At 29.1% G+C, this 72089-nt stretch overlaps 4 protein-coding genes and 1 pseudogene across 20 annotated transcripts in view; all 5 read right to left on the bottom strand.

The window, feature by feature from the left end:
• Nucleotides 1-2896: 2896 nt before the first annotated feature.
• On the bottom strand, nt 2897-48815 carry LOC145194051 (uncharacterized). Of its 5 annotated transcripts, XM_090068824.1 has the most exons (38): nt 48563-48815; nt 42557-42622; nt 31587-32204; nt 31348-31488; nt 27058-27195; nt 26681-26818; nt 26305-26442; nt 25928-26065; nt 25550-25687; nt 25173-25310; nt 24796-24933; nt 24418-24555; nt 24041-24178; nt 23663-23800; nt 23286-23423; nt 22909-23046; nt 22532-22669; nt 22155-22292; nt 20774-21385; nt 20508-20648; nt 18769-18906; nt 16577-16714; nt 15797-15934; nt 15360-15497; nt 15068-15235; nt 14286-14468; nt 13289-13891; nt 12750-12929; nt 8380-8544; nt 7844-8017; nt 7491-7667; nt 6958-7134; nt 6690-6875; nt 6253-6423; nt 4670-4837; nt 3481-3569; nt 3211-3388; nt 2897-3114 (listed from the first exon to the last, which is right to left on the bottom strand). In XM_090068824.1, exons 2-38 carry the CDS (start codon nt 42609-42611, stop codon nt 3068-3070), a joined length of 6717 nt encoding a protein of 2238 aa, XP_089924950.1. In that variant the 5' UTR covers nt 42612-42622; nt 48563-48815; the 3' UTR covers nt 2897-3067. The 5 variants fall into 5 exon arrangements, with proteins under 5 accessions (XP_089924950.1, XP_089924952.1, XP_089924953.1 ...); XM_090068826.1 differs by lacking the exon at nt 25928-26065 and having other exon boundaries at nt 48563-48714; XM_090068827.1 differs by lacking the exon at nt 24041-24178 and having other exon boundaries at nt 48563-48714.
• On the bottom strand, nt 38452-41038 carry LOC145191614 (uncharacterized). Its single transcript, XM_090068834.1, has 2 exons — nt 40296-41038; nt 38452-40182 (listed from the first exon to the last, which is right to left on the bottom strand). The coding sequence occupies exons 1-2, from the start codon at nt 40888-40890 to the stop codon at nt 39752-39754; spliced, it is 1026 nt and encodes a 341-aa protein (XP_089924960.1). The 5' UTR covers nt 40891-41038; the 3' UTR covers nt 38452-39751.
• LOC145196482 (uncharacterized) lies at nt 45603-47395 on the bottom strand (annotated as a pseudogene). The gene is made up of 3 exons (XR_016445648.1): nt 47262-47395; nt 46492-47045; nt 45603-46105 (listed from the first exon to the last, which is right to left on the bottom strand). The product of XR_016445648.1 is annotated as an uncharacterized LOC145196482 (transcript).
• Nucleotides 48816-52408: 3593 nt separating the features above from the next.
• LOC149881284 (uncharacterized) lies at nt 52409-54897 on the bottom strand. Its single transcript, XM_090069031.1, has one exon. The coding sequence runs from the start codon at nt 54015-54017 to the stop codon at nt 53691-53693; it is 327 nt and encodes a 108-aa protein (XP_089925157.1). The 5' UTR covers nt 54018-54897; the 3' UTR covers nt 52409-53690.
• A 1098-nt stretch (nt 54898-55995) lies between these two features.
• LOC145193881 (uncharacterized) overlaps nt 55996-72089 on the bottom strand; it is a 21069-nt gene continuing 4975 nt past the window's right edge. For 3 of the 12 annotated variants that reach the window (XM_090068687.1, XM_090068688.1, XM_090068689.1), the window contains exons 2-15: nt 64613-64669; nt 64384-64411; nt 62968-63022; nt 62277-62428; nt 61924-62046; nt 61794-61841; nt 61588-61693; nt 61290-61505; nt 59320-59426; nt 58040-58131; nt 57879-57905; nt 57507-57580; nt 56619-56777; nt 55996-56482 (exon numbers count right to left, since the gene is read on the bottom strand). In XM_090068687.1, the coding sequence (XP_089924813.1) occupies nt 56308-56482; nt 56619-56777; nt 57507-57580; nt 57879-57905; nt 58040-58131; nt 59320-59426; nt 61290-61505; nt 61588-61693; nt 61794-61841; nt 61924-62046; nt 62277-62428; nt 62968-63022; nt 64384-64411; nt 64613-64669 (1419 nt within the window). In that variant the 3' untranslated portion in view covers nt 55996-56307. Of the gene's footprint in view, nt 56483-56618; nt 56778-57506; nt 57581-57680; nt 57906-58039; nt 58308-58397; nt 58644-59319; nt 59427-61289; nt 61506-61587; nt 61694-61793; nt 61842-61923; nt 62047-62276; nt 62429-62967; nt 63342-64383; nt 64412-64612; nt 64670-72089 lie in introns of those variants that run through there. The other 9 variants (XR_016445610.1, XR_016445612.1, XR_016445614.1 and 6 more) reach the window with 9 other exon arrangements.

Here is a 72089-nt window from a genome sequence, read left to right on the forward strand (position 1 = left end):
CTTTTTACATGCAACCAACAAGGAAAGAAGAAACCATGCATAATAAATCATACGACTTCCTAAACCAAAATCAATGCTTATAAAAATACCAGTTTGGTTTTCGCAAAAAACGTTGTACAGCTCATACTCTTATTGAAATTATAGAAAGTATAAGAGTTCTCTTGATTATGAAAACTTTGCTTGTGGGGTTTTCATTGGTTTAAAAAAAGCCTTTGACACCGTAGACCATGACATTCTCCTATCAAAGCCCAACTATTATGCTGTACGGGGGATACCCTTGCAGTGGTTTAAATCACATCTTTTCAATCGTCAACAGTTTGTTACAATAAGTGACACCTCAGACATTAAAAACATTTGCAGAGGTATCCTCAACAATCCATATTCTGTCCTCTTTTCTTTATTATCTATATAAATGATCTTAGTCTTTCTATCAAACATTCAAATCGGTATTATTTTGTTGATGATATTATTCTTCAATTAAAAGCAAAATCTCTCAAACGACTAAATGAATATTTAATCAGGATATGGCCAGTCTTGTTCAATGGCTTCGTGCAAATAAAATTTCGTTTATTACTGAAAAAAAAGAAATAATTAAATTTATGTTTTTTAGTATTCAATGAGGTTTCAAGAAACTCCCAGAATTTTCAACAAGATTTTTCCAAAATACTTGAAAAAGTCACCAAAACCTGTCGTCGCTAAGTAGTAAAGTGTGTACACGAAATAAATGTGAAAGAATAAGCACGTCATTTTTTTTCAGTGGTTGTATTAAAATTTTTTAAATTGTTTTGTAATTTGTTTACAACGTGTTGTGGTTACAAAAAAATATGTTAGTTTTTGGATTTAACTTGAAATTAGTTTTAAAAATGACAAAAGAAGAAGACGTAAGAGAAAAAGTTATGCACAAATATTTACAAAATCCTAATAGTAGCTACAATTCGATAGCAAAATCGTTGCAAATACATCCATACACCGTTAGTCGTGTTATTCAACGTTTTTCTCAAACAAAATCGATCAAACGCAAATCTGGTGGTGGAAGAAAGGAAGGTTTTAAAGATATAAAACTAGTTAGAAAATTGGTTAACAGTTTTAAGAATAACCCAAGCCTTTCACTCAGGGAACGCGCAAAAATATATGGAGTTTCTCATAGTTTTGCTGCAAAAGTTAGAAACAAACATGGTTTTCATTCTTTCAAAGCACAAAAAGTGCCCAACCGTTCTGAAACCCAACAAAAAAGTGCAAGAACCCGCGGCAGAAAGTTGTATGACAACTTTATTTCTAAAAATTTCTGTTTTATTGAAGATGATGAAACTTATATCAAGTACGATCATCAACAAATTCCTGGTGCTGTTTATTATATTGCCAAATATAGAGGAAAAGCAGATAAGAAATTTAAATACACAAAACAAGAATATTTACAAAAACACCTTTTACCTCTCATTAAATCACACAATAACAGACCTGTGTTCTGGCCTGATTTAGCATCAATTCATTATTGTAGACTAGCTATGGAATGGTATAAAAAGAATAATGTGAAATTTGTGCCTAAAACAGAAAATCCTCAAAACTGCCCAGAATTGAGAGTTATTGAAAAGTACTGGGCAATTATTAAAAGAAAAATGAAAAAAAAACAAAAAAGCTTTGCAGAAACATTAAAGATGTTAAAATATCATTTAAAAAAGCATCAAATAGTTTTGATTCGTATTCTGTGCGCAAGCTTATGGGTACCACTAAAGCAAATGCTCGAAATTTTATTAGATTCCCACAGGAATAATTAATTTTTTTTTTTTAATGTTTGATCTTCTTATATTATTGTATTAAAATTATTACTTGGTTCGAAATAAAAATTGAGGAGTACTTTTTTTTAGTTGTTTTTCTACTTTCACATTTATTTCGTGTACACGCTTTATAACTTTCTTAGTGTTGTGATAGATAAGAAACTTTTATTCAAAAGCACACATAACCTTCCTCTCAAAATAAGCCGTTCCAACAGCATGTCTGCAAAAGTTCGACATCACATTAAAATTGAAACGTTACTATCTATATATTACTCAAATTTTGTTTATCTGAGATCAGCAACACGGTCTCCTTCCTATTACATTTCATAACTATTTTAATACAAGGACAACGTGTGTGCATACCCTAAGATCAGTGACTTATAACAACTTAACTAGCCCACTAAAACAGACAGCTAAACATGGAATTAATTCCATTATATACCAGTGTATCCTATCTGAAATACTCTTCCGAACTTCCCAAAAACAGAGTTTATTCTTAAGTCCAAGAATCTGTTCTTAAAGCCACTCCATCATTTCTACCTAGAAAATTACGCTTAGCTTCATTCCTAAGCTTTTTTCTTTATCCATATACATCTTATAACTTTTTATTTGTGCACATGTCTATATGTGCATGTTTGTGTGAATACATAATATTTGATCAACATTTTTTCTCTTTTAAAAGCCTGTTTTATAGGTGTTACTATACAAATGTTTGTAAAGTTCTACTTTTATTATGTAATTAATTTATTTCTGTTTTCTTTTTGTCTTTTCTCTATTTTCTTTAGGTAATTGCGTGTTATTAGTGAATTACAATTTGCAAAAACCTGTGTTTTTGTAACGTTCTTATAAACACAAAATATATTAATACTGATTGACAATATCACTTGACACATGCCTGCTGCATCTTCGTATAAAATTATTTTTGTAAAGTGTATATATTTAAAAATGAGTGTTTTGATTGGAAAAACTTATGAAAACTCCTAAACTCTGGTGCAACTTAAAACTGTTTTGCAATGTCATTCTACTTTTTGATTTTCCAGCATGCGCACAGAAATGAAATCGAATTTAAAAAATAAAAACAATAAAAAAAAACCCATTTACTTATAAAGAATCAAAAAGTATCAGTGCATTAACGAATAAAAATTTTAACTAAACTCCGATTATACTTGACACGGTAGCTAAAAACGCATGTTTAAAATACATTCTATCAGAAATTTATGCTTTACATTTTCTTAGTAGATCAATAAAAGGCTGATCTTTGTAAAAAATTCTAGATATGGCTACTCGTTTACTCAGTTTGTTTTACGTAAAATGCTGCTGACAACCTGATGAAACCAACCTTAAAAAATATTAAAAATCACTTATATTTTTGTTTTGAAATTTTTGACAGAATCGAAAACGATTTACAAAAAAATTTAACCAGTAAAGGTCTTACCATAAGATTCACACGAAGTCGAAGCAGCCTCAAAGCGTATGTAAATGGCTTGCATTTCGATCAGGATGCCATCTAGCATAACACCACGTTCAAAAATTAAATCGTAGAGCTCCCACAAGCCAGAGTAGTTCTGGAGCATTTGATTGCAATTGATTACGTCACGCAAATTTTCTTTTATCTAAATGAAAGGGGGTTGTTTTTAACTCAATGAAAATCCTAAAATAACAAGCTAAACTGGTGTAATTAAAGAATTAAGCTTTATTGACTTACTGCTTTAAGCTTTACTAAGGTTAAATTAACTTGCATCATATGATTCGTGAGCTGAGATTTCATGGAATCAAGAATCATCTTGTCACAAACTGTTTAGAAAAAAAAAAAAGCAATCAAGCTTTAACTGATAAATGTCATATTTATTTTTTATTTTTCTAGAATTTTTAGTAAAAGGAGAAAAGCAAAAAAATATAGGGGAGAACCTTAATGAATGGGATGATTATTGAATGGGACAAACTCAGATTCTTATACAAGCATCGATGTAAGGATTTTCAAATTCCTGTAACAAAGAGTGATAGAAACAAGAACTCAACTGACCGACTCATCCATCCTAATGCTCTATGACCGCATTGACAATTGATGTTATTGTGTTTTTGAATGTAAAAAGTAACTTTTAAAAATGTTTTTTTTTTCTGATTTTGCAGCAATTTTTGAAGTTATGGAAAATAAAATTCCGTGCTTAAATAGATAGCAGTCTCTAGTACTACAGTGAGTAAAACATTCAAGCTTAATTAATGGTATTTTTGGTGTGACTAATCATTTTTGGATAAAGTGATGCGCATATTGAATGGGACAAAGTACTACCTATTGAATGAATTTAATAAAGTATTATTTACAGCTCAGCAGAGGGATGCTGCAGTCCCTTACTTTTATCCCATGGGTAATGGGTATTATTTACACACTTTTATGCTGCAGTATTTTACTTAAATAAAAATAACTAAATATAATATTCTAAAATGAGAAAGTTCTACTTTAATTGAAATTTATTTAGAGTTAAAATGTTTAAAGTTAAAAATATTTTTTGTGTGGTCTTTATGTATGTATCTATATATTCAACTACATTTACAATTAATAAACTAATTTGAAAAATGATTGAATTAAATACGTTTATATTTAATTCTTTTATGTTTGTCCCATTCAATGAGACATACTTAATGAATGGGACAAATGTCATGCCCCAATAAAACTCTCTTTTTACCAATAGCCAAATGCAAATCCAATTTTTTTGTTTTAATATATCATTGAGCAAGAGTCGGTGGTTATCAAACATATTTAAATATATATATTAAACAATTTTATCTACGTTTAAAAAGCATTTTGCAAAAACTGTCCCATTCATTGAGGTTTTCCCCTAGTTTTTTTAGCAAAAAAAAAAAAAGGAAAAACAGATGTAAGAAAGAAATGCAACCTTCGCATGTCTGGTTGACAGTTTCTTCGTCATAAATCATCAAGTACGACATAACTTCGTTAATTACCTCCAATGTTATGCCCTCATTTTGGAATTGATCGAAAGTAGGGACGTAGTTCCACTGAGCAGCCTGCGAGCAGCTGCATCGTTTGGGAGTCATACAAACTCCTACCGTTTCATTAAAAGTAAAATTAAAAACTACAATTTTAAAACAACAAATTTCTAGAGTTCAATCATGGAAATTCTTTATATCTAAAAAAAATATTTATCTTGTAAAAAATTATATTATTAATATTGTAAAAAATTGCAATATACATTTACATTCAGTGCTCGAAGTGAGACGGTATGCCTTCCTGTCACCTTTTTAAGAAACTGTAAACCATTCCATTACTTTTTTAAGTGCTTAAGTGAAACGGGTGGGATGCCATTTCGACACCTTTTAAAAAAATGCGAACCATCTTATTTACTTTTTTTCATGAAGAAAGTAAAGCGGTTTGCGTTTTTTGTCCTTTTAGATTTTTTTTTTTTGTGCTCTGTATTAGAATTAAGAAATCAGAAGTTCCGTTTCGAAAAAACATTTCAGCCATTCGTACAAAACAAAAGCTTATCTGTAGAAAAACCCAGTAGCCGATGCAAGTATGCTTAAGTTCCCCTGTATCTAAATTTAAGTCGATGCATATAAATTTCATTTTGTCCAATTTTCTGTGTTTTTAGATGTGGGATTTAAGTTCTTGTATAAACTCCTAATTTAAAATTTCGTTTAAATTTTTTTAAAGTAGTATTTTATAAAATACCAATTAAAAAGATAAATGGCCAACGTGCAAAGAAGAGCAAATTAAATAATTAAAGTTGTGAAGCTATTTCAATTTTTTGAACAATGAACCGAATGACAAAACAATTTTTCCAGAATACTGGTCAGAGATGCAGAATATTTTCCAGAATACTGGTCACAGAATTTAAAGATATTTTGAATGGTTGACTATTTCAAAAACTGGTCTAGGTTGTTCTGTTTGCATTTACATAAACTATTTAGGCTCAGGAAAGACTCATTAAACATATGGCAGTGTTAAACAGTATGGGAAAAAAAAGCTTGTGAAATAGTTAAAAAAAGATACTTAAAAAAAAAAATTTCATTTAGATGTTTAGTTAGCAAATGCAGATGAATCAGTATGAAACAATTTACCATATATTTCTGACTGCATAATACATAGCAAAAACAAATCGTCCACTTTCTTATTTGTAAGACCTAATATTATTGCAAGTAGAAAATGGCTTCAACATGGTCCATATTTTACAATCAGATCATTCACATGCAGAAAAAGCCATCAATGTCCACCAATATAAGCAAAATACTTTAAAAGATATTTTAAAAGTCCAAATAAGCTTGAAATTTCAAATGTATGAACAGATGAATTTATACATATATATATATACACACACACAGCATGATGTCCTAGTTCAAATATAAATGAGATGGTTATAAAAAAATATCGAAAATCATCCCAGCATATTTTTTTTCCCACTTCGAGTGCTGGATTGCACCAAATACTGCTTATATTGTAAAAAAAAAATAAAATTTATACGTGGGCAGTCAAAAAGTTTGCATGGTGCTTTTTGAACAATATCACCAACACAGTCATCACCAGCATCTGAAGGCCAAGGAGTAGAACAATTACGAGCCCTTTGAGTTATTCCAGCATCGCATGAAGCACTGCACTCTGACCATGCACCCCAAGTGTTCCAAGTACCTCTGACTAAAGAGAAAAAAATTATTCTGGACAACTTTGTTTCTATTTATAATGTTAAAGTAATAAAAAATTATAAAAATAGATAATATAAATACTACATCGTTGTAAAAAAAGGAAACATATTTGTTATAGCAATAAATATTTAAATAAGATTTAAAAAGTAAACATAAAAGTTGTAAAATTAAAGTTAAATGTTAATAAAATGTATTATGCAACAATGTAATTATCACAAATAAAAACAATAACAACAACAATATAAAGCCAGTTCTTACTAGGACAAATTACACCAGCATTGCACTCTAAAGTTTGCAGCTTGCCTAAACCATCTTCAGATGGACATGTTCCATTAAGTGTGTTATTTACACAAAATCTTTGACGAGAACGAGTTGGAACTACAACAGCATTTGATTGACAACTCTCAGAACATTCTGTAAAAGGTCCCCAGTTGGTCCATGTTCCTTAGGGATAAAATGTAATTATATTGACATTGTAAAACCTTTCCTGCTTATCTGTTCGTATGGCACAAATAATAAGAGTTACCTGGACAACCGACATTTTCATTACATGCTTCATTTGTAACTAAGGGTACACCTCCACAATTTCCATTTAAAGTTGCTGCATCACATAATCTTGTTTTGGTTCTTGTTGGGATTGTTAAAATATCGTTTCTACAGGATGCTGTGCATAAACTCCAACTACTCCATTCTTTTAAAATACCTGAAGTAAGAGAGAATTTAATGTCATTGCTATTGCAATGCTTGAATAAAATTTTTTGTAGGACATTATTTCTTGCAAAGAAATTTTTATAAACATTTTTATCAATAAAATCTTCATAGTAGAAGAGACAATTCAAAAAAAATTCAAAGTAAATAAACATTACTATAATTTTAGTAATATTGCTTTAAATCATTTAAATAAAAGTAAATATATTAGAATGTATCTAATATGTAAGGCTAAAATATTAAATAAGTATGTCAAGTAAAGAAGTAATTAAAAAAATATAAAAAGCTAAATCAACATATGCAATAAATTTTTTTTTAAAACAAATATTTATAGCAGTATAAATTTCTGACCTGGACAAGGAACATCTTTTACACAAACAGTTTCATCAACTAGTCTTTCCCCACTACAGTTGGCAAAAAAAGATGTATTTTGACATTCCCTAGACCGGTATTGCTTAAGATAGACGTTAACAGCTGGTTGACAAGTAGCTGGGCATGAACTCCATAAAGTCCATTCAGTCAACTGACCTTCAAAGTAATTTTAAATCATACAATGATTGCATATTCCTAGCTTATAAATTATTATACAACTTTATTAAAATAAATTTCAAAACTCTCCTTATGCTCTCCTTATACTATAGAGGATTAAAGTAAATTGATAACCATTATTTACTTTTTAAAGACTATAAATTTAAATATATTACCAGGGCATGGTGTTTCAAAGTTACAAACTTTATTTTCTTCAAGAGGCTGTCCATTACAATTTCCACCCAGTGAGGTGTTTATACATTTTCGCACTCTTTTTGTAGTTGGGGGAATGGAGCCAATTTGACAACTCTGGCTGCAAGCAGAAAAGGCTGACCATTCTGTCAAATCTCCTACAAAAATAAACACATTTAATAGGAGACTAATAGCAAATAATAGAAAACCTATTATTTTTAAACTTGCCAAACCAAAAATATTATGTTTTTTTACATGGATTGTAGAATAGCAGTTAAATAAATGTTAAGCCAAATTGTAAAAACTAAAATATAAACATACTTCTATTTATGCTTACACTTAGTCTGATATTTAACAAATTTAAACATAAAACTAAGATCCTTTTAATTTGATAAAATGCAATTTTATTAAATAATTAGAAAACTTTCCATTATCAAATATTTATGCTAGGTTTTTATTGTGATGACTCTACATCAGCTATATAATTGTATGGATTTTATTCAATTGTATAACAACTCACCTGGACATTGTGTGTTGGTATTACATTCTTGAGTTTCTGAATAAAGTCCAACACAAGAACCAAGTCCTATATCACATTTTCTAGATCGAGATGTGGTTGGTGGGCCACTTTCAGGCCTGCAGCTTGCAGAACAAGAAGCCCAATTAGTCCATTCACTAAATGCTCCTAGAAATTAAAACTCCAATAAAAAAGAATGTTTTTTTTTTTTTAAATATAGCATTTAGTAAAGAAGTTCTTAGAACTACTTAAATGTAGACTAAATATAAAAGTGTAAAGAGCCCTTTATTAGCAATTATGAAAGTGTGGTTTGCTTTATAAAAATGAACATTTGATGAAAATTCAATTTTGCAATATGATCAGAAGAAAATTCTCACAAGAAAATTTAACTACTAAAAGGTTTTCACAAACTAAGATTTTAGCAATTAAACAATTATAAGACAGATGATACTAAATCTGGTGGTCTTAACTAATGTTATTTTTCAACAGACAAAAATTACATCAGCGATGAAAAGTTTCCTTGCCTATAGCTGACAAAAAAGATTAACAAAATGATTAATATTACCTTAATATCAATACCACAATATAACAGTAAATGAAATAACTTTATCAGATAAAAAGCCCAAACAAAAATAAAAGTCCATGTAAATAAATAACATGTGCATTTTTTGATTAACAAATTTTTTTTTTAAGTCTGATTGTTTATAACCACTGAGAAAACTTTTTCAAAAATGAGTTTCAATTTAAATTATACTATTGAAGATGAATTCAACAATTCATCTACTATAGTATAATTTAAATTCAGAAGTCAACAATTCTTCTTAATCAATAGAAAAACTGACATCACTTAAAAGTTTGATGGCTCATTCCAGCCTTACTGCTAACATGGAGATACTTTAAGGGTATGTTCCTTTTGAATCCAATCAACCACCCATTCTATGGGTGGTTGATTGGATAATTTAGTATTCAAATTTATGGATTTCATACCCAGCTACTTGCCAACTAGCTATTAAGGTCTATCTTAAGCAATACCTGCCTAGGGAATTTAAAAAGACATTTTTTTCTTTTTTTTAAACCATTTTAGGTTTAGAGGAAACCACATGGGTTTGTCGTTATAGATCACACGTAAAGTAATGAATGAAAAATATAGATTTGATACCTCTTACTTTCAACAATCTTATTTTGATCCGTAAATGAATCTGCGGTATTACACAGAATTAAAAACTAATTCATATAAATAAATGGAAAGTGTTTAAATGTTGGAAATATTAGAGGAAATAAAATGTAATATGTCAAAGAACCTGATTTAGAAGTAAAGTTTATTAGTAACATTTTGCTTAAGCATTTTATTAAAGCTAATTCTATGTTCTATAGAGTTACAACTACTAGCTGCTTTATCTAGTGAAAGCACATTTTGAAATTCCTATCCACCTTTCTGTTTTAACTTATGTTTAATTCTAAATTTATAATTTATACCCCATTATGTGCAAAGTAGTTTTATATAAATTTGTTTATAGCCATGATCTTCTCTTCATTTATAATTTACACCCCATTATGTGCAAAGTAGTTTTATATAAATTTGTTTATAGCCATGATCTTGTCTTCATTTATAATTTACACCCCATTATGTGCAAAGTAGTTTTATATAAATTTGTTTATAGCCATGATTTTCTCTTCATTTATAATTTACACCCAATTTATCAGCAAGAATTTTAAGAGAGCCGTAATATGGTTCAATTTTTTTTCAGTTAATTTTTTTTCATGCTTCTACAAAAACTAAAATATGCTAACTGCATATTTTAGTTTTTGTAGAAGCATGAAAAAAAAGTAAATGAACCTTTGAACTAAAATATGCTAACTGCATAAAATCATTCAATATGGAAAAGTATTAGAATGATACCAAGCTATCAAAAGAAGTATGGAAAATAGAAATTGCTAACCTTATACCAACACTAGTTGGAAAATCATTTTACTTTATGCTTTGCATTTAAGCTCAAAGTTAAGTAATCAAAATTAAGCAAAGCATAAAGTGAAGCGCTGTCATTAAATATCTGATGAAAGGTTGCACATGTGAAGAATTGTTGATGAGGTGTTTATAGGGATGCTATAGTGGATATTAGTCAGGTAAAAAGTTTTGAGGAGAAATAAAAATTTCAGATAATTAAAGGAGTGGCCATATATATCATTCATCCATTAGCCTATGATCCTGTAAATTGTATGAAGATAAATCAGCTGTAAAGTTATGGGAGTTTAAGCCCATAATTTAGCCTAATTGAAATATATACATATATTATTTTAATTATATATAAATAAATATATGTATGTATATATATATATAAATATATAAATATATATATATATATATGTATATATATGTATATATATGTATATATACATATATATATATATATATATATATATACATATATATATATATATATATATATATATATATATATATATATATATATATATATATATATATATATATGTATATATACATATATATACATATATATACATATATATACATATATATACACACTACCGAGCAAAAGTCTCCGCTCATTTGTAATATTTCAATAAAGTAACAAAAGTTTGCAAGAAAATTGCGTTTATTTTTAATTGTTTATTAAACAATGAATTAGACAGTAAATACAATACATTTTAGGATGATTTTAAATATATAAAATCAAGAAAATGTTAATATACAAAGTTGTAAATGTTAAATTTTATTTTCATCAATATGAGACCCCTTGGAGCGTATAACAGCAGCACATAATCTTGGCATTCGGGCTAATAATTTATTCATGGTTTCCGCTGTTATCTCATTCCAAGCTTTTTGCAAACGTTCCCATAGCATTTGCTGATTAATAAAAGATGTTTCACCTGCTTCTCTGATCTTCCGATCCAGTTCATCCCACAACTTTTCGATGGGTGATAGATCTGGTGATTGAGGAGGCCAAGTCATAATTTTGCAAACTTTTCCCCTTTCTTTTAGTTTCAAGTAATTTTTGCATAATCCAGATGCATGTTTTGGATCGTTGTCCTGCTGCATGATGAATCCTTTCCCAATTATACGAATACCAGATGGAATCGCGTGCTTAACCAAAATATTATGGTACATGTGTTTATCCATGGTAGATGTGATTTTAACTAAATCTCCAGTTAACCCATTGCCAAAACATCCCCAAAGCATAATATTACCACCTCCATGTTTTAAGGTACTTTGTATAAATTGAGGAAGCACTCTTTCATTAGGTAAACGCCTAACATGCACGCGACGTCGGGTACCAAAAAGTTCGAACCTACTCTCGTCTGTCCATAGAACTTTCTTCCAATCTTCTAATCCCCAATTTTTATGCATTTTTGCCCATTCCAATCTTTTCTTCTTATTTACTGCCCTCAACAAAGGTTTACGTGCAGCAATGCGTCCAATTAAGTTGACTGATCTTAGTCTTCTTTTTACAGTATCAGTTGATACTGGCTTTACCCTTGTTTTGTTGAGTTCTGCTGTTAAAATTGTGGCTGGAATTTTTCTATTTCTTATGCTGGACACAACAATAAACGTATCTTCTTGCCGTGATGTAACTCTTGGTCTTCCAGAACGTGATCTGTCACTGTTGGAACCAATATCATGCAATCGTTGTAGAGCATATCTCACACCTGATTCGGATATTTTTAACCTGGAAGCAATTTTTCTATATGAATAACCTTCTTCACGTAAAATACATATTTTGCCACGAAGTTCTTCACAATATTCTTTCTTTACTTTCACCATTTCTCAAATTCTTTATTAAATTCAAGACATTAAATGCGCACACTAATGCCATTTTCAAGTATAAATATAAACATAAGTCTATTAAAAGCAACCAATTAAAATTACTGAAAACATCCTTACCATGCCGGAAAGTATCATGCTACTGTCAAACCTAAGCTTACAAAAAATATTTTGGTTAAAACTTTTGTGCAGTTTTAAATTTAATAAAGAATACTGAAGAACTTTATATGTATTTTACGTGAAAAAGGTTATTCATATAGAAAAATTTCTGCCATGTTTTTAGCAGCAGAACTCAACAAAACAAAGGTAAACAAAATTATTTGAAACAAAAAGAAAAGGAAAAAGTATGCAAAATTATGATTTGGCCTCATCAACTTTTTATATTAACATTTTTTTCTTTTTATATATTTAAAATCATCCTAAAATGTATTGCATTTACTGTTCCTTGCAAATATTACACATGAGCGGAGACTTTTGCATGGTAGTGTATATATATATATATATATATATATATATATATATATATATATATATATATATATATATATATATATATATATATAAGGCTTATAGATATTTTTTAAAAACTTACTGCACTGAGCTGAACAAATCCTCAGTTCATACTTAGCAATATTTCCATCACTGTCACAATCTTCTTGAATGTTAAGAGTAGTTGGGTTTTGACAAAGACGCTCTCTTCTCTGAAACCCAGTTGCACCACAAGTAAATGAGCATGAGCTCCAAGCACCCCACTCTGTCCATAATCCTTTGCCTAAAACAAATATGATCTTTTATGTTACTTAGAGAATTCCGAATATGACAGAAAAACAAAAAGAGGAACCACACACAAAATAAAAGAAAGTAAGCAATTTGCTTAATTTTGTGTGTGATTCCTTATAAAATATTTTAAAAAGTTTTTTTTTTCAAACCTTTATTCATAAAAATCTATAATAAAAACTCTACATCAATATAAAATACATTTGGTGCATTAGTATCAAAGAAAAAATAATCAAAACAAAAACAACAATAAAACTGCAAAAAACAATTTTTAAACAGTTAAACTTTAAACAAAAAGAAGATTTATACGTATATTTTAAAAACAAGAAATTTAAAGTGAGTTAAACCACATACCTTCACATTGAAGTTTTCCAAGTACTAAAGGGTAAAATTCCTCAGCTTTAATAGATGCAAGTTCAGAAAAGTTTTTAGCAAATCTATTGTAATATACATCTGATCCATTAACAACATAATGTGACATTCTGTTTATGTCAGTAGGATTAACATCAGGTCCTATTGCACCTACAAACAACAGAGCTTCACTTTTGACAAGATCCTCAGTTTGCACTCTATATGCATAACTAGGTTCAATATTCTCATAACCATCAGTGAGAAACAAAACAACTGGTGACACATTCAAACGTTGGCAACCCCTGTATGCATCCCTTGCTTTTAAAAGACCATCATTTATAGCTGTTCCACCATTTATTCTAGGCAAAGCTGTCATAAAATTTATAAAATCACTTTTATTAGTTAGAGCACCACAAGGAGAAGACACAACAGCGTAGGATGCAAAGTTTACCACAGCAACTTGGACATTTGGATTTACACCGAGCTCTGAGTTAGCAATAAAACTGGTGGCAAACCCTTTTTCTTGAGACCAGGATAAATCAGTAACACTTGATGAAGAATCCAACACAATTACAAAGGTGATATTTAAATTTGAGCAAGATTTAACTGAATGAAAAAACAACCAAAGTTTAGAAGCAAATAATCAAAAAATTTACCTCCTCCCCCTTCCCCTCCCCCACCCACATACACACACATTCACACTCTGTTCAACAAAAAAAAGTTAACAAATATTTATTGGCAAGTTTAAACCATCAGTAAGAACTCTATTTTATTGTAAATTTTCTTTATGAAATTAGCTGAGTTAATAATTTGAACTCAAGTTTGATACATTATTCTTTCACTCTTACTAAGGTGTTCATCAACTACACTATTTAAATTATAAAATATTTCATTCATTTTAGAATAAATAAGTTTGCAACTCTAAATAAGTGAACAATTTTGACTGTCAAAGAAATCTAAGTTTTAGCTCATAAAGTTATATTAATTTTGCATACATTACCTATTGGGCAAGCAGCAGTGTTGCAAGGTTCATAATTAATCATAAAACTATCGGTGCATTGATACAAAGATGAAGAATTACTCAAACAGTAATCACGAGCTCGAGCTCTCATTGGATTAGCTTGAGATATTCGACATGATGCAGAACAGGGACTCCAAGCTCCCCAATCACCAAGTCTATATTCTAAATATGAAATAAATGTTATGTAATGTATGCAATGTATGCAATGCATGCAATGTATGCAATGTATGTAATGTATGTAATGTATGTAATGTATATAATGTATGTAATGTATGTAATGTATGTAATGTATGTAATGTATGTAATGTATGTAATGTATGTATGTAATGTATGTAATGTATGTAATGTATGTAATTTATGTAATGTATGTAATGTATGTAATGTATGTAATGTATGTAATGTATGTAATGTATGTAATGTATGTAATGTAGTAATGTATGTAATGTATGTAATGTATGTAATGTATGTAATGTATGTAATGTATGTAATGTATGTAATGTATGTAATGTATGTAATGTATGTAATGTAATGTATGTAATGTAATGTAATGTAATGCAATGTAATGTAATGTATGTAATGTAATGTATGTATGTTAATTGTACTGATATTGTTGCAGCTATCCTCAAACAAATATTTATACATTTAAGGTAATTGAGTTACATACCTAAGAATTATTGTTACAATTCTGAATACTGAATCAAATTTTTATTACTCAAAATTAGATCTTGAAAAATTTACATGCTTTTATACATGCATTATACCTGGGCAAGCAAACTCTCTGTTACACGGAGTGGTATTGATAAGTTCAACACCTTGACATAGAGCTGCAGGTGTACAAGTTCGTGACCTTGTTCGGATAGGACTATCTTGGTTGCATGTGGCAGAGCAATCACTGAAAGGACTCCATTGAGTTAGCATTTGTGTTTCAACTGAAAAAAGAACATCAGCCTTTAAATCTACTTACATTCCCCTCATTAAAAATGAATAAGAGCAAATAAAAGTATGTTTCATCCTAAACAAAATTAAACTCAAAAAAAGCAAAAAAGATCATACCAGGAGGACATTGGCCACCAGAGCAATTTTGTGTTTCTGTTATCACAGCATTCAAACAATTTCCTGTACAATTTCTAGTCCTTGTTTTAGTGCATGCTGTTGAGCATTCACTGAATACTGACCACCCACTGTAAATTACTGATAAAAAGACAATTAAAAAATACAGAAATAATATTTTTAATTAAACATTCTATACATTTTAAAATAATAAAAAAATTTTATGCATTAAAAAAAATTTTTAAACTTTTTTTTACTTCAAAGCAACACAGAAAAAAATTTATTCTTTTGTTTCCTTTCAAAAGATATCAAAAAAATCCATTCAAAAGATATCAACAAGGAAAGATAAGTAAATGTATCTGCAAACCAATAAGTAACACACAACAACTTTTATGGAAACTGTTTTCTACCATAAAAAAATCTTAAAAACACAGACTTACCATTAGGGCAAGAACCACCCAAACAAGCCTGTGATTCAGAAGTTACAGAATTTTGACAATTTCCATCACATGATCTAGTCCTAGTTTGTTGACATAATGCTGAACAGGCACCAAATGTTGACCATTCTCCAAAAGACACTGATAGAAAAGCAAAATGCAATTAAGTAAAAAGAAAAAGTAGAAAGTAGAAAGAAAAGAAAAAATAAATTTACAATTTTAAAATAAAATACCTAAGCAAAAAACATCTCAATTTATTATGAATTACAGAAGCTTAAAAAGCAGTTAGAACTTTTTAATCTATGAAATCTAGTGTAAATAAAGTTACCAACATTAATATTATGCAGCAGCTTAAAAGAAAGTGCTCCATAAGGATTTCTCTTTTTTTATCATCATAAAAAGATATATCTTATACAGACATAAAATTATATTTTTTTACATGACAGAAAAAAAAAATCTCTCTATAACTAATATATGACTTTAGTAATTCATTATTTTGTTTAGATTTTAACAAGTGTATAATAAAATACTGGAAAAATAAATTTTATGAGCACAAAGTTTTAAGTTTCATTCATTTTTCAAATTACTTTAAAAGTTAGGTTATAAAAATTATGTGAATAAAAATATCAATGTTGACAAGATTATTCATCTTTAAAGATTTAAGATTTAAAATGTAGATACTGTTTTACCAGTGTTAGGTTTTTCTTCAAATAAAGTAGAAAATATATTTCAAATAGAATAGAAAAATATCAAAGTATGATTTTATAGTAACTATTAGCTTACCATTAGAACAAGAACCACCTAAACAAGATTGTATTTCTGTTACTGTTGCGTTTTGACAGTTTCCAGTGCAAGTTCTGGTTCTTGTTTGTTGACAAAGCATTGAGCAATTACTGAATGTTGACCATTCTTCAAAAATTGCTTTAAGCAATAAAAAAAGATCATCAATTTTGAATGAAAAATAAACTTTAGAGTATCTCTATATTTGTATAAAGAGAAATACTAACCGCTGAAACAACCTTTAGATTCATGCTCTGCTTCTTATTTGTTTACATGGTAATACAGAAATAAACTGAAGAGAATTTTCTACTTCAGCATAAAACATTTTACAGCAAAATAAATATTTAAAAAATTACAGCTTGCTAATGAAATAACTTTAAATATTAGGAGTGTGCAAAAATCTTATAGTTTTTTTTTTTTTTTTTAATGTTTTAATCTTAGCTTTGAAAATAAGTTTAAATACATTAGTCATAATTAAAGTAATTTCCATTACAATCAATGACCTTTTGCCATCTTGTAGGTAAGTCTAAGATACCATTCCTGTAGAATGATATTGGCTTGGACTCAAAAAAAAAAGATACAAGAATGTTGACAGCATCTTGCCAGCTTGTAAACAATAACTCTTTACGAGAATGCTCAAGTGAGGGAAACAATTGGTAATCTGATGGTGCCAAATCTGGTGATTAAGCAGAATATGCCATGACTTTCCAGCCTAGTTCAAATATTGTATTTTGAGTTTTGATAGTAATGTGTCCACACATTGTTATCAAAACTTTTTTTCGTTTTCCATGACCTGGTCTAGTTCTTTTTTCTAAGGTTACTTCATTTGAATGTCTTAATTGTTGAGAATAACATTGATTACTTCATTTGAACATCTTAATTGTTGAGAATAACATTGATTACTTCATTTGAACATCTTAATTGTTGAGAATAACATTGATTAATTTATTTGAATGTCTTAATTGTTGAGAATAACATTGATTACTTCATTTGAATGTCTTAATTGTTGAGAATAGCATTGATTACTTCATTTGAACATCTTAATTGTTGAGAATAACATTGATTACTTCATTTGAACATCTTAATTGTTGAGAATAACATTGATTACTTCATTTGAACGTCTTAATTGTTGAGAATAACATTGATTACTTCATTTAAACGTCTTAATTGTTGAGAATAACATTGATTACTTCATTTGAATGTCTTAATTGTTGAGAATAACATTGAGCATTAACAGTTTGCTTTGACTTCAATAACTCAAAATACAACATACCTTTCATATCTCACCAAACACATAAAATCATTTTATTACAGTTTTCTCTTTTTGTTGTTAACAGTTTAAGCACTCTTTTTCTTATCTCCAGTAACTATTTTGCATAAAAAATCTTTTTTCTTAAAATTTGCATGATGAGAAAAACAATTGTCCCATCTCTAAATTATGCTTCTTTTGCTCAACTAATATGGAAACCATTTTCTACTTATTTGAATTTTTCCTAATTCATGTACATATCTAAAGAGTTGATAGATGAACTGAAAGTTTTGAGATAATTTTATTGCCAGTTGACTTGGATTTTTATCAATCAACTCTAACAAATCTTCACTTTTGGCTTTTTTTGGTCTTCTAGAGCATTGCTGGTCTTCTAACTCATTGCATCCACTGCTAAACATAGTAAACCATCTTGACAAGTTCCTACTTCTAATGCATCAAATCCATAAACAGAACAAATTGGTAGCTTCAACATCATTTTTTCTTTAGTGAAACCCATAAAGCATGCAATGTCTTTTTTTTTTTTCAAATTCCATTTTTTTAGAGAAAATCTTTTAAAAGTAATAAATTATGTTCACTTAAAGCAATTAGTATTAAAAAAAAAAAATCTCTTTCAAACCATGTACAAAACATAATTGTTATATATTAATTTGCATAATTTATTTAAGAACAAAGTTTGACAACAATACTTTTTTTAACTTTCAACAAAAAGGTTCATATTTGTGAATAATTATTAGCAAGCAATCATTTCTTGAATATTTATTTTTAAAAAATGAGAGCGCCTACTTGGGTAAAGTCAACAAAATAATTTAATACCAAAAGGGTTGATTTATTTCTTATAAAAAAAAATAAATTAGCTCAATCATTAAAAATAAAGCAAATAATCAGCTTCACACTATTCCTTAATTTATTATTACAACACACATACCATTAGGACAAAAGTCACCCAAACAAGATTGTGTTTCTACTGTTGTTGCATTTTGACAGTTTCCAGTGCAAGTTCTGCTTCTCGTTTGCAAGCAAGAAACTGAGCAGCTACTAAACAGTGTCCATGAGCCAAATATTGCTAAAAAATATAAATATATATAAAATATACAGCTCGATCTAACAAACAAATCAAAATCATCTTTTGCAGTCTTTTTTTTAATAGTCTCATTTAATATCTTGTTATATTGTTTAAAATAATAGCAAAGCAAGCTGAGAAATAAAAATTTATTTACATTTTCTTTTAAACTTGAAATAAATCTTCAACGAGGATCATTTAATTGTTTTATTATCCATCTTCATTTTCCTTTTTCATGCATTCACTGTCAATCCAATGTTGTTTTAAGTTTTGCAGTTTTAAAAAAAGTTGCCTGCATGTTATGAAAATAGCCTGCATGCCATGAAAATTAGTGGAAAGGTTTAAACCTTCAGCAAATGTTTTATATAAGACTTTTAGCAGATATTAAACTCGCTATTTGCATTGTGCAGATATTATAGCTTTCCAGTTAATGTACAGACTTACTTATGAATACAATTTAGAGCTTAAAAAATCATATACAGCATTTTCCTTATGTTTACCATGAAATTCTCTTTGAACAATCAAAAATCAGTACATCAAAGCTTTTTTTGGAGTAAAAATCTTTATTAATTTTATTACATGGATTAAAAGCTCTTTCTTGAATACTTTAGTTGAATTTTAAGGCTTCTTTCAAAAGCGATAGTAATTTTTAAAAGCTATGATAGGTATAAATAACAAATCCTAAAGTTCATTTACTCACTTATTAATGAACTCAAATATTTTTATTGCACTTAAAATCAAATATTTGAGTTTTAGTATTTCAATACAGAAAAAAAGCAACTTTTTTATAAATATATTAGACAATGAATTTTATACAAATATTTTAAATGAGGCATTACTTGCAGTTAAGTGAGAAACCTTTTCATCTGGTTATTTAACTTTACAAATGAATTTATTTGCTGAACACAGCCTATATGGCTCTGAAAACAACATTAACATGATTGTTTTATCATAGTCACTGATTTGAAACAATAGTTTTGTTTCTTTCAATAGTTAGATATGTTAGGCTGATGACTTAACTGAGGAGGAAAGGGTAATTATTGCAGGTGGTGTGCAAAGCCCTTCAGCTGACAAAAATGTCTAAGTAAACAAATATATTTTGCAAATAAAACAATTCTTCAAAATCATAAACTAACAGCCAAGTGAATAAAGAAATAAAATAACTTACAGCTCTTACAAAAACAAGTGTTGCTTTTATCAAATGCAATAACTTTTATTTTACAAATTTAATTAAATTTTTCATTTTTTTTTAATTGAAAGGTGAAACCACTTCATACAACAAATGAAAAACTTAAAAACACTAAAGAAAAAAGTACTAAAGAAAGTACTCAAGATATTTTAAGAACTTTTATTTAAACATTATAGTCAAACTTTTTCCTGTTTGCTGAGATTTGCTTTCAGGATTTCTGTTCAGGTTTCTTTATAACAGTAGTAACTAATAGCACTTTATTTTTACCTTGGCTTTGATTCCTTATTCAAATGTGCTTTATTTAATGGTTTCACTTTCTTTCACAAGTTCTTTATTCTTATTTATCAATTAGCTTTATCATTGTTAGGTATTAATTTTTATTAACCTTATTTTTTGAAACAAAAGATCAACTCACGAAGACACAAGTCTGTGGTACAATTTTGTGTTTGACTAGTTTCTACTCCAGCACATTGACCAGTGCAAAGACGAGTTCTTTCTTGCTGACATTTAATTGAGCACTGACCAAATACAGACCATGTGGAGACAATAAATACTTCTAGAAAATAAAACTTAAATGAGAAATGCATAGTAAACTTTTTTTGTTGAAAATAAAAACTTGAAAATGAAAATTTTTACCATAACTTTTTTTAATAATGATAAAACAATTAAAAAACAACTAACCAAGACTATCAGCAATAACTTGATTGGCTACTGAACTTGCCAACAATGGCTTTTGAAAGTCAATAAATTGTGTAACAGGAAACTGTCTTTCAACAATATTCTTTGTTAAAATATTGTACTGATTTGTAGCTGGAGAACCTGTTTCATTGAGATAAACAACATATGTTTTAGGAGCATCTGCTTGTAAGTAAAATGATGTTAATAAATCATCAACATTTGAACCAAGTTGGGTGCCTGATGTTAAGACTACCATGGCAGTAGCAAAGCTTTCATTACTGCCACATAAATCAGATTGCAGTTTTTTTTTTCCTTCATTTATACCACTAACCAAATCAATAATGCTCAATGCTTCATAATAATTTGTGAGGTCATTAACTTTAGCCTTGAAACTTTCCAAAGTGGACGAAGAATTACAACTAATTATTTCTGAGATGAATTCATCTCGAAATTGGATAACATCTACTCGACGATTAGCTGAGATACCAAATGTATCTACAAAATTCTTTGCAAAATCTTTTAAGTACTGAAAACGAGGTTCATCCTGATTGAACCATAATTCATTGAAGGATACTGATGAATCCAAGAGCAAAGAAACAGCTATTTTAGTTTGACCTATAAATAATACTACATTTATATTATGAATACTAATATTACAAATATGATTAACTATATCTTAATAAATCTAAAAAAAATATTAGAAAGTTGTAGGAAAAACAAAAAAAAAATTTTTTTCGTGCTTCTTAAAAAAACTAGAAAATAACAACAATAAAATTAAATAAAAATGACACAAGAAAACTACACAAGAGGTTGACGTTCAGAAACTCTTTGTGTAACAGTTGATTATTTCAGGTAAAAAAAATAACAACAATCACTAAGAAGATAAATATGGAAGAAATTTAGAACATAGTATTAGTTTAAACAATGTTCAGTAACTATGTTGAATAAATGTGTTAACTAGACTATAGCGAAAAACCCTCTATAGGAGACTAACACGCACACACATATTCTGATTCTTGTTTGTTAATATGAGATTGACCAGATACTTATAATAACCTTACAATCAACTTAAAAAAGGTAAGAGCTTTTATTTCAATATTAACTAATAGCAATCAATAGAAATCAATCATTTCTTAAAAAATTTAAAGTATGACAGAGACATTTTGACAAATGAAAACAATTAATAAAACCTAAATGGGTAACCTATTTGGAAAAAAAAACGAAAAATATAAAGGAAAAAAAAACAAATAAATTTTAGTCCAAAACAGAGAAAAAGAAAAAAAACAACAAAAAAAAAACAACACAAAGCTTAGCTCAATAAACAATAGTAAAAGAAAGTATCAAAATCATATTATTCAATGATTTATTATTACTAAACACATACCATTTAGACAAAAGTCACCCAAACAAGATTGTGTTTCTGTTATTGTTGCATTCTGACAGTTTCCAGTGCAAGTTCTGTTCCTTGTTTGAAGACACGATTCTGAGCAGAGACTGAATGATGACCATGCTCCATAAATTACTTAGAAAAGGTAAAAGCTTGTATTTCAATGTGAACTCATATCAATCATTAGAAAGCAATCACTTTTTGAACATTTACTTTTAAAAATGAGCATCGATTTGGCATCAGTCAACAAAAATATATTAAAACCAAAAGGGTTGACTTATTTATAAAGAGAAAAACAAATTTAAGCTTAATTAACAGATACAAATAAGAAAATCAGGTTAACAACATTTGATTTTTTATTGCTACAAACATACCATTTGGACAAGAGTCACCCAAACAAGATTGTGTTTCAGTAACTGTTGCATTCTGACAGTTTCCAGTGCAAGTTCTGTTCCTTGTTTGTAGACATGATGCTGAGCAGAGACTGAATGATGACCATGCTCCATAAATTTCTTAAAAAATGTAAAACCTTTTACTTCAATGTGAACTCACAGCATTCATTAGAAAGCAATCACTTTTTGAACATTTACTTTTAAAAATGAGCATCAATTTGGCATAAGTCAACAAAAATATATTAAAACCAAAAGGGTTGACTTATTTATAAAGAGAAAAACAAATTTAAGCTTAATTAACAGATACAAATAAGAAAATCAGGTTTACATAAATTGACTTTTTATTGCTACAAACATACCATTTGGACAAGAGTCACCCAAACAAGATTGTGTTTCTGTTATTGTTGCATTCTGACAGTTTCCAGTGCAAGTTCTGTTCCTTGTTTGAAGACATGATGCTGAGCAGAGACTGAATGATGACCATGCTCCATAAATTACTTAGAAAAGGTAAAAGCTTGTATTTCAATGTGAACTCATATCAATCATTAGAAAGCAATCACTTTTTGAACATTTACTTTTAAAAATGAGCTTCGATTTGGCATCAGTCAACAAAAATAATTTAAAACCAAAAGGGTTGACTTATTTATAAAGAAAAAAACAAATTTAAGCTTAATTAACAGATACAAATAAGAAAATCAGGTTTACATAAATTGACTTTTTATTGCTACAAACATACCATTTGGACAAGAGTCACCCAAACAAGATTGTGTTTCTGTTATTGTTGCATTCTGACAGTTTCCAGTGCAAGTTCTGTTCCTTGTTTGTAGACATGATGCTGAGCAGAGACTGAATGATGACCATGCTCCATAAATTACTTAGAAAAGGTAAAAGCTTGTATTTCAATGTGAACTCATATCAATCATTAGAAAGCAATCACTTTTTGAACATTTACTTTTAAAAATGAGCATCAATTTGGCATAAGTCAACAAAAATATATTAAAACCAAAAGGGTTGACTTATTTATAAAGAGAAAAACAAATTTAAGCTTAATTAACAGATACAAATAAGAAAATCAGGTTTACATAAATTGACTTTTTATTGCTACAAACATACCATTTGGACAAGAGTCACCCAAACAAGATTGTGTTTCTGTTATTGTTGCATTCTGACAGTTTCCAGTGCAAGTTCTGTTCCTTGTTTGTAGACATGATGCTGAGCAGAGACTGAATGATGACCATGCTCCATAAATTACTTAGAAAAGGTAAAAGCTTGTATTTCAATGTGAACTCATATCAATCATTAGAAAGCAATCACTTTTTGAACATTTACTTTTAAAAATGAGCTTCGATTTGGCAGCAGTCAACAAAAATAATTTAAAACCAAAAGGGTTGACTTATTTATAAAGAGAAAAAAAACAAAGTTTCGCTCATTTAATAGAAATAGATAACAAAAGCAGGTTCACATCATTTCATTTATTATTGCTAAACATACCATTTAGACAAAAGTCACCCGAACAAGATTGTGTTTCTGTTATTGTTGCATTCTGACAGTTTCCAGTGCAAGTTCTGTTCCTTGTTTGAAGACACGATTCTGAGCAGAGACTGAATGATGACCATGCTCCATAAATTACTTAGAAAAGGTAAAAGCTTGTATTTCAATGTGAACTCATATCAATCATTAGAAAGCAATCACTTTTTGAACATTTACTTTTAAAAATGAGCATCGATTTGGCATCAGTCAACAAAAATATATTAAAACCAAAAGGGTTGACTTATTTATAAAGAGAAAAACAAATTTAAGCTTAATTAACAGATACAAATAAGAAAATCAGGTTTACATAAATTGACTTTTTATTGCTAAAAACATACCATTTGGACAAGAGTCACCCAAACAAGATTGTGTTTCTGTTATTGTTGCATTCTGACAGTTTCCAGTGCAAGTTCTGTTCCTTGTTTGAAGACATGATGCTGAGCAGAGACTGAATGATGACCATGCTCCATAAATTACTTAGAAAAGGTAAAAGCTTGTATTTCAATGTGAACTCATATCAATCATTAGAAAGCAATCACTTTTTGAACATTTACTTTTAAAAATGAGCTTCGATTTGGCAGCAGTCAACAAAAATAATTTAAAACCAAAAGGGTTGACTTATTTATAAAGAGAAAAAAAACAAAGTTTAGCTCATTTAATAGAAATAAATAACAAAAGCAGGTTCACATCATTTCATTTATTATTGTTAAACATACCATTTAGACAAAAGTCACCCGAACAAGATTGTGTTTCTGTTATTGTTGCATTCTGACAGTTTCCAGTGCAAGTTCTGTTCCTTGTTTGAAGACACGATGCTGAGCAGAGACTGAATGATGACCATGCTCCATAAATTACTTAGAAAAGGTAAAAGCTTGTATTTCAATGTGAACTCATATCAATCATTAGAAAGCAATCACTTTTTGAACATTTACTTTTAAAAATGAGCATCAATTTGGCATAAGTCAACAAAAATATATTAAAACCAAAAGGGTTGACTTATTTATAAAGAGAAAAACAAATTTAAGCTTAATTAACAGATACAAATAAGAAAATCAGGTTTACATAAATTGACTTTTTATTGCTACAAACATACCATTTGGACAAGAGTCACCCAAACAAGATTGTGTTTCTGTTATTGTTGCATTCTGACAGTTTCCAGTGCAAGTTCTGTTCCTTGTTTGAAGACATGATGCTGAGCAGAGACTGAATGATGACCATGCTCCATAAATTACTTAGAAAAGGTAAAAGCTTGTATTTCAATGTGAACTCATATCAATCATTAGAAAGCAATCACTTTTTGAACATTTACTTTTAAAAATGAGCTTCGATTTGGCATCAGTCAACAAAAATATATTAAAACCAAAAGGGTTGACTTATTTATAAAGAAAAAAACAAATTTAAGCTTAATTAACAGATACAAATAAGAAAATCAGGTTTACATAAATTGACTTTTTATTGCTACAAACATACCATTTGGACAAGAGTCACCCAAACAAGATTGTGTTTCTGTTATTGTTGCATTCTGACAGTTTCCAGTGCAAGTTCTGTTCCTTGTTTGTAGACATGATGCTGAGCAGAGACTGAATGATGACCATGCTCCATAAATTACTTAGAAAAGGTAAAAGCTTGTATTTCAATGTGAACTCATATCAATCATTAGAAAGCAATCACTTTTTGAACATTTACTTTTAAAAATGAGCTTCGATTTGGCAGCAGTCAACAAAAATAATTTAAAACCAAAAGGGTTGACTTATTCATAAAGAGAAAAAAAACAAAGTTTCGCTCATTTAATAGAAATAGATAACAAAAGCAGGTTCACATCATTTCATTTATTATTGCTAAACATACCATTTAGACAAAAGTCACCCGAACAAGATTGTGTTTCTGTTATTGTTGCATTCTGACAGTTTCCAGTGCAAGTTCTGTTCCTTGTTTGAAGACACGATTCTGAGCAGAGACTGAATGATGACCATGCTCCATAAATTACTTAGAAAAGGTAAAAGCTTGTATTTCAATGTGAACTCATATCAATCATTAGAAAGCAATCACTTTTTGAACATTTACTTTTAAAAATGAGCATCGATTTGGCATCAGTCAACAAAAATATATTAAAACCAAAAGGGTTGACTTATTTATAAAGAGAAAAACAAATTTAAGCTTAATTAACAGATACAAATAAGAAAATCAGGTTTACATAAATTGACTTTTTATTGCTACAAACATACCATTTGGACAAGAGTCACCCAAACAAGATTGTGTTTCTGTTATTGTTGCATTCTGACAGTTTCCAGTGCAAGTTCTGTTCCTTGTTTGAAGACATGATGCTGAGCAGAGACTGAATGATGACCATGCTCCATAAATTACTTAGAAAAGGTAAAAGCTTGTATTTCAATGTGAACTCATATCAATCATTAGAAAGCAATCACTTTTTGAACATTTACTTTTAAAAATGAGCTTCGATTTGGCAGCAGTCAACAAAAATAATTTAAAACCAAAAGGGTTGACTTATTTATAGAGAAAAAAAACAAAGTTTCGCTCATTTAATAGAAATAAATAACAAAAGCAGGTTCACATCATTTGATTTATTATTGTTAAACATACCATTTAGACAAAAGTCACCCGAACAAGATTGTGTTTCTGTAACTGTTGCATTCTGACAGTTTCCAGTGCAAGTTCTGTTCCTTGTTTGAAGACATGATGCTGAGCAGAGACTGAATGATGACCATGCTCCATAAATTACTTAAAAAAAGTAAAACCTTTTACTTCAATGTGAACTCACAGCATTCATTAGAAAGCAATCACTTTTTGAACATTTACTTTTAAAAATGAGCATCAATTTGGCATCAGTCAACAAAAATATATTAAAACCAAAAGGGTTGACTTATTTATAAAGAGAAAAACAAATTTAAGCTTAATTAACAGATACAAATAAGAAAATCAGGTTAACAACATTTGATTTTTTATTGCTACAAACATACCATTTGGACAAGAGTCACCCAAACAAGATTGTGTTTCTGTAACTGTTGCATTCTGACAGTTTCCAGTGCAAGTTCTGTTCCTTGTTTGAAGACACAATGCTGAGCAGAGACTGAATGATGACCATGTTCCAAAAATTGCTTAAAACAGAAAAAAAAATTAAGATGATTGCCAATCATAAAAATGTTTTAGCATGGTAATTTCTTCTTACTGAAGAGTGTTGAAAATGTTCAGGGAAACATTTAAAGGTATTTTTCATTTAAATGAAATTAAAACTTTATCATTATTAACTATTTGAACAATATTTCTTTTTGTCTCCTCTTTGTACTTTTGGGGCCATGTCATAATTAATAAGCTAATTTTATTTATTGAATAACAATTACATTTCATCGACAATCTTTTTTTTAACAGATAGATAATAAGCTATGCTAACTGAAATCAAATATTGGATATAATCCTAGCAGTTCCGAAGGTTTTTTTTTCTCAAGTTCTGTATCTATATTGTGACTGCTTGCATTCAGAGGGTTACTAAATGTTTCCATACTACTCTCCTCTATACTGGATTGAATGTAAAAAGGTCTGATGAATTCATTCCATTTAAGTAATAAATTTAGGACTAACATCATTAATAAGAGGACACCAATCGATGAGTTTATCATGAAATTGGTAGCTTATCTTATGTAACACTATTTTCCATCAACAAAATTGCTGTTAAATGTTTTTGCAATAAAACTCTTGTATGTTATACATATGTATTTTAACATTTGTCTTAATGGGTATGAAGTGTTGGTAATTCCATCTCTATATCAATAGTCTTGTCATATTACATAAGCATTCTGTTATCTAATAGAGAAAATATTGAAAACTCAAAAATACTAGATGAGAAATACAGGCTAATCAATTTTAAACTGGAGTCTTAATTGAAGTGCACATGAACTAGTTAAAAAGTGTGTTGTGGCAAAATAGTGAAACTGTTTGTATGTCTTCAAAATTCTACAATTAAGTATTATAATTCTTTATTACTGTGACGCTTGAGTTGTTTAAGTTGCAGAATACTTTTGTGTTTATGGATCTGTTAGATGCTTAATTAACTTAATTTTTTTTCATCCCAGTCCCACATTTTATGCTCAGTCTTTTTCCCAGAAAGATAAAATCAAACTTTTTTTTTTGCAGCTTTAGACTTTTGATCTATTCATTTAGAAACTTGAAAATTAATTTCAGATTATTTTGAAAAATCCAAATAATTTTAACGATACTTAGCACATTTAGCATATTTTTGTAATAATTGATTAGAGGAATGTGTAAAAAGCAATTATTTGAGAAACAGCCAATCAAATTTTGTATCTTACAATCTAAAAGATTGGATACATTCTAATAAATGTTAAAGTGCAATTTTCTTTTAAAAAAAGATCAAGAATCATATCAAGAATATTGAAATCATAATACAATCCATTTATTTATTCTTTTGGTCATATTATTAACTATTGACCAAAGATAATCTATGCAAGATTATCTCAGATTCCTTTAACATAATTCTTTAAATCTAGTATATTAGATTTTTTATAATATTTTTATATCTTATATTTCGTGGCTTTTTTTCATTATCCTTGCACATTATTAATAGGATTGAGGACTGAGATTTTAACAGGCCACAATGAAACTTTTTATTTTTAAGCCTTTAGCTAACTCATTGTTATTTTTAAAATATAACTTATGCCGGATTTTTTGATCTGCAGCTTTTGTATACTCTTTGCTGTTAATACTTTGTGATTTATCAGTAAATCAGATGTTCCTTAATTATCAGTAATAATAATTTCAGTTAAAATAATTACTAGTTATGCAAATTACTAGTTACAATAACTGAGTTACAATAAAAATCAGTTAAAACAATAACCAAATATAATTAAAAGTTGCAATAGTTACTACTTAAAGTTATTACTAGTTATAACATATACTAGTTATAACTAATAGTATTAAAATAGCAATTATTTTTAAAAATTACCAAAAATACTAACTTATAAACAATACTAATCTTTCCAGTTAATAGCTTTAGTAATTACTTGTTCCAATAATTATAATTATAATAAATAGTTATAGTCATTTATGAAGTTATTATAATTGTTTATATTTGGAAACTCATGACAATTTATTTGTGACAACATAAAAAAATGTTTAAGTTTGAGCGTGTGATTCTGATATTTCTTCTTTTGCGAATTCTTTTCATTATTGATTCAATAAAAATATCAGATACTGTTGTATCTTTATCTTTTATTTTTTTAAATAGAAATTCACAAGTTTTTTCAACTTCAAAAAGAATAGTATCTATTTTACAAAGCCTGTTTGTGCCAGCTGCAATAATTTTTAAACATCTCCCAAACATATAGCAGTTTTAATCTTAATATTAGTTGGTAGCATTTTGACTGCATTAAAATACTCTAATATTTTAACTGCTAACTGTTCAATTTCAAAAACTGCTTGTTCAATTTCATCTTGAGATCATTTTAGATATTGAATTCCAATGTTTTTTTATCTATGCAAAATTAAAACCAAATTTTTGTTCTAAAAGACAACATTGAAGATCATCACTTTTTAAAAATCTTTATCTTATACCATTTGCTTTTTTATTTAGTTCACAACTACTGTCAAGTGAATACCATGAGAAAGACAATCAATGAGTTATTTGAAACAATCTTTCGGTTCTTTTCATATCACTAGCTCAATCTGTAATCATTCCAAAATTATGATTAATAAGTTTTAACCCAAAATCTTCAAGCTTTATTTCAATCAATTTAAAATCATCTTTAGTTTTTATTGAGCTAACAATTCTCATCATCAAGCTGAATGATCTGATAACTGTAAGTTTAGGCACATACTTATAAAAGGGCACGTACATCTTTGATTGGGTGGGAAAAAATGGGAAGACCATTCATCCGAAGTCATTGGAAATCTATTATCATTCTCAATAATTTTAAACAAATTATAAGCCACCTTTTTTAAGTTTTTTTCTGTATTCCGAAAACATTAAAAGAACTTGAGCAGCCCATTCTTTTTTAAATATCAACACTTTTTGACAATTTATATTTGAAAATAAAAATAACAGCAACCATTCCAGCCAAAACGAGTTCAGAAAATCCTTAAAACTTATACATGTTCTTAACCTTAAAACTTATACATGTTTTTAATTTTTTGGGTAAATTTCCTTTGGAGGCTCCACCCATTCAATTTTTATTTTTCACTTCTTTTCTTTTTTTTTTTTTTTTTTTTCTTTTTTCTTTTCTTTTTTTTTATATAACATTTCTAGAAATATATAAAAAAACAACACTAAATAAGCAAAAAAAAACTTAAGACTAATAAAAATAAATTACAAAAACAATAAAAAAAAAAATTTTTTTGTAGACAGCCAGCAAAATATTTACCAAAATCAATTGAACTTGGCAAATATGGCAAAAAAAATCATCAAAATATAAACCAAAAAACCATAACATTTTATTTTCACAGTTGCTGTATACAAATTTTTTTAAAACATTAATTTTATGTTTGTTCAATTTGACAAAAATTTGATTTAACTTAAGTCGTATAAATTATTTTAAATATTTTAGTTGTTTAAACATTTAATACTTAAATACTTAAGCTATTTATTACTAAGTAAGAATTAGTTTTAAAGTTATTTACTTAAAAATAATTAAGTACAAATGTTGATAACTTGATTGAAAACAATAATGCACTTCTTAGTAAAAGATGCTAGAATAAGATTTTAAAACTAAACCACAATAAGAATTGCAATAAACTTCTCCTGCCCAAACTTTAGTACTTCTACATAATCCTAAGTATTCATTGAAAGAAGATCAAGAAAGCATTTTTTCCTTTGATCACTTCCTTTGAAGATGTTGTAAAATATGATGTAATATATGAAACTGTATACAACTTATCAAATGATCATTAAATAAAAGTAGATTTGCATTTTACTTTAAAACTTTAATTTTTAACATCCCATTAGGACAAGAGTCACCCAAAAAAGATTGTGTTTCTGTAACTGTTACATTTGGACAGTTTCCAGTGCAAGTTCTGTTTCTTATTTGTTGACATAATGTTGAACAGTTGCTAAATGGTGACCATGCTCCAAAAATTGCTTTAAAAAAACTTTACACTTCAAATATAACTCTAATCTAACACTCGCGGTCAAACTTGTAAAAACTTACAATACACACACACACATATACACACATATTGCTGAAAATAAAAAAAAAGTGAATTATTACAACATAAAAATTTTGAGATATGCAACAACTTACGGGAACATAGACCTGTAGTACAGTTTTGTGATTGGTTAGTTTCTACTCCAGTACACTGACCAGTGCAAACCCGAGTTCTTGTTTGCTGGCATTTATTTGAGCACTGCCCAAAAATTGACCATGCAGTAACATCAAATGGCTCTAACAAATCATATAATTGTATAAGAAGTGATAAAAAGATTTTCTTAAAAATTAGACTTTGTTTAGTATTTTATATTTTATACAATCAAAAAACTAACCAAAACTACCAGCAATTACTTGATTGGCTACTGAACTTGCCAAAAATGAATTTTGAAAGTCAATAAATTGTGTTACAGGAAACTGTCTTTCAACAATATTCTTTGTTAAAATATTGTACTGATTTGTAGCTGGAGAACCTGTTTCTTTGAGATAAACAACATATGTTTTAGGAGCATCTGCTTGTAAGTAAAATGATGTTAATAAATTATCAACATTTGAACCAACTTGGATGCCTGATGTTAAGACTACCATGGCAGTAGCAAAGCTTTCATTACTGCCACATAAACTAGATTGCAGTTTTTTTTTTCCTTCATTGATACCGCTGACAAGATCAATGTTGCTCAATGCTTCATAATAATTTGTGAGGCTATTAACTTTAGCCTTGAAACTTTCCAAATTAAATGAAGAATTACAACTAATTGTTTCTGAGGTGACTGCATCTCGAAATTGGATAACATCTACTCGACGATTAGCTGAAATACCAAATGTATCTACAAAGTTTTTTACAAAATCTTTTAAGTACTGAAAATGGGGTCCATCAAAATTCTCATTGAACCATAGTTCGTTGAACCGCACAGATGAATCCAAAAGTAATGAAACAGCTATTTTGTTTTCACCTAAAAAATATGAAAAATATTAAAGGAGAGTTTTACACAAAAATAATAAAGCTATAAACATCCATATTAAGTTGATTTATCAGATAAAATATGTATGTATGTATGTATGTATGTATGTATGTATGTATGTATGTATGTATGTATGTATGTATGTATATATGTATGTATGTATGATGTATATATGTATGTATGTATATATAAGTATGTATATATATGTATATATATATATATATATATATATATATATATATATATATATATATATATATATATATATATATATATGACTATTTTAAAGCTTCCCTATTTTGTTCAATCACTGTTATTTATACCATACATTTTAATTTTGAAAAGAACTTTAACACTAATATTTGTCTAGAAACTATAATCTAAATTTTGCATATCTTTGCGTTTATTACTTAACTATTATAAATTTATTTTGAATATTTTGATATAGAAGTTTTTGAAATCTGATTTTGTTTTTTTTTTAACATAATTTACTTTTAAAATTTTTGACTTATTATTAATGATTTAACCTCAAAAGTGAAATTTTATCAAAAAATAATTAAAAATTTACAAGAGATTAGTTCAAAATTGATATAAAATTTTTTTTTTAAGTTAATTCATAAAATTTGCTTTCAAAGCCAAATAAATGGCGGCAGAAAAATCGAAGTCAGATCTTTTTGTTTGATTTCTTAGAAAATCGAACATGAAAATAGAGAATTTTAGTTTGAAAAAGAAGTTTAATATTCCAAATTTTTCATGGCAATAAAATATTCTTATTAAACTTCAAACTAATTACCTTCAATTTCGGAATTAGATACACTTTCTAAAAAAAAATTATTAAATGCATTTTCTGAAAAAAATTTATCACTTTAAAAAACTTCAAAAGACACAACTCAGAAGAGTTCGAAATTAAAAAAAGCCCAAAACGCAACCGAATTTAGATATTTTCAGACGCTTTATACTTTCGGTTTTTAACACTGTTAACAAACACGTGCCTTGAACTTACGAAGTAAGCTGTTTGTATTTTTCTTAAATGTTGATGGCAATGAACAGAGCCGTAGTGAAGGGGTGGCGAACGAGGCCACAGCCATGGACGGCAAATTAGCAAGGAGGCAAATTTCAAAATTTAATAAACATTTTTTAATATATGAAATGTTTAAAGACGCCTCAAAACCAAAATAATTTTAATTTGCGTTTCAAAATCTTTGGACACGCCTCATAATTTTTTTCGCAGCTTCATGCAAATTAAAATAATTTCCAAAGTGAAATTAAAAGATTAATTAAAAAAAAGTTAAATAATTAAAACAAAATCTGAAAGGCAGTGGAATATATATTAACGAAGATTTCGCTAAAGAAACTATGGAAGAGAGAAAGAAACTATGGGAAGAAGTGAAAAAATTGCGCAATCAAGGTAAATACGCAACGACTAAATATAACTAAATTAATTGTCGCGAATTTAAATAATAACTTAATTTTTTTTTTTAAGCGTAAGAATTAATTACTCTTATAAATGGCTAAACAAACAATAGATTTTGGAACGCAACACTTTAATGTTTTCAAAACTACAAATATTGTTTTACATAATGACTTTTACGACCCAGATTTGCAATTTTTTAATGAAAATAATTTTAACTCGCAGTTTTTTGACTTGAGAACTTTTAAAAAAGAAATCGATGCAAAATAATTGCATTTGTATTTATTGATTACACCTAGTCGCACACAGAAACTTTCATTCTTTCTTTGTCAAGAAAATTAAAATATTTTGAAATAAAAGTTTTAAAATCTAATATGTCACCTTAAAAAAAAAAAAAGAATAATGCTATCTGGTTCAGCTTTCAAAAAGTTAAAAAAGCAACGACTTGAAAGTGACAAAAAACTACAAAAGGTGTTTGCAAAATGGATTAAAAAAAGCGAAGATCAAACAGAACAACCAGGTAAAAATATTTTTATTGATGGATTTTCAAGTCAAAACCACAAATAAATTTAATTAAAAAACTTAGCAAATTAAGCCATGTCATTTACAATATTACAATGGAAACAATGTTGATATAGTTTATTTTTATTTTTACAGCGCAAAAAAATCCAGTTTTTTTTCGATGTGATGATGAACAGTTACTGCAAAACAATTAAGTCAACCAAAATGCAGTTACAACAAATCTGTTAGAATTCAAGTTTGATGATCCACCAACTTGGCAGTCTAAGATGTTCTTTGGTTGAACATGGTGATAAACAAGACTAGAGAGAAGTCTATCCTACCACATCAACAGCATCAGAAAACAAACATTTAAGTTCTAGTTGGTTTGAAAAAAATCTTCCTAATGGGAAAAAAGTTAATTGTCAATGGTTGTTATACAGTGCATCAAAATATTCGTTGTTTTGCTTTCCATGTATCCTTTTTTCAAACACAAAGACAAGCAAGTTTGCAGATACATTAAAAGGTTTTTCAGAATGGAAACAACTAAACCCTCAAATCCCTGAACACGAGAATAGCTGTGAACAAAGAAAGTGTTTCACTTCATGGAAAGAAATGGAAAAAAATCTGAGAGAGGGAAGATCTTTAGACAAAGACATTCAAAATGCCATCCAAACTGAAAAAGAAAAGTGACGAAATATTCTAAAAGTTGTTATAGATTCAATTATGCTCTGCGCTAAGAACAATTTGGCTTTTAGAGGCAGTTCCAATATTATTGGTGAGCCAAACAGTGGAATCTTTCTCAACACAATTGAACTAATAGCACGCTATCATCATCCTTTAGCAGAACACATAACGAATGTTAAACTTAAGCAGAAATCTGTTAGTTACTTTTCCCCACAAATTCAGAATGAACTTATTGAACTTCTTGGCAGAAAGGTGAAAAGTGAGATAGTCACGAGAATTAAAAAAGCCCAATATTATTCAATTTTATTTGATTGCACTCCTGATTTCTCTCATAAAGAACAAATGTCAGAATGGAGAATGTTCTATTGAAGAGAGATTTCTGGATTTCATTGAGTCTCATCAAAAAACCGGAGTTGGTCTGGCTTCAGAAATATTATTCAGCTTAAATAAAGATGAATTAAACATCGAAGATTGCCAAGGTCAGGGTTATGACAATGGAGCCAACATGTCTGGAAAATATTCTGGTGTTCAAGCCCAAATAACTGCAAAAAATGATTTAGCACGGTATGTGCCTTGCAAAGCTCACACTCTAAATCTTGTAGGAGTCCATTCAGCAGAAGTTTCCCCATTTATGATTACATTTTTTGGAAAGGTTCAAAAAATATTCAATTTCTTCTCAAGTTCTACTACCAGATGGGACAAACTGATGAAAACACTTGAAGTCACCCTAAAAAGTCAAAGTGAAACATGCTGGTCTGCCAAAAAGGAGGCTATCCATTCACTAAATAATTAAATCACAAATGTTTTACAAGAAATTTGTAATGATTCTCTGCTAAATGCTGAAACAAGGTCCGGAGCTAGAGAGATTTTGATTCAAGTTGATTTTGAGTTTCTTTGCTGGCTTGACCTTTGGAACATGATACTTACATTATTTTACAGAGAGAATCGCAGCTTACAATCAAAAATTATGACAATTGATATTGCATCAAAAAAAATTGCTGGTCTGATTGCTTCTATACAAAACCTTCGAGACAGGGGCATTGAAAAAAGCTGAAATAGTATTAAAAGATCTTGACATTGAAGCTAGCTTTCAAATCAAAAGAAAACGAAAAGCAAAAAGGATGTTTGATGATGAAACAAGGAAAGAAAGTTCACACATACCTCAGGAAAAAGATTTTGAAATTAATTGTAATATAGTCTTTGACAGTATAATTACACAATTACACTGGAGATTTGAAACAATGGCTGAGATTTCATCAGATTTTGACTTTCTAAATGGTAACTCTCTTGCAAGTATGTCAGTTGAAGATCTGAAGAAATGTGGAGATAAACTTTGTCAAAAATATGTTCGTGATCTTAATGCTAATGAATTTCTATCTGAAATTGAAAGCTTTAAGTTTCAAGCCAGTGTCCTGATTCCAGATTTAAAAAACGCAAATCCATTGAAAATCTTGCAATATATGCACATCTATTCTTTGACTGAGGCATATCCTTTCATTGAAATTGCTCTTAGAATTTTTCTCACACTACCCGTCACTGTGGCATCATGTGAACGTAGCTTTAGCAAACTTAAGCTTTTGAAAAATTATCTAAGATGCTCCATGGGTCAAGAACGTTTGACTAATCTTGCCATTTTGTCAATTGAAAATCCCCTGGCAAAATCTCTGTTACAATGAAATTATTGATAACTTTGCATCTTTGAAAGCTAGAAAAATAAATTTTGTTTGAATGTGTCTAATTTTAATATTTATTAAAAAAAACTAATGCCTGGTAATTTTTTCAATGACTTTCAACCACAAAGCACGATTTAAAGTTGATTTTAAATGTGCTTTAAGTAGGTTTATCAAAATTTGAATCAAATTAAACATTAAAAAAGTTATTGAATTTGAGGCGGCATTTTTTCTCCTTGCCCGAAAGGATTTTTGATCTCACTACGGCCCTGGCAATGAACACAACTTTATTATTAAAAAAAAGTCTTAAAACGAAAAGTCCACCATCTTTTTAAGTGGATTTCATTATTGTAAAATTTAAGGTCTCTTTTAAATGATCAAACATGGAAATAATTTGGGGTTTAGGAAACAATCTGAATAGGGGTTAAAACTACACTTAAGGAAACTGTTATGAAAGAGGGATATTGTGGCATTTTAAATTTAAATGCTCTGCGGTCAGGAAAATGTTTAATTGGATAAGGATTTGTGTTTATAAGGTTATATAGAATTTGTTTATTTACTTGATTTAAATCACCATGATAGAGCTGTTAGAGGATCATCTAGATCAAATTTTCCGTGCGAATGGTCAAAAATATGATTTTTGGCAAATGCTACGAGTTTTGAGCAATGCGATTAAAATCAATATACTCGAAAAACTGACAGAAAGAATGCCTCATTTAAATAAAATGTCCATCAAGGCAAAATGAGGATTTTTTGAAGAAGACCATTTAAATTGATTTCCATAATATTTTAAAATTCATGAAGTTAAATGCGCTTTACTAAAATTTATTTCATTTTGAACAGCATTTGAGTACAAATAGAGACCAATTTTTTCGCTCGGAGTCGTGCCATGTCTCAATATGACCAACTAAAAATTATTTAACGCGCGTCCACTGAAAAATGACACTTGAAAATCTTTAAAAATTCCCTGAATAAAATTTTTCAAAAATGTTAAAATTGTTTTGTATTTTTAATTTTTACTTTTATCTTTATTTTTTTAACTTAAGCTTATTGCTGAGATTCCAAGTGTTTTATTAAGTTCCTTGTAGATTTTTCTCTTTTTGTGATAGAAATCTAACTATTATACTATCGTTGTAGGCAGACACAGTAGAAAAAATGTTTTTTTAGCAAGTCAGTGAGCAATTTAATTAACTTTATAAAGCATTAAGAAACGAATTTATGAAATTGTAAATAAGCCTCGACGTAATTACTTATTTGTAATTTCATAAGTTCGGTATTCTTCAGTTCGGTAGAATCACCTTTATTTGCTTCAAAAATTAAAGTTCAAAGATTAATCCACTGTTAAATTTCAACAACTCTCGTTAGAGACGAAACTAACAAGTTTAAATAATTTTACTGAGAGAACGCAAATTTTATTAAGAGAGAAAAAGCGCTTAACGAGGCTGTGCAAATAATAAATTCTTTGGTAAAGATAAACAAACTTTTGTTTTTATATGCTTAAAACCCTATAATCGCGTCAAATGTTTTTTAGATTTTGAATGTTTTTCTTTAATGCTTTTTCAAACGATTTTGGTAAACTATAATGATCTAAATGACGTTCTAGCATATAAATGAAAAGCTGAACATGTTATGGAAATGGTAGCTGATATAGAGCGGCTACTTGAAGGTTTTCACTTATTCCTCAGTCTTTCGACTTTCGAGAATCCATTAACAATGCTTGAACTAAATATTCTCAGTTAGATGCCAAGGAAAACAAACATTTTGTAGCTCCGCCATCTCAAAATGCCATCTAAGAAAAAGTACCTCCGGTAATGCCTGTAAGAAAAAGCACCTCTGGTAATGTCTGTAAGGGTAAACACAATGTTGTACTAGTTCTCTATTTGATGCAAGTTCACCCCATTACTTAACCCCATTACTTAACACTAGAGTTGGTTTTGAAATCTTTCATCATCGTCCGAGAAAGAAAAATCAGTTTAAAGTTTTTAATTTTATTGCTCAGAATAAAAATTTTACAAAAAAATAATTTCTTTAAAAAAATCATGTTCTCTATTATAACATATAAATTTCTTCAACATATAATGTGTTTGCAACTCTAAACAAAGCAAAACCAAAAAAAATACATGCAAACTATTCTTGAAAAACAAACAGTTTTCTACTTTCAGCTTTGAAATTCAAGCTGTGAAAAACATTAATGATTCTAGATACTTATACAAAATTATTCTACTCAATTCATTAAGAAGCAAGCCTTTATTAAACTCTTACATAGTATATGTAATTAATAACTGTAAATGTCTCTTCCACAAATAGAAATCAAAATAAATGTTTACTGTTATACTCGATCAAACAGTTTCGAAGATTCCTGGGATAATCCCGATGAATGGCTGGCCTCTTGAAACGTTGCCAATGAAGACTGAAGTTGTGGTGAAGTGACTCTGTGGCTTGCTCAGAAAAGATGCCCAGAGAGTGGTTGTGGCGATCAATAAACTGTGTCACATGGAAGAAAACAGCATGTGCTTTGGGGGTAACAGTTGTGTTTGGAAGGTTGAGATAGGAAGCTTTAAACTCTTCAATAAGCTCACAGTAGTTCTGTTGGAGTGTATTCCCAAAGCAGGCATGAACAACAGCATCAAATTTTCTGAGGGTTTCAATAAATGGAAATGCCAAAAAGCAAGCATGCTTTTCTGCAAGTTGTTGAAGTGAGTCAACATTTCTCAAAAGCTTTCTACACTCATTGCCAGCAAATTGTCCTCCATGAAAAGGTTGTTGTTGAATGTTGATCATCTTTGGCCACTCATCTGCATTTTGCCAAACCTGACAGAGGTTCTTAAAGAGGTGGTTCACAACACAATAAGAAGGTGAAGTTCCATAGGAGGAATAAAATCTAGGACAAGAGTATCATCAGAAAGTCTTATTATTGGCTGGTGAACAACATTTTGAAAGTCCCTTGCCTTTTTTGTTTGGGCACCGGCTGCTTGGAAGCCTTCAAAATCAGAACGAATGGAGCCAAATGTTCGAAGCTCACCACTGTGATGAAGATTCTTTGACTCAATGTCACACCAGGTGCAAGGGTGTGCACTAGAGTGAGGTTGCAAGCCACAAATTATGTTAGCAAGCTTCATGTCGCATGACAACACAAAAGACATTCTCTCTAAACACAGTTTATCCAGGATTTGTTTGACATTGTCATAGTTTTCAGAGACATTTTCTGCAATGGCCACCAAAAGTTGACGCTTCACTCCTGAGTCTTTGAAATTTTTAAAGAGAGGTCTCTTTTATGGAGGAGAAGTATCTAGTGTTTCTAAGCTCATAATACCAAAAGAAACTTTCACGAACCCGCCTCCACCATCTATCCCCACCTTAATAAGCTGGTCTGACTGAGGGCCTCTGACTTCAGCAACAGTGTTTCTTAATGACTCCATTTCATTGCAGCACACCAATAAATGTTTAGACTCTTGGCTAGTGCTTTTGGATGTATCAGTGATTTCTGAGGTGACAAAGAGGTCAGAAAGTTGCTTTCCAAGAGATTCAAACTTTTCTCTGAAATTTTTCTCCACAACACGCTGTGGAACTACTTTGTTTAGAGTTGAAGCAAGCATATTCATTCCTCTATTTGAAAGACCAATCTGGTTTTGAATTTGTACTAGATGTTGTGCAGTCAAGGTGGGTGTAGATGAAGGAAATAATTCTCTTTGTCGCGATGGACCTGCAAAAAATCACAGAAAGTTACCATTGTATCATTTCCGAAATTCATAGTGTATATTTTATTGCTATGCCCTTTGACAAAAGTTTTTTTTGTTTAAAAAGTACAGTTTTTACCTGGAGTTACTGGAAAGAGTCTTCCTACTCCTTGATTGAGACGGACAGTGCCATGGGGGGAAGGAACTTTGTTGGCAATTACAGAAACAGCCACTCTTTCTGCTGCTTTTTTGTCCTTTTCTGCAACTTCAAGTAAGTTCTGTCGTAACATTGCTTTAGTACAGACATGAGGGATGCCTCTTCCTATCAATGAAAAGCATGCTGAACATCTTTTCTCAACAATTGGCTGTTCTATAAGCTGACTGGCAGTGTTTGTTGCTCCACTTATCTGAGGGCTTCTGAATTTTGCTTTTCCCACACTACAAATCAAGCAATCACATGCTGATTCTCTTGTTGCAGGACGGATCTTTATGTTTTGATAGTCTGGCAAGGAAGGAAGTTGGACATCTCTCCCTTCACCTTTTCTTCTGAGACTTACTCGACAGTTTTCAGAGATTCCAATTGGTACTTTTTGGTCTTCAAAGTTGATTCTTTGGCCCAAAATTTCTTGACTGCGTTTAATCATAAAATCAGTCAGCTGCCTGCTAGCTTTGTTCATACAGAGAAAACAGACAGTTTTCCTGTTGTCTTCATGAGTTTTTGCTTGGTTAGGCATTTTGAAAAATGACGCACACCTTGTTCTTTTAAAACGGTTTCTAAACTGTTTGCAGGTTTTTCCCGGAATTTTTTAGTTAATTATTTTTTTGCTAAAATATTTTGTATGTACTATTTGTAAAACAAATAACCAAAATAGACAGTTTTTTTGAGAAAGAAAAAAAAACTCTTAGTTTATTGACCTTGTTAAATAAGCATAAAATTAAAAACTTTAAACTGATTTTTCTTTCTCGGACGATGATGAAAGATTTCAAAACCAACTCTAGTGTAATTCTACACATGTGTACTCTCAAACCTCCAAAGGGTTTTCTCGGGACAAGAGGTTCGAATTAATAGTCATTTCGTGACACAGTGAGAAACACAGCTTGAATGATAACAAAACAATTAAATGCGGTGATTAAATTAAATGATTAAATGAAAAAAGGTTCCTATGAATTTCAATTTGCCTCGCCTCTCAAGAAATAGAAATTTTAAAGAAGTTAATAGTTTTTGGTAGAAAGTAAAGAAGCTAATAATTTTTGGTTAAAATATAAGTGATTTTTTAGAACTGTTAAACAAATATCTTTTTTAACTTTCTTTTAGGAGTTCCTTTTTTTACTTAATATACTTAATTATTTTATTAAATTACTTAATTTATTCGATGTCTTTTTTTTTGAAAAGCTAGTTGATTTATAAAGATCGGTGGTCCAAGATGCAGCTGCAAGTCAGTCCTTTAATATAGATAGAAGTATAGTATTTCAATGACTCTCGCCAAAATGTACACCAACTTTTATAATTTTATTGAAAACATAAGAAAAAGGAATATTTTCAAGAACAAGTTTTAAAAATCTCAGAGAAAATATAAAGAAAAAAATGTATATATTATAATAATATATAATATATATTAATAATCTATGTATATTCAAAGCATCTTAAATATTATGATCTAAGGCGTAGGCGCCGAGTTCACCGGGGCAACAGGGGCAGTGCCCACCAAGGAAATTTATACTAATAATATATTATCACGGATTATCTCGGGGGCGAATAGATACTCTCGCCCTCATGATAATCCGTGATAATATATTATTAGTATAAACTTCCTGGGGGGGAGGGGGGCACTGCCCCTGTTGCCCCGTGAACTCGGCGCCTATGATCTAAGGTATATATGTATAAACTTTAAAGTTTTCCTTCTTTTTTTTTCTACCATTTTACTTGTTGGCTTTTAAGATTTTTTCAATGATTACTTTTACTATTACTATTATTGATAATGATTGGTAGACAAATAATTCCCATAGGACATTGATTCCGCACGATGGAATTTTAGTGTAAACATACGTTAATGCAGTGGCACTAAACTTAAGGAGAAGATAATGCGAGAGAAAACAACGAATAGTTTTAGACTAAACATACTATTTTAATTAAGTTCAATATCTACTACAACTCCAATTACAATTCCGTTTTTCTAAACTTAGAACACTTCTGAATTAATAAGTCCCAGAGAAAAATTTATATCCTGGAAATTTTAACAACTTTTTTTAGTAACTATTATTCTGTAATTAATTTTTTAACAATAATTTAAAAATAATTCAATAAACAAATCAATCAACAAAATTCTTTTGATGCAAAAATAAAAATTAGATATTTTACATACGAGAATATTGAATTATAGGAAAAGAAAATTTATTTACCTTTGCACAAGACAAAAAATGAAATAAATAAACAGAGAAAGTACTTCATCTTCATTGATAATATGCCTAAAAATAAATTGAAGCTTTATAAATAAATTGAAGCTTTATAAATAACATTAACAATATAGTTATTATCAAGTTGTAATAAAATCAGCCAAATTTTTAAAAATGATTATTGCACACCATAAAGTTCTTAAAAGATTATTGCCTCAGTAGATTTTCATTTTAGCCGGTGTACAGTGTGAAGAAAAAATGGCGATATCTCCTGGTGGGAAGTGAGCTAGCGACAAGCGAGCGACTAACTTGCTTTATAGCGATTTTCTAGCGATTTTTAGTGTTGGATCTATTATAATTATGAAAATAATTGAACTTTACACATGTCGATTTCGTAACGATATGTCGCTAGCTACATATCGCAGTTTTTAAGAAAGAGATTTTATTACGATAAGACACAAGCTACATATCGCATTTGTGTAGCTGGTTACTAGATAGCGATAAATTTATAGCTATTCGATTGCTACATATCGCAGCTTTTAAGCTATCGATTTAATAACGATTTATCGCTAGTTACATATCGTAGCTTTGTAGCTAGCTACATAATAACCACAAAACGATGGCTACATATCGCAGTTTGTCAAAGTTAAAAGATTTTCATCAGTGTTTCCCCTGCTATTCAGTTTTAACCCATTTTACTCTATATCTTATAGGATATTTATGATGCTGTATATATATATTAGGCGCGGATCCAGGAATTTGTAAGTGTGGCCAAATTTTATTTTCACGGTTTAAATTTCGATAAAACATTGATATTTTAATACTTTTTCACAGCATTTATTTATTGAATAAAACGTCGGTAACGTATAATAAGAACCGTTGTAGCCATGGCAGGAATCTCTATAGCCAAAATTCGTAAATTACGGCAGACAAATTTAAATTTTTAGGGATATTCCTTAAGCGGAAAAACCCAAAACTAACGTGGCTGCCGTTAAATTTAAACTATATTTTGATAATGCTTTACATATATTATATTTTATATTACACATTTTAATATATGTAATAATAATAATAATAATAATAATAATAATAATAATTATTATTATTATTATTATTATTATATATATATATATATATATATATATATATATATATATATGTATATATATATATATATATATATATATATATATATATATATATATATATATATATATATATATATATATAGTATTATACTCAGCAGCAAGAAAAGGGGCATTATTATGTTTGGCTCACTGAAAAAACCTTTAAAGACAGATGGTATAAGCATAGGAATTCTTTTTGTTATGAAAGTAAAGCAAACTCCACTGAAATTTCTAAATTTGTATAAGAGTGCAATTTGTGCTTGACCGAAAAGTACCACATTATAACTTCGAAACTAGACTTGCTCAATAAATGAAGCGAACTAACATCAAAGTGCCGCCATGAAAATAAATTTTTGATAAAAAAACTTTAATGCCATCATAGCAGACACTCCATAGCACTTTTTTCATATTTTTTTGTAGTTACGTTTTTTTTCGGTTTATAACATCTGATGATCGCTATTGTGTGAAACTTTAAGTAATGTAATATAAACCAAGCTAATTATTTATATATATATATATATATATATATATATATATATATATATATATATATATATATATATATATATATATATATATATATATACACACACACACACATATATATACTGCACGGCAAAAGTTTCCGGTCACTTAAAGTTTTAATAGTTTTTTACCTGTAATAATTGATATTAAATTTTAAAAGTCTTTATAATTCATAAATTAATTCGATTAAGATGTGCTGATGCTTTAAATAAACTTGTAATTGATATTAAATTTTAAAATTGTATATAAGCCATAAAATAACAATTAAGATCTGCTAATGTGTTTTTAATATGAAATGCAAAGTCTATGTTTTCTTCGTTTTTGGATTATAAATATGATTGAACATACTTAGTAAAAAGTTTGTAAATAAAATTCAACTGTTCTTTTGTCATCAAAACATAATTTCGTTGAAGTTAATATAAAATATTGGATTAATAAATTAATTTAGTAAATATTTTATATAGCTGAATAAAGTTTGATATTATTTTTTAATTTCTAGTTTATAAAAGTGCGTTTTGATTATATTTAGACTAAAATTTTAGAAAATAATATAAAATGTCAAAAAAATGTAATTTATCACTAGAAACGCGTTCTTCAATTGTTGCTCTGGCAAAAGATGGTTGTTCTACTAGATATATTCAGAAATTGTTGAAAATACTGCAATCAACTGTGTGTGATACTATTCTTCGGTTTAAATGTACTAGTACAAATAAAGATAGGAAAAAAACTGGACGTCCCTGCAAAACATCAAAGGCTGAAGGCAAGTCGATTATACTCTCATGTAAACGAAATAGACGATTAACAGCCCAAGAAATAACATCTAACTTCAATGCTGCTCATAATAAAACTGTTCCAGAAGAACTGTAAGCCGTCGCTTGAAAACTGTTAACTTAAATGGTAGAGCAGCTGTTCGAAAACCTCTTCTAAAACAAATAAATCGGAAAAAGAGGCTTCAATGGGCTCTAGCACATTTAAATTGGACAGATATAGACATGCGAAATGTACTTTGGACGGACGAATCCAAATTTCTTGTTTTTGGAACAAAGCGAAGGATCTAAGTGAGACGAACAGCTACTGAAATATTTCATCCACAATGTATACAGCCTACTGTCAAACGTGGTGGAGTTTCAGTTATGGTGTGGGGCTATTTTGCTTTTAATCAGGTTGGTAATCTCGTAAAAATAAATAGAATTCTTGATAAGAACATATTTCATAAGCTATTATGTAGACATGCCGTTCCTTGTGGAAACCGTCTAATTGGCCACAGGTTCACCAAGCAACAGGATAATGACCCAAAACACTCATCTAAATACTGTACAAACTATTTGCAAAAAAAAGAAGCTCACGGAGAACTCAAAATTATGACATGGCCCCCATAATCCCCTGATCTCAACCCAATGGAGTTGCTATGGGAACAACTGGATCGTGAGGTAAGAAAAGAGTGTCCTACATCAACAACTCATTTGTGGTCAATTTTGCAAGAGTGTGGAAAAATATTTCTCCAATTTATTTGGATAATTTAATCAAACGTATGCCAAAACTAATCAGCTTTGGCACACTTAAAATCAAATGCTGCAAAAAACTTGACATCTTGCAAATTGAGTTTTTCTAATATTATTTTTAAGTTATGGTTTGTATCAGGAATATCTTCACCTATTGCAAGAATTTGACAACGCTGAACACCACTATTCATGTAAATTGAAGACTTTGTACTTTCATTTGCATCAAAGACATTGATTATAACTTTTAAAAAAGATCCTCCACCATCCATAGAAATTCGTACAAATGCTGAATGAAGGTCTCAAGCACGTTGATTTATCAAATCTAGTATGAAAGATGATGTCTCTTAAACATACACAAGATCCTTTGAAACTTTTCCATCTTCACTGTCTAGGAAACCTATCTGAAAAAATATTTAAATAATGTCATTATTTATTTATACACTAAAAAATTGCCTTCACATTCAACGACTTGTTGAAACATCTCCAGATTGGGAAAACTTAGGGATTAAAGCTTTAACACAAAAAAATTAAATGTATATTACACAAAAAAGATAACGATAATTTCTTATTTACATATTAGTCAATTTAAAATTAGCTGCACTTAATTTTACAAAAAAAAATACTTAACCTATAATGGTTACACATTACATAGTTACAATATTTGTATGTGCAGCTATCACAAATTCATGGTGGAGTATCTCTTTTTCTTTACGTATAACTTATATATACATACAAAATGTTAGAACATTCTGAATGTGCACTTTTGTGATTAATACTTATAAATTACCTTTTCTAAATCATAAAAATGTGATATGGATTCCTCAAGATCATTCAATTTGCCAAAAATGTTAGGTTCTACAGCAGTCCCTAATCCAAAGTCCAGCAATTCCCTAATCCTTTCCGAAGAGAAGATATTAACTGTTTGGTGTCGTTAATAGAAAGTTCCAATATTACTTGAAGTTCTTTTATAAACTGTAAAGATACTTGTTTTACTGTTCTTCGATTTGCCTTGTTGGCAGGACATCCAACAGTTACATCCAATGAATTTCCACCAGTTGATAAAGAAAAAGTTTCTCCTTTTGGAATGCTGTCAGCTTTCATCTTATCTTTTAATAAACCAGAAGCAACTTGTTCAGCTTGAATGCTTCCCAAACTCTTGGCAAGAGAGATCAGGTTTGTTACAGCAACTGAAGAAGAACAGTTGTGGGTGTGTCCAGGTGCTAAAATTGAGAAATATTTTCCACAGAGCTTTAAGTTATCTGTTGAAGAAGATATGATTGGCTCTGTTTTACTACTTTGGAACATTGAAGCTGAATTCCTGGTCAGCATTTTCCACTCAACCTTCAAAAGTGGTATTTAAATACATAATTATATAAAGATAAATGCTTCATTACAATGAATGATTTAATATAAATAGTGGTATGGTGTTTTAAATAAAAAGGTAAAAAAAAAAAAAACATGAAATTTTTTAGAGATTAATAGGCTTACTTTATAATAACACTTTAAAAAAATTAATGAGTTTTAAAAATATTCTTATTTTTTAAATATGAGAATTACCTTTTATACTCTCTCTCCCCACGAGCCTCTGGTTGTATTTCCTGACTTCATCAAGTAAAGGTTTCTTCTACAACAAGAGCAAACTTCAGTTGGGTAATAACAAATTTCAAGGGAATACCCAGGATATATATACAGCTTCATCAGATCTTCTATTGTTGAATTTACAGAGTATAAAGACTTGGACTTCGCTCCAAAAAATTCCCAGCAGCAGCAGCAAAAGTCATTTTGTTCAAAGACAGCAGTCGATGAGCTAGCGACAGCCATTTTTGTTGATTAAATAAAATTTAATAAATGAAAATGGCTACTGCTAGCTAATGATTAAAAACATTAATAAAATCCAAAAAATAACACGGGTGTCTTGTTTCAAATGACATGGTTTTATAAAAAATATGTAATTTTGAGAAAAATATAAATTAAAATGCAAACTTTAGCAAATGTTTTTGTAAACATGTTTTTGATTTTTTTAAAATTGATTTCCCAGTATCTGATTCTTAAATAAGTATATGTAAAAGTTATTTGTACCGCTTGATAGAAGACACGTTTTTTTTTTATTCTTGCATAAGACTTTCGCTTATCATTACCCACAATTTATGTCGTCATTACGACGACTTTTCTCACCGATTTTTTAGTAACTTTTTAAAGCATTTATTCAAGGCTTTTAATTATCATTTTTAACATGTTAACACGCGATTTTGATTTGAAAAACATTTTTAATGATCAATATAAACTAATACTAAACTAATAAAAAAGGTTTTGGTTGAGTGACACGACATAAAACCTGGCGGTTTCTCTGGTTCATAGTGAACTACAAATCAACGTAAAAAACGTCATGGTTTCAAAAAAAAATTCACTGACGTTTTGATCAGAATTTAGAATCGGCTAAAGACGTCAAAATTCTAAAAAAATGCTTTACCGAGTTTTTTAGTTGATTTGTAATTCTGACCAAGGATCAGTCACGTGTTTCGTTTTAGTAAAAACGCTAATAACAAGTTACTTGTATTTTTTCTAAACTTCTTTGCATTCTTTTGGCGCTTTTATATATTAATTCAATCAATTTGATCATTATTTATAAATTAGCTGAAGAATAAACGAACTAAAGTTGAATATCAATACCAAAAATAAAAAAATTATTATTAACTATAGTTATTACAATTCTTATTCTAATTCTAATCGTCATTATTTGTTCGACATTTTCAGGAGTTGTAACAGTAGAAAATAGCAGTTACAATTAACTGCAAAAAGAATTCAGCAATAAGTAATAAAGAAAAAAATAATTAGGAGAAATGAGAAGAACTTCTAACCTTTACACTCAGTGAATTTTTTTCATCGCAGTTGTTTTTATCGTGTAGGTATCTTCGAAATAATTTTGGCGATTGTTAATTAGAGAAACGCTGAATCATTGAAACCACGTGATCTTTATTATTTAAAGCTGTTTTGGGAGATTATGGCAACTACGGCAACTTCAGAGTTTTCATTTTTAAGGAAAATTTAAGGAATTAATTTTAACAATGAACTCGTCAAACGCAGCAATTGATAATCTGCAGTTGAATGTCTTATGCTGATACACATTTGTTCCTATTATTTTATGATTCAATAGCTAATCAGTTTACAATGATTATTAATCTACACTGCAATGCAATGGTTGTCTCAAGAAAAAAATTAGTCATTGCAAAAAAAGTAGATCTTAGAGATCAAATTTTTGCTTTTTGAACGAAATTTTTCTATTGCTTTTTCACTCGTCTGTAAGTTGCTGCGAATAATTTAGTTTCATGCAATTGAAGTCTGTTGCTGGCAAAATTTGCTTAAAAAAAAAAAATGCTGACAAAACAAGAAAACCAAGAAAACTCTTTTTTTTCATCTTAATTCAATTTTTTGATATCATAAAATTAACAATAGTAAAATATGAACTGAATAATGTTTAATTTTAATAAAAACTTCTAAATAAAAGTATTAAATCTTAATCGATATTTTATAATAACATTTGTAGTAATAATAATAAAAAAAAAAGCGAATAAAACGGGAACGCCCAAAAGATGATTGGGTCATCACATCAAGAACTGCTGTATAAAATGCTATTTCATACTCTACATGCAACGCAAAAGGTACCCGAAACTGATCTTGATCTGCATAAGATTTTATTAAAGTTTAATACAGTTGAAGAACTCAATGAAAAATTATCCTAGAGAAATTTGGACACCCAATTCAAAGTGATTCTCAAGATAATCTGGTTTACACGGTTGCTAAAAAAGTTAAAATCATAAAGTCTGTAGATACAATTATCTAAAAGTATTAAAAACATTTAAAATCAGATTTTCATAGGAAATCTTTTTTTAAAAATTAAAAATCTTTTAACAAAACAAGAATCATTATTTGGTCAGTAAATGGAATGAGTTAGCAAGATACTTCAATAACCTGTTTTTGAAATATGTTCGTCTTTAAAACTTAAACTAATTTGTGATTCATGAAACGCGTGTAATTTTTTTGATTCTTTTAAAGAGCAGGCAAAATATCTTGTCTCGAGTGAATCATAGGAAAAATATTAATAACAAGCGCAAGATTCCTTGATGAAGGTAAAGTCAGTGGCGCAGGTGCCAATTTGTCAAATTTAGGACAATTTATAATACAAACCTTTCTTGCCGTATTTGATACACTTTTAAAGGAGATGCAATTTTAAAGGAGAAAAAAAACTTATAAGATATTTTCAGATAGATTCCGTTCTTGACCGAAGTCAATAACATGTCAGACATGAGATAACTTTTTGAAAAGGCATGTTTTGTCTGCAACACTTTCTTTGTGGTTCGAAAGCGGAATTCACGATTGAGATTATCAAAAATTATGAAATATTAAAAATGTTATCCATCAAGAAAAAACAGTGGGGCAAATGTTGCAATAAGTTATTGCCAAAAACATTAACTATTGCTTTCCCTAATGTACGTAATGTAATTTTTTTTTTTAATTTATACAAATACACTTATTTTGAAAAATAGACATCCCTATACTGTAGGCATTGTGAGAACCTACAACGTTTATATTGATTTTTTGCTATATTATGTTTTGCCTCAGGTCTAAAAGATAGTTAATACGACCTTAATCTAGTTTCTATGATATAAACACTCTCCTGAGGGTAACTTTATGTCAAATCCTCCAATCCGTTGAACATTAACATTTCAGAGTTGCATCTCAGAGTCGCTTTTAAGTTCGTACCTTTAGGAGATTTAGGTTGTTTAAGTTGAAGAAAACATTTTTTATCTTTGAAATTCAATTTTGGATTTTGGGAAATAATTTCGGATTTTGGAAGAACCAAGGAAACTGAACACAATATAATTTCTTAGAGCTAAAATAAATTGGCATTGCATTAAGTTTTAATTTTAAATTTGGTTTATTTAATGATTGATTTATGAAATGATTGATTTTAAGGAAATAAGGGAAAAACAAACAAGAATTTGTTTGTTTTTCCCTTACTTTTTTCTTTATTTGTTTTCGATATTTTCCCTTATTTTTTTGTTTATTTTTTTTTAATACAATATACAAATCTGAAGTTGAAAAATATGAAAACAATAAAGAAATATATTTATGTTAATAGTCTTCAATTTTTTGCTTCAATTGGTTGATTTGTTAGAACTAGAACGTCATTAAAATTAAAGATTCATATAACTCCAGGAGAAAAAAAATCTTTAGCTGTTGATAATGATCACTAAGATCTGAAAGTGAAAATCGGTAAAATGAACAAGATTCTGAAGTTACACGAGAAATTTATTAAAATGCTGATTTCAAAAGTGTAAATATTTTTTCTACAGGTGTTTATTGAAAACCTATGAAACATTAGTTCTTCGGTAAAAAAGATAATTTCAAAAATTTTTTAAATTAGTTTCAATTAAAAACTAACTTGATTGACAAAAATATTTGGCTGATACTTTAACAAAAGTATCATTTAATGAAAAACCTTTTAAAAATAGAAAAACTGTTCAATTTTATGAAACAAAACAAATAAAAAGTTTACATAATGCTTTGTATTTGGCTACTTAAATAATGTGATTACAATCATTTTTATTGTTATCTATTGTTTTTCTGAATTTTTTAATTAAAAAAAAAAATTGAATGGGTCAGAAGCACATGAAGCCGATGAAACAAGTCAATAGTTATTTCTTCGTAAAATTCTCACAAAACAACTTTATTTGTAGGGGAGACCGGGACTAGTTGGCAACAGGGTTAAGTTGACACATTGCGTTTAACTTTGCAATTTTTCACCAGAAATTTCCAAAATTCAAATGAAACCTTCCGACTTAACTCATTCATCTTTCAGTGTAGTATCAAGGCTAAAAGCGCATGAGCATAGAAGTTATAGTGATTTTTGTGTGTTTTTTTTATTAATTTTGTAACTCTTCTAACTATATTACTTTTTCAAGTTTAAAAAGCACTAGCATTAGCTCCAAGTAAACTCGAATAGATGTAAGTGTTGTATGGTTCACTCTAACCAGTCACATTTTGTGTTTCTTAATACATCGCATTTTTAGCCATTTCGTGAGCAAAAAGCTTTTGGGGTTAGTTGGCACAATGATTGCGGAGCTAGTTGGCAACATGTGCCAGCTTACAACTTTTCGCATTAGCCGTAAATTCACTTAAGTTATATAATACTATAGATCTACAGACACGAGAAATTATATAAAGCAGACAGGCCAGTAAATTCTAAAAATATTACAAAAAATTCTGTTGATGCTACTTTGATAGAAGAAAAGTCTATTCCATCGACTTAACGGCAATAAAAGTTAATGTCAAAAAATATTGTGAAAAAATTATCAAGAGTTTTCATAAAAAGATGCACTTGAAATAGATGCTTAATGTTGCTAAATTTGTCTCTTTTTATATGGTGTGCCAACTTACCCTGAGTGTCTAGGTAAGTAAGTAGGTACATATTTTTTTTTTGGAAGTCCTTTTTGAGCCACAAACTATTTTTTTTTATAATGTTTGACACTTGAACATGCTTACCAAACTCATATTCTTTTGAACTGCAGTTTGATATCCTCAAAAAAGTTCACCCAGAAATGCATTGAGATCAAAAACTATTATTGTAGCCAACTAGCCCCGGTCTCCCCTAGCTTCTTGAGGCTCTTCAGAAAATATGCCTAACGGTAGCATATGTTTTGGGTCAGAGAACTATTTAAAAAACGCGTTAAGCAAGGTGCTTTTAGTACTTTGGTGTAAGAAATGATGCTATTTGATAGGGAACTTTTTTATCGATACTTAAGAATGTCTCCTTACAGACTTGGAAACCTTTTGTTATTAACCGGATCTTCAAACTTGTTGAAAATCCGAAACTTTTTGTGCTTTATGAGAAGTTCTCAAAAAAATATTTCTCAGAGCCCCAAATGACATAAAAGAATGGCAAAATATAATTAAAGAGTTTAATCAGAATTGAAACTTTCCACACAGTATAGGAGCTATTGATGAAAAGCATGTACCCATTAAGGCTCCTGCAAAATTAGGTTCTTCTTTTTACAACTATAAAGGATTTTACAGCATGATTTTATTAGCCATTTGTGATACTAAATATTGCTTTACAATGTTGAAATTGGGGCTTATGGAAGGGATAATGATGCAGCCATTTTAAATGCAAGCACATTTGATAGAGCATTTAATAAGGGAAATTTTCATTTACTTGAAATGTCTGAAATTGATCGTAAAGTTCCACCAGTCTTTGTTGGAGATGATATATTTGCACTTAAACCATGGTTAATGAAACCATACCCAGGTAAAAACCATACCATTAAGCAAATAGTTTTTAATTATCGACTATCAAAAGCACGGAGAACAATTGAAAATAGCATTGGAATTTTAGCTCTTAGATGGAGAATTTACAAATCTCCAATTAAAGCAAAACCATCGAAAGTGGAAAATATAACAAAGACTACTGTCTGTCTTCACAACTATTTGCGTTTAACAAATGGAGCACATCCCTACTGGTTTTATTGATAGTGAAAGTAATTCAGGAATTGTCATTCAAGGAGATTGGAGAAAAGAATTACAAGATCAAGCATGTTTGCCTAATTTCTCGAAATCAAAAAGTAATAGATCTGTTTTTAATGCAATTGCAATAAGAAATACTTTTAAAGAATATTTTAATTCATGTGAAGGAATCCCTTCGTGGCAATTGAACTATGTTCAATCATGTGGCCACAATCCAGTTAATATAAAGCGTACTGTGAGTATATGTAATATACTTTAATAAACTTTCTTTTGAATGACAATATGATATATTTAACAAAGCAATACTTTTTTATTTTTTTAAACTTTAGATATGCCCCAATAGTTACTTAAAAGTTAATAGAAGACGTATATTATACTTGCATGACTTTATTTAAAATGTGTAGTTTTTCACATCAATTAATAAACAAAATAGTAAGCTAGACTGTAATAAGTTAAACAGAGAGGCTAGATCGTTTCACTTTTATCTGGAAACTCTAATTTGAGAATAAGTACTTGTATTTGAACTTTAGCCAAAGCTTTGGAATAGTTGTTTAATCGCTTTAGCTGTGGAATTAATGGTTTCATAAATAAATAACCTTCATCCTGCTCTTCTTCAGTCGGATTTTCAATATTGGAGTTAATTATTTCTAATGTTTTCACTAAAGTTTTGTCAAGTAAATCATCAGAATCTAATTTTTTTCTTTTTCTTTTAGTTTTGTTATCAGTATGAATTGTCGATTCACTTGACTCAACTTGTACACAAGAATTTATATTATCGTTTTTTTCAGTCATATCTTCAGATAAATGATTATTTAGCTCCTTGTTCAATGGATGATGAATATTTTCTACTTGCTCACAAACCACCTTAATGTTTTCCTCCAAATTCGTTGTTTCAAATCAGAAATCAGAAGATGAATAAATATTCGATGTTGTTTCACGATGCTTTATAAAAGTATTTAGCCAATAGAGCTGAAGAAACTGAAGTGGAACTGAATTCCTTCCAGAACCTGATGGGATATTTCTTTTTGATTTTAGCCATTTTCCATAACTACTTCGAATGCTTTTATACTTTTCTTCTACTTAATTAGCAGATAAATTTGACAGACGACCAATTTCTTCACATGCATTTTTCTTTTTCCATTTGTCTTTAAATTCCATATCAAACTTATCATACAAAACCGGAAATTTTTGAACTTCGTTCATAAAATCTACTTTTCTAACACACAAGATGGAGTCGTCGCCATGCTTTGTAAAAAATGGCGATATTTTGTAAACTTTATTGCTGTACAACAGTTATTCTGTGGTTTCCAATAAAAAAAAATAAGCTGCGCGTTTTGCATAAAAAAACAAAATACTGTTGCAAAAAAATATTTTTTTAGAACTCACAACCGCAGTTGTACAACATAAAATTTGTTGTACGACAGACGTTAAGTTGTGCAACTTAAACTAGAAAATGTTTCCATTATAAAAAAAAATGTTGTTGTGCAGCTCATGTACGACATTCCTACAACTATTGGAAACCAAGCTTTAGTCAGTATTGGTGACCAATAGAAAAAAGCCGTCTGTACCCAGATGACTCAATATTTGCTAATATTACGTCAACGCAATTCGCAAAAGTATTTTTTCCGAAATAATTTCTGCCGCATTTGCGAAATTACTTTTACATCACAAAAAAAAAGAATCACAATTGTGATTAAAAAAGCCAACAAGTTTCAAATTTCGGATGCTATAAAAGAGATGAGGAAAAAATATCATTTGCAATGTCGATAATTTTGGAAGATACAGTAGATCATGTTAGAAGTTATAGTTTTTGTATAGTGCCCCCAACTGACAAAGATTATGCTAAAACAAATTTGCTTTGTTTTAGCAGAACCCAAATGTTTCACCAGCAATATTTCCAGTCTCTCACAGACTAGGATTACAAATTTAAAATGTGCATGAATCTTTTGTAGTTTATTCCCGTAAGGAAGAACCTCAGGAAGCTTCTAATGTTGACCCAAATTGTTCGCCATCCATCTGCTAAAACGCACCTAAAAACACAAATGGAGTTGAATGACCTAATAAGAGATCTCGATCTTCCGAAGAACAAGGTAGAGGTTTCATGTTTAAGGCTACAGCAGTGGAAACTTCTGAGCATTATATTTGTACAATACCATCTTCATAATATTAATCAGCTACCATCATTTCCAGCTTCCACCAAAGAAATATTTGAATATATAAAACATAGGAATATATGAATCTTTTCTTACTTATGTGATGCTTTCCATGTGGTGGGACAGTTGTGCAATTAACTTGCAAAAAAAAAACAGGCTGAAATTTTTAGGGTAGATGTAAAACTCGTTCAGGCCTACATTCTTGTGTAATATGTGCTTAAACATTTACTTTTTACTCTTTCATATGAATTTCTTTCCATCAAATGGTGAAGCATGTGTGATGAGGATGTGGAGCACTTTCATCAAGACGTTTTAGGTATGAAAAAAAACTGTCAAGGTAAATCTGCCCTTTCAATAATTGGAAACAATTGCTGAACAATGGCAAATGGTTATTCTTTCCTTGAATCCGAAAGAATAGTAAAGAGAAGGGAAATTGACACAAGTAGAAGTCTTGGTGCATTATTTACTTACTACATTTAGTTGGAAAACGTAAGCTTTTTGCTTGCATGAATATTGAGCCAAGAAATTTAGTTGTTATATTTTAGCATGTGAGTTTCATTAAAACTATACAAGACTCAGAAAGCCAAGAAAACCGTTTTCATTAAAAAAAAACTGCATTTTTATTCTCGCAACTGTTTACTGTTAATAAATTTTATCTCCTTTGTAAATATTGTGAGAAGAAGGAGCCAGTGCCCTCTGTTTCTCCGTCTCTGCAATCCCTTTTTAATCAAAAGTACCAATTAGATTTAAAATCTTTAAATATAATTTATTCTATTTAAATCCTTAAATACTAAGTCCAGTAAAATCTTAACAGGCGGACACAGTAGACAAAAAACTGCTGCATATCTTGCAAATTTTATATGTTAACATTTTTACGGTTGGCTTTAAAGCATTCACCAGTTTCGCTATTCTCTTTAGATAACACTGTTTTATCTTTCACTGTTTTTTTTATCCAAACTTTTAGGAATCCAAATATTAAAAATAGCACCCATCGCTCCCATTATAGCGATTGCCAAAAATGCGCAATACTGGTTGAACGGGAATCCTGCTCCCGCTTTCAATGACCATGTGTAAATATTTCCAAATGTTGCAGTACCAACAACTCTAAAACATTTCAATAGGTTAAGCATAATTATCATTTTTAGTTTTCTGATTTTTATTAAGATGCATATAAACTGGTAGTCAGAAAAAACCAAGCGCAGAGATTAAATAAAAAGAAAAGTATATATTAGGAAAATACCTCCCAATTGACGCAGTGGACAAACCTACTCCATTTGCAAATCCGACTATTTCAGGTTCAACAGAGTTATTTATGAAAAGATTTACTGATAGGAAACCAGCAGTCATCGACAAGCGCAAGAAACTCTGGCTGATCCATAATCCAATCCATAAAATCAACCTAAACGTTTTGGCTTGTTGCTTTTTATAATGTTCAATTTGATTGCAAAGCTCAAAAAACAGTTCATACAAGTATTAAAGTTCAGATTTGGATTACGGCTTAGGCTTTAGGTTTAATTTTGGAGATTAGCAGCTTTTATCAGTGTTTTACAGGTTTGAATTAGGGGTTAGGCTTTAGGTTTAATTTTGGAGACTAGCAGCTTTTATCAGTGTTTAACAGGTTTGGATTAGGGGTTAGGCTTTAGGTTTAATTTTGGAGATTAGCAGCTTTTATCAGTGTTTTACAGGTTTGAATTAGGGGTTAGGCTTTAGGTTTAATTTTGGAGATTAGCAGCTTTTATCAGTGTTTAACAGGTTTGGATTAGGGGTTAGGCTTTAGGTTTAATTTTGGAGATTAGCAGCTTTTATCAATGTTTAGTTGAATACCTTTAAGAGTGAGAGTAAACTTTTTTTAAACAAGGTTTTCTTTTGTAGCAGGAGGGTTATTTATTTTATATTACATAAAAGTACTTATATCATTATCTATTATATACTATATATTCCTAGAAATTTAGAAATTCATAATTCGGGTCCTGAAAGGTAAATTCGGGAAATTAATTTGTTAAATAACAGTAAGTGTAATAATAATAACGTTTATTATTTGATAACAATAACTGGTGAGCTATTGTTACCAAATAATATTTGACCACATTTAAAATGAATTTCATATGAAAATAAAAAACATCCATACCTCTTTTTTATCTTTGCAAACGCAGGTAAGCAAGGTGCCAACAAACTGAACAGTAGTGTGCTCCCAACAAAAACCTAAAATCAGTTTTTATAGGAAACCAAAGGATTGATTCAGTTCTGTTGTTTGTTTAATCAAATACTACAGTATATTTTATTAAGTCATTTAAAGCATTACCTAATTAATTCATTATATATATCTTGTTAAAACATTTCATCTCTCAAGGGTGTTTATAAATGGATTGCCAAGGCAACTACATCATAAATACTCATACATTTTCATACTTCAACTAAGTAATTTATTGTGCTGAAGTTATATAAATAGTTTGAAAATAAATCATAAATTTAATACATTTTCTAAGGGAAGAGCTCTAACCTTTTTCGCTCCAAATCTGTAAACAAGCTGAAAGAAAAAGAATGAAAAATAAAAATGTAAAACGAAGAATGAAACCTAGTTCTAATAAAAACTGAAGTTTAAACAGTTCTTTCGTACAAATAAGAAAAAATCAAAAGTAGAAGAACTAAAAAAATATTTGCCTTATTTAAAGCCAAGCTTTGAGGTAAAATTACACTAGCAGCGATTATAAAGTAAAGTAATCCAATATCTGAGGGCAAAATTCCAATTCCATCTAAAGATAATCCAGCATTTTTTTCAACTAGTTAATTATTATTTATTTTGATATCTCTTTTGGTTTTGTGCTGGTATGGCGCATCACTTTCATTCTCAATTGGTCTGTTTACTTATAATCTCGCAATAGAATTGAAATTATATCAAGCAATTTAAACTTCATAAATGAGACGATTTCTAAAACAAATTAGAATATCGGTCTTAAATTAGAAAGTTTAAGAAGAAATATGAATATTGGTTAAATAATATTTTTATTCAAGTTCTTACATTTTCCAAAAAAAATAGCCATTAAGTATTCAACAACGATGAAGCTAAGCTATTATCTGATAATTCGGGTATGATCAATCACAAGCGAACCATGTATGCTTGCTTGCGATTACTTCTAAAGTCTAACTGACAAAATTCAGTTGCAAGCAGGATTCGCTTACTAAATATATTATTTCGTAAGAACAATTCGCAATTAATTGTATATGAATATTCCAGGACAGTTATCACATCTCCCATTCCAAGCTTCTAACAAGTATGCCGAAAATGTTATGTTAGTATCATTTAAATATAGTATCTTTTCAAGAATGCAGTAAAATTTGTTAAAATATAGTGTCTTGCTATTGAAGAATGGAAAATCAAAAAATCAACAGAAAATTTAGTGATTTTAATGGTATTATATTCGTCTTTACTATTCATAACCTTATCTTATTAAATAAAGTATAGCGGACCGCGTATTCCACTCGGATATCTTTTATGCTTAAATTAGACTTTTGAGGAAAAAGTCATTTCCCTGTCCGCAAGACTGTGAAAGCTATGAAGCACATTACCGTCTACTTAATATATAAAAATACTTTTTAAAACTTTGTTTCAGAATTTCATAAAATTTAATAAACCAAATTAAAGTTAAAGCGATTTTCCAACTTTTTTTTTTTGTCTTCATTTGTGTTTTCATTCAAAATTTCGCTTTTTTTTACAAAAAGTGAAATATGCTTTGAAAAAGTGAAATTTAGCCAATCAACGATTGCTTACTGAATGTATGATCATTATTTTATAAGGTTAAACCCTATGGCGCATTTTCCCAACTTTTCATTAAATCTTATGGGTTTTAGAATGGTTTTATGTCATTTTCAGGAACAACGTAAACCAGCCTATCAGTTTATGACAAAGTTTATGAAAAACAATAAAACTAAAGTTTCTTTACAGTATTCTGTGGATGTCGCTACAAAAACTGGAAACAGATCCTCATAACCAACCGTAAACATCGCTTGGAAGGTTGATATGAAATTAGAAAGAAGATAATTTCGATTTCTGAAAGAAGAGAATATTAATTTAAGAAATGAATAACGCTATGCTACTAGTTTAAGTAATGAAAAATAAAAAAGAATAAAAAAAAGTTTTTTTCTTTGGTTTAACATAAGGTTTAATTTACACACCGTAACTAAGCACATGCGAGTTGTAGTTTTTCGAGTTAAAAAAATTTGCTTAAGATTTTGGAAGAAGTTTTTCAAAGAGTATACTCTTTGAAAATAATATACTCTTATAATTTATCAAAGAGTTCAAGTTCAAGTTTGTCAAGTTTCATTTTTATTCAAATATTTCGATTAAGTCTCTCAAATTTACCAACTTTCACAAACTTATCGAGTTTATATACTTTATCAAAGTTACCGTCAACCGGGGTAACTTTGGTCAATTGTTGATTTTTTTTTTTTTTAATTCCTAAAATTTAACAAAGATAACATAAGTTTTAATTTTGTTACAATTACCAACAATATATATCAATCATTGCATCAAAAATTTATATCAACAATTTTGGTATATCAACATTTCTTGTGAATATAACACAGTTACTTCGTAGACTACATTGACATTATTTTGGCGTTTTTTGACATTTCTGATACATTTATTGAACCATTTGGATAAAAAATACCGGTAAAAATGCCGCGGAAATATAAGCGAAATATATGGAAGAATGAGCGTGCGGGTACACTACAGAATAAGTGTAAAAATTGACATTCGAAGAAGGTAGGGATCGATGCAATGAATGTCAATCTTTACTTCGATGAATTGCAACAAAATACCAAAGCGATAACACGGCAAGATTTGGTGAATAACACAACTCCTACCACATCAAAGAATAACAATAACAGCAAGAATAACAAGAAAAGGGCAAGAGTTGAACAAGTGTCATCATCCTCAGATGACGATGATGACCTACTAGAAAAGTCTTTTTAAATTTTTTTGTAATTCTTTATAAATTTGACAAACTTTTAAAATTTCAGTTTTAAATAAAAATTCCTTTCTATTTTCTTGATGGCTTCCTGAAGACTACACGAGATAGGAATACATATGTATAATACATATGTAAATTTTATGATTATAGTCACCTAAACATATGTAGAGGTAAAAATTACATATGTAGAGATGAGAATTACACTAGTAGAGATGAGAACTACATGTGTAGAAATGGAATTCACCCTTTATACTACCTAAACTACTGAATTTCCAAGATAAAATTTTTCTTTTTATAGTTTAAGAATTTTCAATTTGCTGATAGATATCTTCTAACTTTACTAGTATTTAGTATTTTTCTTAACTAACTACGAGTTCTATAAGTTATTGTTTATAGGAAAAGCATGGTGAAATATCAGTAATCAAAAAAAACAAACAAACTTTTAAAAGAACAAATTCAGCTGTTTATCTTTCCTAGATATACAATCAACAACAAATGCTATCTTAGTTGTTTGTCCAGGGTGCAGAAGAAATTTGTATAGACTTAAAAAGAGTGATTCTCCTCGTGGTAAATGGGAAACTAAAGTAGACTGGCTTAAACTGTGAACTGATAAACTGCAAACCCGCGAACTAAAAAACAAATTAACTAAAAATATATAAAGAAAATTTTATATAAGCATAGAATTCAGCAATTATCCCTATTAATAACCAAAAGAGTCATAAATCGTAATTTAACGGTTCGCGGTACGGGATTTCTCTACTACCTACAGGATTACCAGTATAGTAGCTGGATGGAAGCAAACATCAGAAATGATGCATTAAAACTTGCAAACTCAATTGTTTTTGTTACAATAATTCATTTGTATGCTCCTATCAAGCTAAGCCAGTGAGAATCATTTCAAAACTTAATCTATATTTTTCAAGACTAATTTTTTTTTTTACCTTAAAAGTTTAATGAAGTTTGATTGTTTAAATTTGGCTACACCAACTTCTACCAGGTGCTTGTAACTTTTTTTCTGAGACGAAACAGAACCTGCAAATGGTTTTCTTTCATTATCCGGTTGCGTAAAGTTTCTTCTCATCATTTTCATAACAGTTGTTATTTTGAAATAAAAACGAAACTTAGAGTGATTATTATCTGGTGATAGTAGAGTGCTTCTGTAAAGTAAAAAAATGACATTTAAACAAAAACTTGGTTTAGAATGACAAATATTATGTATTAAATAGCTGCTATGCTTACCGCTGATTATTTGGAAGAAAGTAGATTGCACAGAGAAGAGAAGAGAATAATCCTGCAGCAATCAGGATGTTTGGAAGAAAAATTTTGAACGAGTCAAAAAATGAGCCTATCAATAAATATTACCATTAGTTAAACAAGAGGAACCAAAAAACTTGATAATAATTTCAATAGCTGTATTTTGAACTGAACACTGAAAATCTTATTACCTTTATGGAATATGTGTGGGTAATTTTCAACTGGAAAGGCAAGAAATCCTGAAATAAAATGGAGCCAACTTTAGTTAACTTTTACCGAAAATGTTTTAGGAAACACTGGAAAAACTGGAAAATATGTAACCTGCCATGCTTGATCCAGCTACAAATCCAATGCTGCGTCCAGAAAATATAAATAAAAGACCAGCAGCTTGGTTTGTATTATCTGCTACACAAGATATTAGGGCTTTAGTTGTAACACCCAACCCTATAATCACCAAGAAAATTAAAACACTGAAAGTAATCAAAGAAAATAATGTAGGTGATCAAAATGCAAGTTTTTAATTCTCAAAGCTGCCATGCAGTAAATTTTTTATTGTTTAAAACGTCTTTTATCATTTAAAACCGCTTTTTATGAAACTTTTTCAATAAAATAGTTCACAAAATAGAAAAATTGTGCTTTAAGAAAATTTTTGATAAAGGTACAAATAGTTTTACCTAAACAAAATCCTTGAAATAATCTTGATATAAAACACCATGTCATATTGTTGCTAAATCCAAAACTAAATGTTGACAGTGTGAGGCTCGCACCACTCAAAAGAATAGAAAACTTGTCCCCGTAGATGTCGCATACATAACCCCAAACTAAACTAAATTAAAAAAAAAAATGGCATTTTGCAATACAAATTTTTTAAAGCACAGTTTTTGAAAATCTTTTAATTATTTTTGTGTTAAGTTTTAAATGTGCATCACAAAAAAGCTCAAAGTTGTTTTTTTTTTAACAGGATAATTTTTTAAATTACTGGTGTGGATTTTTATTTACTGGTGTGGATTTTTATAATTTTTAAACACCTTTTTTTTGATTTTAGACAACTTTCTAATTTCTTTCAAACTTTTTAAAACAAAATTTTTTGTTGGTTGAGTCGTGTGTTTGATTTAAAAAAAAATTCTTTTTTGAAATTTAATCATTTTTTAAGTAGAAATAACATTATGTTCCTTATCTCGTTACTAAATCAAAGTTAACATATAGTGCAATATATTGCGTAATACAAAGCGTAATTTTTGCATTTTATGCGTAATCAGGTTATGAAAGGTATAATTTATGAAAACCATAAAAAGCGTATACTTTTTAATATTGTTTGATTAAATAAAGTATTATGCATTAATTAATAAAAGGAAAAGTATATACCTGCTAAATATCCTACTAATATACATTGATAATGCAATAATGGCTGCTTCCTTAGCTAAAAAAATGGTTATTGGTTGGTCTTTTAAACTGTTTAGTTAACCTCAAAATATTTTCAAAAACACAATTTTTGCGACAATATACTTCTTTTTTGTTTTATTTACATCTTTGCATGAAATGTAACTAAAAAAAAATTAAATGTTCTCTGCTATTTTTAATATGGATCAACTTCTAAATCAAAGTAACAGCATTATAGATTATTAAGAAATCTATCAAACTCTTTGTCATCCATCACACTTTCACTTTTTCACTTTCCTCAAGTAACTTTTTAGGCTTAGTCTTAACTAACGCTTCTCAATGAATTACTTTAGCTGTTTGCAACTCTTCTTCATTGATCTTATTCACCGAGCTGAATATAATTAGCAACTTCTTTTCCTTCTGGGATTTGTTGAAGTCACAAAAATAAACTCAATGGTTTAGCAAAGAATTGAAAGTTCGATTGATGGAAGATGAAATGATGAAGATGAATTAACTGTTACATACTTAAACTATTACATAAATAGATTCTGGCTGCCTATTTTATCAATTCATCGAAAAGGTTAAGAAGTTTAAGACGAAGAAAAAAAAACACAAACATTAATATCATTTTTTGTAAAGATGGAGAATATAATTTTAATTTGAGCGAGATAACTTCAATTTGAGCGAGATAACTTGGTACATAAAATTTTAATTAATTGCGTATTAGTATATGACGCAAATACTATCAGGTCAATTCATAGCAATCTATATGTCATTTAATCTTTTTCATACTGATATCGATTGTACCTTAAACTTTCAGAAAATTTCTATTTCATTGGGAAATGTCTCAAGATTACTTATATTGGCTTTATATTCCTTAAAACCGCTATCATAGATTTTTTCAATATTGTAAATATAGTCAAATTAATGATGAAGAACTAAAAACTGTCAAATAAGAATGGACGCACCATTATGTACAAAGACTCCAAAATTCGTGAAGCTAATTTATAAGTTCGAGGTGTTTGTATATAATTGCTTTAGAGTTAAAGTATATAAAAGCTTTTTTTGGGGGATTTACGCTACGAAAAGCAAAAAAAAAAAGAATTTTTTTACTCAACAAAAGTTTCAAAAACCCTTTGTAAAAAAAATTTTATTTAACAATTTCTATTTTAATAGATGCCAATGTTTTTCCATTCTAATTATCTAGTTTTCACATATAACTTGTTCATGTTTTTAATATGGTGAAAATTGCGGATTTTACAAATTAAGTAATATCCAAAAGTATTCAGCGTTACACGTCCAAATCTTGGACCTGTAACGCTTTTTCGGCTTTTTTTCTTCAAAATATTTTCTACTGAGCAAAATAACTAAAAATAAAAACAAGGTAATAAAAATCCATACCAGCATTTACTTCACTCACTCCGAATTTCTAAAACCAATAGCTATATATGTATATGAATATATATATTTATATATATGCATATAAAGTAATATGTACACCTACATGGTGTTTCCCTTTAAAAGGGAAACACCATATAGGTGCATATATTACTTCGTAGACTTTAATCTTAGGGAAATTTGGTGGCAACCTTGTTCCCATTTTTCAATAAGTATAGCAGTGGCAACTTACCTTCACTAGATTTGGCAAGTAGGGGAATGCACTTGTTACTACCATGGATTCAAACATCTAAAAAGATTTAAAACAAATAAAGCTCTTGATATTCCGTTTCCCTCGTTAGAGGTTTATTTAAGTGTTTTTCGTCACTTCTGCAGACGTGATAAAAAAAGAATCAATTTGTAACATCTTAAAATATCTTAAAAAATGAACTTCGTATGTCTATACTGGGTTGCACAAAAGAATAAAAAGATTTAAATGATATATGATTTCTTAAATTAACTGTATTTATTTAAAACCACGGATCAATTTTGAGAGAAGTTTATAAAATGTAATGTAGAACTAACTTGAGTTCTATGCTATAATAAAGTTGCAATACAGATATACTTTACCTGTAAATTGCCAAATAAAAATAAAATAGACGAGATTTAGATCCTCCTTAATAAATATTGAGGAACATTGCATTGTAAAATATTTTTAGATAAATAGATTTAGAATTAAAAAAGCTGATTTAGAATAAAAAAAGTTGATTTAGAATAAAAAGTCACATTTTATAACTGTTTTTCAGGATAAACTTCAACACATAACTTTTTCACTTTAAATTTTCCCACTTTGCACTGTGGGTGGCCGAAAATCAAAACAAAGTTGGCTTCAATTTAGATGAAGTAAGACAGATAAAAATCTTACGCTATAGATAAGAAATTTCCAAAATTTTAGTCTCCAATTTATAGTTACAAAGAAATCAGTATTCAAAATTACATATTTAAATTTAAAAAAATTGGTTCGCCTCATTGAAGGTGTTTTTTTGATGTATTCTGTTAAGGTGATATAATCAAATAATGTGTGGGTTATTACATATCGTTGGAAAGCTAATCAAATCTACTTTTCAACGGGAATAAAATTTAGCTGTTTTACATGCTAAAACTCTAATAAACCATATAAGAACCAAAAATTGTTTGCATGAAAACACGGAGGAGACTCCAATCAGCGACATAAAAAATTTGGAATGGAATTAGAGATCTAAGTGGCATAAACATGACAGAACCAAAAATAGATTCCTGCTTCGAGAAACAGATTGGTTTGATGGCTCAGCATTCAAAATGGAAAAATTTATTCAACCTTCTCGTGTAAAAAAAACGATGACTTGCTAATGATTTTTCTCAAACAAGAATTTGAACAAGATAAAGTATTGTAAATGATTCTGTAAATTTAACAAAAGATTGAATGGAAAGCGTATTTTTTGCAGTATTTTTAGAGATTGGCATTCAACAATATTTAGAGATTGGCATTCAACAGCAACAATTGCAACTGATTCTTCTGTTAGAGTACAGTTGAAAGTACTTATGAAACATACATTTAAAATATACATTTGAAACATACATTTGAAACATACATTTGAAACATACATTTGAAACATACATTTGAAACATACATTTGATAGAATTGTAAAAAGCACATGAAAAAATATAACAAACAGCAAGAACATATGGTTCTTCTATGTTCATGGGGCTTGGTGTGGAACATAAGGACAGTCATAATATAACAAGAAGTATGATAATGCTAATAAAAGTGACGTTGATTTATTGGCAGCTGTTCCAACTCCTCTCCGGCTATCATCTTATATAAATAACGACAAAATTATTGGTTAAATATGTCACATCAGAGTGTGAGATTCTGTTAGTCAAGTAAGTTTAGATTACATAATAGAGTCAAAAGAAACAGTTTTATTAATTAATGCAGAATTAGATGCAGAATTAGAAGCAGAAATGGCTGAGTTGGGACCACTTTTAATAAAACTATCAAATAAAAAGTCCGTTTTAGTGAATTTTAATTTCGTAATGACCATGATCGATCGGAAAGTCTTGGCCTTAGATCACCAATTTGAAATCCATTGAGAATTGTTCAATCTGCGGAGCCAAGCCGAATAAAATGAGTGACATTAGAAATTTAAATAGCTTTGAACCTTGGGAAGGCACTTTAACATATGGCATGTCACTATTTCATGCTTGGGTCCAGTTTTTTTGAATGCCTCCTTCGTGCATCTTATAGACTTGAAATCAAAACTAGAAGAGCAACTAAAAAGGTTCAAGGCGAATGAGAAGTAGTTAGGAAAAAGGAGCAGGATCCAGCATGAAAGGAAATGTCTGTTGTAAGACATTTTCAAATCCAGCATTGTTAAGTGATGTTCTCGGTAGAGATAAAAACTTGATGATGAGATTTTTTTTTTTATTTATTTATTTGCCGTATAATATTTTTTACATTAAGATTTATAATATTATAAGGGGAGGACTTCAAGAAGATCGCAATGACCTTATCACGAAGCTCTTAACAAAAATCTATTTTCTTCTTCAATAAATAAAAAAACATCTGTATACTATGTAAAATAAATATATACCGAGAATATATAATCACTAATATCATATATCATAATATATCATAAAGTTATATCATAAATATATCATAAATTTAATACTCTACATACTTTAGAAGTGAAACTCAAAATAAAACATGACTAATCAAGGTGTAGTATAGCAACTGAAAGTATTTTTTAAAAAATCAAAAAAAATCAAGAATATTTTTCGTTGAAAAAATTATTTTTTTAATAGATTGTTTGAAAAAGGAATAGGTCAATTCAGATGAAAAAACAAAATTTGGCCGTACTATTTCGTTCCATAGAAAAGGTCCACGATAAGATATACAAAATTGAGCTTGCTTGTTTTTTGCAAAAAGGTTTATCTAAAATGCTATTATTACGTAGGTTATATTTATTTTGTGGTTTAATTTTGTAAAGGTTAACAAAAATATAGGGAATTATAAGTTCTTTACATTTGTACATAAAACACAAAACATTAAATACATTTAGTTGATAAACATTTAAGGTGTCCATTTCTTTAAAAAGCGGTTCAGAGTTTTTTAAAGTTTGGATGGAAAAGTATCCATTTTGTTTTTTCAATATTTAAAGATAGTCTATTTTTTTTGAACCAAAATGAAATTTTTTTAAGTTCTCTGTTCATATTATTAAAAAGCATGTTTATATTTTCATGTGACTGAAACAAGTTTGTGTCGTCTGCAAAAATTATAGTCTTCAAATTGGATGCTTTGTTAAGATCATTTATATATATAATGAAAAGAAGTGGTCCAAGTATGGATCCTTGTGGGACACCATATGTTATGTTCATTAATATTTGAGGTTGGGAATCTTTGCTAAAAACAAATTGCTTTCGGTTGGAGAGATAACTTTTGAACCAACTTAGAGTTTTACCAACTATGCCATAACATTCAAGTTTTTTTAGCAAAATATTATGATCGACCGTGTCAAAAGCTTTTGATAAGTCAATGAAAGCACCAAGTGTAAATTTTTGATTTTTAAAAGATTCGTTAATACAACGTGTTAATTGAAGAATAGCATGTTCGGTTGAGTTGTTTCTTTTAAAACCGAACTGATTTTCATAAAGGAGTGTATTGGTAATTAGGTATGTGTACACTCTGTTATACATTATTCTTTCTAATATTTTTTAAAAAACTGGAAGAACAGAAACAGGCCTGTAATTTGTTACATTGGTCGGGTCTCCTGTCTTAAAAATAGGAATTACTTTTGCTATTTTCAGAGAGTCTGGGAAAGAACCTTGTTTAATGGATGATTTAAAGATTTTGTAAAGAATATCTTTCATGACGTCATAAGAGTCTATCACAATATTTCTATGTATACCGTCAGGTCCTACTGATTTATTTCTTTTTAACGATCTAAAAGCTATATCGAATTCCTCAAGCGTTAGGTTTGAAAAATTTTAAGGAGTTTGACGTTTGAATTTTATCTGTTAATTTATAAATTGTTAAAGGGATTTTGTTTGATAAATTCGCTCCTACAGTGGAAAAAAGTTTGTTAAATTCAGTCGCAATTTCATTAATATCATTAGTTATTTTATTTCCAACTTTAATTACAAGTGGAAGAGAGGTTGAACTTACTATTTGTTTTCGTGTAATTTCCTTCATTAATTCCCAGATGCGTTTTAAATTATGTTTGTGCTGAGAAAGTAAATTTGAATAATAATTTTTTTTAGCATTTCATCGGAGTTTTTCAAACAGATTTTTGTAGTTTTTGTAATTTTGTTTATGCTTTTCGGATTTCGTTTTTAAATATTTATTATACAACTTTTGTTTTAGTTTCGAAGCAATATTTTTTTCACCTCTCCCAGTTGTAGCACTAGGTGAAGAAGCTTCAGAGTGTAGAAACAAGTTCTACTCCAGAGATCGTGAAAATCACGTTAGAAAAATTTCAAAAGAATCTAACTCATTCGATGTATTTAGGAGAGCAATCAATACTTCTGATTCAATTATTAATTCTTTATTTTCAGCTAAAAGAATGAAGTATAGGCTAAAAACTATACAACCAGAAGGAGTTAAAAGTATGCTTATTTATCAAGAAACTGATAATACGAAAACTAAAGCAAGAATTGGTACAGAAACATAATGGCAGACATCATAATAGAAGATTGAAAAAGATGTGATGAAATTTTTTATAATGATATATGCAATGAAATTTTTTATAATGGTATAGCAAAAATCAGCGAAGATGAAAAGTTGGAAACAGAAGAAGAAGATAATTATTAAGACTAAATATTACTAATTGAATACTTAATTTTTAATTTAATGTAATGATGCAACAAATAAAAGTTATAAATTTCTGTACATTTTTTTTTTTTTTTTTTGCATTTTTAACGAAAAATTCCGTAATTTTCAATTTTCAGATCAAATTTCTCTGCGATGTGTGATTCAAATTTGATGAAATTTTTTCTGGAGTTAAACCCCATACTTACATTCAAAACACTAAATCAGAGAATTAACTTTTTAAAAGAAAATAATTATTTCATTTTATAAAATCTTTCCACATCCTGGAAATACAGCAAATTTTCAACTTTAAGGCTGAATTTCTTAGTCAAATTTGAATCAAATTTGATTAAGGTTTTTCTGGGAGTCAACTCTTTATTATAATACTGAAACTTTTGACTTTCAAAAAGGATTTCTTCTATGGCCACCTATTTTTAGGGGAGAGTCCCACTGTGCTATGACGTGTACAGGAATATAATGATTTTATGCAGAATCTGATAATGAATTACGAAGTTCATATTCAATTAAATGGTTTTGTCAAACAAAAAATGCAGAAATAATGGCAAACTAAACAATATTATGAAATATGGGTCATGGAACCTAGGAGTATTTTATAAGAATATACAGTTTGATATGGAATATCATCTTAAAGGATGATTGACGATGGTTTTTTTGAAAGTGAAGCCAGTATTGCAGTTACCATCAATGCTCTTCGTCACCTCATTACATTGGAGAAAATTCCAGCAATAGAGAATCATTCATAAATGTGGTTTTAACAAGATTCTTTATTATTTTACACGTTTTTTTTTTTATAAGAAACTTTTTAATAAGAAACTAATACTAGAAGCCCCATAACCTTAAAAAACTATTAGTACTAAGGTTACTTTTCGATAGGAAACTTATTTTATTGAGAGTTAGAGAAATATTTCTTAATTTGTGTTGTGTTCAGGGACAAACCTGAGGTTTGTATTCGATTGAATGATGTTGATGGAATTCAAATAATTTTAGCTGACAGTGAAATATTTTATCTTCCTTGTTAACATGTTTTCAAACTGCTTTTTATGTACTTTTTATGTAATCTCTTAATACTTAAGAAACTCTTAAAAAACTTTTAGTACTATATTTGTAAAAAATACTCTTAAAACAAGACACTTTCTAGAACTACCTCATTTGCTTAGTTTCTTACAAAATAAAAACGTGTGCCTTCGTTAAAATTTTTCCAAGAACATAAATTTTTCAAAGTCCGAAAGGGTTTTCGAACTTTAAAATTTTTTTTGTCGAAGTTCGAAAAAGTTTCTTAGTTCTTTTCGGATTTTTTTAAATTTTTGTTTACTTCAAATTACATAATATTTTGATCAATTAAAAAAAATAGAATAAGAGAAGATTAGAAATTATAATAAGGATCATGAAATGATTTTAACCACTTTTCACTATCGCTTTCGCTTTTAGACACATATTTAAATATGGATGAACTCGATGAATTTGATGAAGCGCTTGATGATCCAGAAATTCTCTTAGTGTTTGAGAATCCAGTTTAGCCTTTTCTAGATTTGCTCTTCTCGTTCTGCTTTCCGGAAATTAACATGACATAACTTCAAAAATTGTAAGTAAAAAAAAGTGATTTTATTTTGAAATTTCTATCAAATTCAGATAATTATTACTCTCCAGCGTGAGAATGAAAATGTTGGAGTTGTAAAAAGAGTTCATTTGAATTTTATAACTTCAGAAAGCAGAATGAATTCTGCTTGCCTTTCCAGTTCGGATGGCAGATCTTGTGGTTAATTTTGACAAATCTTTTCTTCATTAACAGATGATGAAAAGATGTCATCATCTGGAAAAAATTGCTGCTAATTAAAACTAAAGCCGACTATTGGTCTTTTTTAATTGCTGAAGGGCATCTTTGACATCACTCAATCAATCAATCAATATATGATTTCGTGTTAAGGATGTTACAAAAAACACAAGTCATTGCAAATAGTAATTCACTAATAAAACGCAATGACCTAAATAATATAAAGAAAAGATAAGAGAAAAACATAAGAAATAAACTAGTTACATAGTAAAAGTAGAACTTTACAAAAATTTATAAGTAACACTTATAAAACAGACTTTTAAAAGAGTTAAAATATAAGTCAAATAGTTATTATAATGTATTCACATATATATACATATATATGCATATACACAAATAAGAAATAACAAAATGTACATAAACATAAAGAAAAAAGTTATAGAGGTTAAGAATAAAGTTAAGCGTAACTTTTTAGATAAAAATGATGGAGTGACTTTAAGAACAGATTCTTGGATCTAAGGATAAAATCTGTTTTTACGGAGTACGGAAGGGTGTTCCAAGAAAGGATACACTGATATGTAATGGAATTTATTCCATGTTTAGTTGTCTGTTTTTGTGGGACGGTTAAGTTGTTAAAAGTGACTGATCTTAGGTTATGCCCACACGTTGTCCTAATATTAAAGTAGTTACGAAATATGGAAGGAAGGAGACCGTGTTGTTGATCCCAGACAAATGAACAATTTAAAAACTGGATTAAATCATAGAAACAAAGAACTTTAGATGTAAGATACAGGATGTCAGTAGGGAAGTCTCTTGGACAGAAATTAATTATTCGTATTGCTCTATTTTGAAGCGAAACGATTTTAGACAGACGGACAGTTTTAGATTATCCCCAAACTTGGCATGCATATTGTAAATGTGAACCAAAAATTGAGTGATATATAGATAGTAATGTTTCAAAATTAACGTAGTGTCGAATTTTTGCTGACATGCCGTTGGCACGGTTTAATTTGAGAGTAAGGTTATTTATATGTGTTTTAAATGAAAGTTTCTCATCTATCACTACACCAAGATAAGTTATGTAACTAGACA

This window comes from Hydra viridissima, unplaced genomic scaffold, assembly GCF_058129835.1.
Source record: "Hydra viridissima isolate aposymbiotic clone 2 unplaced genomic scaffold, HvirCarnegie_v1 scaffold_12, whole genome shotgun sequence".
Classification (NCBI taxonomy): domain Eukaryota; kingdom Metazoa; phylum Cnidaria; class Hydrozoa; order Anthoathecata; family Hydridae; genus Hydra; species Hydra viridissima.

Coding starts and splice junctions, on each gene's coding strand:
- LOC145191614 (XM_090068834.1), bottom strand. CDS start 40,890: ATGCCTAACCAAGCAAAAACTCATGAAGACAACAGGAAAACTGTCTGT. Junction 40,183..40,295: donor ACTCTTTCCAGTAACTCCAG/GTAAAAACTGTA, acceptor GATTTTTTGCAG/GTCCATCGCGACAAAGAGAA.
- LOC145194051 (XM_090068824.1), bottom strand. CDS start 42,611: ATGAAGATGAAGTACTTTCTCTGTTTATTTATTTCATTTTTTGTCTTG. Junction 23,801..24,040: donor GGGTGACTTTTGTCTAAATG/GTATGTTTAGCA, acceptor ACCTTTTCTAAG/TAATTTATGGAGCATGGTCA. Junction 15,935..16,576: donor AGGTGGTTCTTGTTCTAATG/GTAAGCTAATAG, acceptor CTTTTCTATCAG/TGTCTTTTGGAGAATGGTCA.
- LOC149881284 (XM_090069031.1), bottom strand. CDS start 54,017: ATGACTGAAAAAAACGATAATATAAATTCTTGTGTACAAGTTGAGTCA.